Below are 72,089 nucleotides of genomic sequence, written 5' to 3' on the forward strand. Positions count from 1 at the left end.
TGGAGTGGAGATGGGAGAATGGGGGAGTATGTTCTGTCATTTAAAAAAACAAAAACAACAACAATAACAAACAAAACAAAACAAAAACAAAGCCCCTGGAGTCAGTGGAGAGGAAAAACAAACAAAAAACACCCAGCTGGCTGCTAAATAGCCTTTGATGAGGTGAGCATGGAATGATGAGAAAGGAGAAACAGATAAAGAGAATTAAATAGTGTTATAGAGGGAATTGAGATGGAAAAGAATGAGAACTGAGAAGAAGGAATTGTATTTGGTTAATTGGTAGGTGGATAATCAGCTTTTAGGAGACATTTCTGATTTGTTGTATGTTACAGCAAGTACTTGGATTAAACTTTTGCATGAAAAACTAAAGATGCAGAGAGAATATATCCTGTTCTGTGTTTTAATACATTGAAACTTCTTTATTTTGCAGAATGTTTACAAGCAAAATACAGGATACTTCTATAGGAGGAACCCATGTCAGTGCTGTGGCTGTGTTCTGATCCATAACATTAAGTTAACAAGTTTCTTCTGAGTTGAGCAGTTGTTTGCTGCACAAAAAAATCTTTCTTTCATGTCTTAATCCATCCTTTCCTTATTTTCTTTAGAAGTTCAACAGATACAGTTACTGCTTTTGCTCAGGTCATTGCTTGATTCAGAAGTGTATAGCTTGACTGCATTTTATACATCCCTTTTTTTTCTTCAGTCTCATAAATCACCTCATCTCTGTTTTCTCACCTCATTGATTATAATGGTTTGTCACTGATCTGGAGCCCAATGTCCATGTGGGTTGCAGTCATAAAAACCAATACAGTGATATGTAAATTAAGCAAGTCTGTTTTTCTTTTTCTGGTGGTACTAGAGATTGGGCTCACTACTACTGACCTACACCCTAACTCTTTTTTTTTTTATTGTTTTTTTTTTTTTTTTTAAGTTTTGAGACAGGGTTTTGCTACATTGCTGTGGTTGACCTGGAACTTGCTATCCTTCTGCTTCAGCCTCTTAAATTGCTGGGATTACAGATGTGCTCCACTGCCTAGCTAAATTACACAAGTCTTAAGTTAGATGATTTTAAGTCAGGCTGCTCAACTGGCATAAGTCACTTTATTTTGGTGGAGGAGAGGCCCTTTTTGCCCTACTTCACTGCAAAACAAAGCAATTGGACTTTCTTGGGAATCCAGATGAGAGTTTGAATATGTTCAGCTCATTGAACTAGATGAATTTAGTGAGCTAGGTGTTTGTTCAAGGGACAGACTGATCTTATATATAAACGTGTTGCTGGACTCCCATTGATAATTTCCAGAAGTTTGAACTTCATTATTTGGAACTTGAAACATTTTCCCCAGATATATTGATTTACAATTCATTCTATGGCAAGGAATACTTATGAAATTATAATTCATTTATTTATCCACTATTGATGTCTTTACCCCTGGCATGTGTAATGAAATGCAATCATGAGTAGAACAAATATGAGGCTTTACTCTATTTGAGGTTATAGTTGAGACCAAAGCAACCTCACTTATAAGTATGGTGTAAGTTTTGGTGGGAACACAGAAGAGGGCCAACTCTTTGGGCTTATGTGAATTCTGAAGGCCTCATTAGAGGAAGTGAATTCAAATTGAGGTCTGGAAGATGATTTGTAGTTGACCAAGAAGGAAAAGATGGAGGGAGAATCTTGTGGCAGAAGGAACAAGTTGTGCAAAAACTTGTTCAATCAAAAGCTTGAAGGGGAGAAAGTAGTGCGTGATAGATGAGCATGGAGCCAAGGGTGACTGGCATATTTCCTCAAAAGATGAATACTTCAGCATACAGCCTCTGCCCCTTGACATTAGCATCAGTGCAACAGTCCCATCCCATCCATTGGCCCATTCAGATTTTGATTACTGGTTCATGAGTAGCTTTTTCCTTTCTGGTTGATCCTCCTGTCAGGAATGCTATATTTCATTGTCATGGCTCTTTACCATCCTTCGTTTAGTCTTTGTCTTTCATGCTTGTCATAGTTAAATAGTAGAGCCTTGAATTACTCAAGGGACATTGGCAAGGCCTGAGACCATGCCCAGTTTCAATGATTTGCTAGCAGAACTCATAGGAGTCCTTATATAGTTAGACTCATGAATATGGATTATTGTACGGAAAGGAGACAGCAGAATTAGTAAAAGGAAAAGGTATGGAGTGGGGGGTGAAGTATGGGGAGTTGTCCCTTGACTCTCCCAGCAGAGTCAAGGGACAACATGTATAAAAGTGTTAACAGGGAGGCTTGTTAGAAACTCGGTGGCCAAAGTTTTTGTTGGGGACTGATCATGTAGGCACATTCTAAATTCCAGACTCCCAGAAGGAATGCAGGTGTTTAACATAAATTACATTGCACAGTTTAGGCACAGTGAACCACGGTGATTAGTTTGGTGAATAGTGGGAGGGAACCTTTCAGAAATCTAAGCTTCCAAATGTCAGTCAGGACGCACCTTGTGTGCAGGCCTTTCTAAAGGAGACGGCTCTCAAGCCTATGTGTTAATTCAGCTGCACACCCACTTTGAAACCAGGGGGCTGCTGTGGCCCACTTCTGGATGTGGGGGGAGCTGCAAGCATGTCTTCAGCCTAAAATGTCATTAATGCTGAGGCAGAAACGCCACTGTCCTCACTGTATTGTTGTCCCTTGGTTCATGTAGGGGTTGGTTCCTAGACCCCTCTGAATACCAGAATCACGTCCCTTACATAAAAGCACAGTATTTGCATTTTTCACATGTACACATCCTCTTGTATTGTTTGAATCACCTCTAGATTATTTATGATGCCTAATATAATGTAAATCATTGTTGTACTGTATTATTTAGGGAATAATGGTAAGGAGAAAGTCTGCACATGTTCAGTACAGATGCATTTTTTTCCCCCCAGATATTTTCTGTGTTTGGTTGAATGCACGGATCAGAACTCATGGATATAGAGGGCTAACTATATTTACACATTTTTCAAGCATATTTACATACTTTTCAAGCAACCTTTCTATCCCATTTTCATTTACATATTTACTCATTATCTACATTTGTTAACTTTTTGCCTAGTGTAACTGTTTTTCCAGCATTACTGGCCATCTCTTCTTTGTACCTGCTCAGCTTCTGCTGACTTGCTCCTCTCCAGGGCTGTCCTGCCAACCCCTCCTCACCCTGTGTTCAGCCACTGCATCGCTTTCACTTTCCCAAGGGAAGAAGGGATTACTGCAGCAGTACCCACAGTGACATATAGGAGGGTATTGCGTTGCTTGAGATTAAAATAGTCTGCTAAAGAAAAGGAGCAAATACAGATATTTTTTTTTTTTGAGAAAGAGAATGAAATGCTCTGGAAATTGTTTTAGTAAGTTTTATAACTTGAGGAAACCACCCAGAAGGCAAAGAAAAGCAAAACATTAACTAGTTATCAGAAAAAGAAGACAATTAGGAATAATTCTGAACTTTCCTGTAGACAACATAATATGTGTTGAGCATTGCAAAACTCGGAATCTGAAATCTAGAGTTTTGGAGCATTTCATATTTTGGATTTTTGCATTAGGAATGCTCACCCTGTAAAGTCTATGCAAATATTCTAAAATCAGAAAAACTTGAAATCTGAAACACTTCTGATCTCAAGCATTTTGGGTAAGGCATCCTCAAAGTGTAGGAGCTTCAGAAGAGGAGAATAGGAGTGCTGAGAGAAAAACAGTAATCAGACCCAGCACCTTCCTGTTTCCTAGAAGAGAGGAGTATTTGGACCTTCATCTCCTTCCATAGAACTTGGGCAATAGTGGGTTCCAGCTTCATTGGATGAGTGAGGAGGGAACCTGCATGTCCTCTACCAAGGATTAACCTGCTACATTCCCAGACTCATTGTATTGAAACGTTTGTTTTAACCAACATAAATGACATTTGAATCTGATTAGAAGAGGGGAGGAAAAAGAGGTGGCTTATTAGGATATTGAATTATCGACTGAGTTCAAACAGACATGCAACCAGGTCTTAGGAAATAATGTTAGAGATTAGAATGCTGGAGAATAGTAACAAGAAGTCCTTCCCCCGACATAAGAGTGCTGTTTTGTGGTGTTTTTATTTTTATGAGAGTTATACATGACTGTAGTTTAGAAAGACAACTAGATGCACAGGATTCCTTAAGATAGCCTGTAGCCCACGCATCCCTCCTTTCCAGGAGACACTATTCTCAATTGCTTGCACTATGTATGTTTTATGATGAACTTTCTTAGTAGTATGGTTGTATTGCTACTTCTTGTTTTTTTTTTTTTTTCTTTCTTTCAATTTTAGGCATATCTGTTGAATTTCTGACTTTGGAAGGTGAGGGTGGAGCTTTTTCACTACCCCACCCTCTGCCATGCCTGCACATATCCTGCTCCCCATTCTCTCAGCATACTTAGATTTCAGATCAGTATTTGGTTGTGACATTTTTATGACTGCACATTAATGCAGAGGGAAGCTCTGCTGGTGTACATTATTACTTTTTCTGCATGGTTTCTTGTTTTCTCTAATAATTACATCCGTAGTTCAACTTTTTATCTTGAAAATATTAATGCATGCTTATTTTGCGCCAGGGACTAGATTGAATATTTTTTATGGCCCATCCCTTTCAATCCTGATAGCATGCCAACCATTTAACTTCTGCATTTCAGTTTCTCCATCTGCAAAATTGGAGTTAGTACTGAGTCAGGGAGAGGTTAAATAAATTTGTCTAAGGTCACTCAGCTAGAAAGTGGTTATGAAAGAGGAATTTGAATCCATGTGTGTGTGATTCTAGGGCCAGACCTTTCTTTGATGTTTCTAGCCTAGGACTGACATTACTGAATGGCATCTGGAAGCAAGGTGGCGAAGATGAGATAGAATAGTGAAGAATTCAAAAGAGAATGTTGTGGGTGGGGGGAGGCAGAGTCACTTCTGTTCAAAAAAATAATAATTTATATACATCACTCAAAATAACTACATGCACATGCAGTTCTGTGCTAGTCTTGTGTGAATACCGTTTAATGCTTTTATGTCCACTGGCATTTTCTTCCCAAGGAGAAACTTCTTTCCTGCTCTAATCTGGGGCACAGCTGCCTTCCCAGGGCTTCTCTTCATCTCCATCTCTTGCATGAGCTAGCCTTTCCCTTGGCTTCTTCCATTCTTTTGGTGGAGTATGTTCACATCTTTCAGTATCTCCCTGAAGCAAATTTGTGGAGACTATTCAAATTCCCAATATTTATTGTAGAGCATTTTAAATTTTCCTTCAAAAATGTGGGCTCACTTTCTAGGCCTCTGGTTCCAGTGTTGCTGTGAAGGCTGAAGCCCTTCCAATTCTAGATTCCTGGTGTGGGACTTGCTTCACTTTTCTTTGGGATTCTTAGAGGCTCATTGCCTTGTCTCTAATGTTTTGACATTCAGTGTTGACATTTCATGGTTTGGATCTTATTTGAATCCATATGCCTAACCTTTTCAATTTGGAGACACCTGGCTTTGGTTTTTCTCTGACTTTTTTTCATTTTCTGTCTGTAACTCTTATTGTTGGGCCTATGGACCTTTATGACACTGGTTAATTATTTTTCTTTTTCTTTCTTCTTTCTCTTGTCTTTGTTTTTGCTTTATATTCTGGGACCTTTTCAATTTTATGGTCAGAGCTTTTTGAGTCTTTAATTTTTGCTTTCCTGGTTTTAATTCAGTGATGACAGTGTTGTCAAAATACAAATTATCATAAGATTTACTCTTTAATGTTAGCAGTGAATGGTTTTAAGTGTATTTACAGAATTGTGCAGTCATCACCACTAATTGTAGAATGTTTTCATCTGCTCTCTAAAAGAAATCCTACCAACTGGTGTCCCTTGCCTCCTTCCTTCCTTCAGCTCCTGGCAGCCACCAGTATACTTTCTGTCTCTGTGTGTTTGTCTGTAATGGACAATCATTATAAATGGAATCTTAGAATAAGTGTTCTTTTGTGACTTGCTTTTTTAACTTAGCATAATGTTTTAAAGAATCGTCCCAGTTTTTCATTGTCAAACAGGATTTTATTATATGACTATCTACGTATAACGTTTGTTTATCCATTCATCTCTTGATGGACATTAAGTTTATGTTCATATTTTGACTAGTGTGAATGATGCTGGTATAAATGTTAGTGTTTAAGTTTGATGTGGACTATGTTTTCAGCTCCCTTGGGTGTGTATCTGGGAGAATGATTGCTAGATCCTGTGGTAATTGTTTAATGTGGAGTACTGCCAAAGGGTTTCCCACAGCAGCTAAACTATTTTACATTCCCACCAGCAATGTTTGAAAGTTCCAGTTTCTCCACATCTTTACCAACACTGTTATCCTTTTTTAAATTTTAGCCATATTATTGGTTTTCATGTTTGAATTTAAGAGCTCCTCCCCAGTTTCTAAGAGTTCTCTACGTTCTTTAAAAGTAGCTTATAATTTCATGAATATCAGGTTGTATTAATAAATAACTATAAAGTTTTCTGTCCAGTTTTTGTTTACTTCAAGCTGCTTTTTCTTGTTTTGGTCTCTTTCATATAGAAGCCTTTTGATTTGTGTTCAGAAGTCCTCAATTATTCATGAATGGTTCCTAATAGGCTGGCTGTAAATTGAGTATGTGAGGCTTTTGGACCTTGCACAGTTTTGCAGGATAGTGGCCTGGCCATTTGTTGAGGGAAGAATAGCTAGTGTTAATAACTGCAGATCTTTTTGAGGGAAAGTGCCCCCTTCTACCTGGAGGACAGAGGACTGTTTGCCTCTGTTCTAGAGCTTACTAGTGATAAACTGGTGGCCAATCTCAGATTAGTGTGCTTAGGTTTACTTAATCCCTCTGCTTTTGGTATGGTACCTCTGCCCCAAGCGTTCATGGTGTCCCAGAGACCTCCTCTTAAAAGCAAGCTTGCTGCTGGATTGTGGAGGAGTTGTTTCCTGAGGCTTGTTGGAGAGTTGGTGATTGGGATTCAATGCTTAACAAAAAGCTCTGATTAAGAGCCCACTTTAATCCAGTGTACTTTGATGGTAACCTGATTGGATCTGCCAAGACCTTATTTCCAGATTAGGTCATTCTGAGGTGGGCAGGACTTCAGTATGTCTTTTGGGAGTGGGGCATTCAACAGCTAACAGATGGTGACTAACAGTTCTCCACTTAGCAAAATATTTTTCATGCATGAGAAGTATTCATGCTTTATCTCCTTCTCACACTTTTTGAATAAGGAAGAGGTATCTAAATAATTTTATGAGTTATGCATAATATTATTAGGAATATGAGACATAGTGTAAAAAAATATAGACATATCACTCTTGAACATATTTGACAAAAACAACCTAACTAGTACAATGGCACATTGAATCTATCAAGATAGTTGGAGTCAGTATGGTATTCTTTTGCTTTTATCCTGGGAAATGCAAGACTACTTCAATGTTAGAAACTATTGTAATTAATCCACTGCAATTAATAAGTGAAAGGAGAAAAATGTACACATTTAAACTAAATAGATACCTATATATTTATTTGCTAAAGTTCAATACTCAGACATGGTAAAATCTTTTAGCAAACTATCTGTAGAAGTTTTCATGACGTGATCAAAGTAAAAAACCGGTAAAGCAAACTTAATTCTAATTTAAGACAAGGATGTGTACATAGTATTCTTCCCTATACTCACTATTTGGCCTTGTGCTGAGGCTTTAGTGAGTTCAGGAAGATGAGGGCAAGCAAATGAGGCATAAGCATGAGTTAAAGGAGGGATAAGACCATTGTTGTAGATGTTGTAATTATTTGTATAAAACATACAAGAAAATTTTCATTATTGCCACAAAAATCACAGTTGTCACTCAGGTAGAGAGCTGGTAAGGCTGCTGGAAACAGAAACAATGGGTGGGGATGGCTCACCTCTGGAGGGTGGCCTGCTGTTAAACATTGCTAGAGTCTGTCTTAGCAATGCACTGTTTGGACTTCATCCTAAAAAAAGTAGAAGAGTCTCATAAAGAAATGCACAAGGAAATCTACTGCATGCTATTAGGAAAGACTTGAAAGTACTAAATGTCCTTTATAGAGACTTGATAAATTGAGGGCATCCAAGTGTGCTTACATGTGCTGCAACCACTTGGAAAGCTAAGAAAATACTATGGGATTATTTCTTGTGTGGAATATGGAAAAGCTAACATGATTGTGTTCTAGAATAAGTTGTTATCCAGGAGTTCATTTGAACAGGGTAACATTTTTTAAGTTTGTAGCAGTAACTTAGAGCCATATTTGTTACTGGTCTGTAAGTTCTAATGTGGATCCTTATGAAATAAGTTTTCACTTACTCTTGGATCCATTGTAATATTCCAACTTGTCTCTCCCATGTTACTTTTTGTAATTTTTTACTTTTTTAAAAATTGTACATCTTTTTGGGTAGTCTTAAATCCTTTCATAAACCATTTAGGGTGAAGAATGATGATCAGTTAATATTTATTGAACTGTGATGCGGTGCACACTGTTAAAGCTTCTTTACAACTACTTTTTTTGTTAAAGGAGTGTTAGTGTTTTGATAAAGATGTTTGAGGGACAGCATGGGCTGGAAACGTGTGTTTACATAATATAAATACTAGGCTTGCATTTATAGGTTTACGTAATATTAAACCAAACATTTGTATTTTCTCATAAATATCATAGATGTTTAAAGTAGTTGAGTGTGATAGAAACCTAAGTAGCTAACTGTAGCTTTTTTCTTTCAGAACTTAAATGAATATGTTGATGCATTGATTACCTTGAAACAAAAAATTATTAATACAGAGTAAGTATATTTGCATACATTTGGCAGAATTTTGTAAGCCTGACAAACTGAAGTACATGGAAGTTTTGGGCCCTGAGGGTTAGGCTATGAGGTACTCATTCTGGTAACATTTCTGTGAGTTCTCTCAGCAACTTGAACCTTTATTTAGTGGCTCACAGGTCTTTTAAACAAAGCTCCTGGGTAAGTAGGAAGTTACTTTTGCTGGATTGGAATTTTTTAAAAGCTGTTTTGTGTTTTCAAAATCATTTTAGCTTTATGCTGAATGTAAAATTTTCTCACAGTATTTTATAGCCATGATTTCAGATTTACTTTTTTAATGCTATAATAGTCTTATGAAATTTAGGCCACAATGCTACTTTGATCAAAGTGATTTTTAATTAAAAGCTCATATTAGTGCAATGCTTTTGAGGTATTTAAGGTAACACATTAGCATACATTGTGTCTGGAAACCCAGAGGAGAGTCAGCTTTGTATGATTTGCAACATGATTTTAACATAGTGTATTTTCTAAATAAAAAGAATAACGTAATTCTTTTCTTTGTTACAGTAATTTGCTAACAGAATACCAGAAGAAATGTGATGATATCCTTTTACTGTTTATTTCTTTTGAATGTTTAGATTTATTTATATATAATAGAGATGTGAAGACTGATCTTTTTAATAGTTATCTTTTGGAAGGCAGAGTTTCCAGGCTCAAATAAAAAGTGTTTCTGATGGGCATAATTGACAGCTAGTCCTTTTAGTTCTAAGACAAGGAGATTTAGCAGCCTGTTTTGTTTCTATTACTCTGATTTTTTTAAGGTATTATAAGCTTTGTAATACCATTTTTACTGAGGATGTAGCATCTTAGGATATGTTTTGACACTTAGGAATTACTTTCTGAATATTCCTTTTGAATCTGCAAAAAGTATACTCGAGAACATTCAAAATGTTGGGAAAAACTTGTTTAATTATTTTGTGATTAATAGAGAATTAGTGTGTATATCAAAAACCATATAGAAATAATATGATTTTTATATTCATAAGGAAATTCTTGGGCTTAGAGTCAGTTTGTTCAATAAATATTTACAAAACACCTGTAATTTAGTTAGCTCTGGTTAAATATTTTCTTAGCAGACAGAGAAAGGTCTGTATTACTGATCTTTCCACATCTTTGGTGATAACACTTGCCTTGATTTAAGTCTCTCCCATAAAAATACAGAATTTCTCCCATGAAAACAAACATATATGTGCCCATAGAGATCATGATACTTCAACTTTATTTTCCAGGTTGGGACAGATTTCTGCTGTCACAACAATTGAATCTCACGTTATTTTGACAGCAACTTGAGGCCTACTTCAGTATTATTTTTGGCATACTGAATGTAATTGTGATCTCCAATTATTTATTTGTATTCATATCATGATATCTAATTTGTATAATTAGAGCAAGGTAATAGTATTTAGATTTAGTTTTAGTGTTTGAATTTTTACATTAAAAATTGGAAGTCACTGAAAATTTCTCATGCTTCATTTTGTGAAACTATTAATTTGTTTAATTACAAATGCATAAAAATCACAAGAGTAATATGTTTGATTTTAAGAGTGGTACAGAAACAATTATCATAACTACTTCTAGATTGCTAAATAGAAAAATAGATGAGCAGCTTCATATGTGTGTATATTAGTCAGTTTTTCGTTGCTGTGACCAAAATACTTGACAAGAGCAACTTAGAGGAGGATAAGTTTAATTTGCTTTACAACTTAAAAACCCAGTCACACATTTATTATGGCTTTTTTCTATAATTTGCTTCCTTTTGCTACTCACATAGCAACAGATTTTCTCTTTTTTTCCCCCTCAAGATTAGAAAGTTATATTTTTCAATAAGTGGGCTCTGATAAAATCAGCATTATTCAGTGCGTTATTTTTTTTTTTTTTATTCTGACCATTTTATTGTCTATCATTGCTTCTTTCCAAAGGACAGGAAATACATTGTTTTCATGACTTTTTAAAAATTTTTTTTTCAAAGACTGCTGTAATTTAGGAAGAGTAAAGTGTACTTCTCAACCTTGAGAACCTTAAGATGCAGGAGCTGCAGATGTGTTTTTACAAATATACATACACGTGCTATGCTGGGCTGTGAGTAAACATGGGAGTTGCTAGGAAGTGAAACTTCAAAGAATTATTCTTTGCTGTCTAAGCATATTTACTAGCAAATGAAATTGAGGTTATCAAATTGTCTGAATTGTAAAAATGAAGACCCATATAGATTTTATAATCTCTCTGTAGCTTTTGTGGATTTTATGTTCTCTTTGTATTTCTTTTCTAATTACTCATTAAGGGTAGTTATGTGATTTTTGTGAATTATATAACTCTTGTCTGTTGCTATTATTCTCTGAGTTATTCAAGAAATGAAGGGCAGGTTATTGGGAATTCAGATATATATGGAATATCAAAGTATTTTCTATTTACTGGTTAATGCTTGGTCTTTATTCTTGTAATTTAACTCTAACCAATCAAGTCTTCACAGAGCTGTTTTTTTTTTAGAGAAATAGGTATTTTGGTAAATAGGAATAACTCAGTAAAAAGACATTACTGTGTTACAAGTAGAAACTTAGATGTTATTTTCTCGGGTTTATGATCTTTCTTGTATGTTCATTGATTATAGATTATTAAAGATAACTGTAAAATGAGTTTTATCTGATACTCACCTCTCCAGGTGAGTATCAGATGATAAAATTCTCAGAGTTTTCTTTAATAAGTTTTACAGCTGCAGTTTGCAAGAAGGTAAGCCAACCTCTTTTCATAGTTGGTGATACCACTTGTTTGAGTGTTTGATTTGGAATAGGTATTTGTAGGCCAGATTTTAAACAGAATCTAACAAAACATACCTAGGATTGATCCTAGGTATAGTATGTTGCTTTATTGCTCATAATAAAAGATTTGCATTTTTCTGCCACATCATTTGAATGGATTTACTTAGGTCTTAAGTTGCAGCCTGGTGTTTCATCTTTTCATTGACTTTTGCTGACTACATTGCAACTGAGATGAAGCTTATTCTCAAATTACTGTTGTCCACATGAATTTCACTTTTTAACATGGTTGTTTATCTAGTGTTATTTTATACAATCTAATTACTTATCTAATTACTTTAGCAATATTTCATGTTCTGTTTACATTTGTCATTTAGAAGAAGGCTCAAGTGTGGTTTTAACCCAAATTCCAAAATAGCCTATCACTTAATTTGAATAAATAGGGATGCATTCAAGATTGGAAATGCCATGTTTGCAGACAGTTCTTGAACACATTCTCTAGCAGAGAGAAGAGGCTTCCAGGGAGGTCTACTTGTACTTGTTTCCCAAGTTGCTTTTTGATACACTTTTAACAAAAATAGACTGTTATTTCTAAGAAATTAAGCAATATGAAGATCATATTAGTTTAAGTAGGTATAAATGGTAGAAATGTATTTAAAAAGATTATTTTCTTTTTTTTGGTTCCAAGTTAGAAATCTCAGATCATCAGTATAGGTGTTCAGCAATTCACTGCAGATTCTCTTGTGTAATGACATTATTCATTGTTCGTTTTTAGAGAAAATAGTACTTTACATCACCAAGTGGAGCAGATGCTGCAGAAAATTTCTCCTCTGCAGAAGTGTCAGGAAGAACTAGGATCTTTAAAAGCAGAGCTAGAAGAGAAAAAGGTAACTACTATCATTTCCTATAAAAGCCTATTGTCAGTACATTAATTCTGTCACTGTAATTGGTAAAAGGGCACTTTTAATGTGTTATCAAAGCAAATAAAAGTTAATATATCACTGTCCTTAGAGAACACTGAACTGATTGATTAATGGCTTCACAGTGATTACTAGCTCTACAATACTGTGTTAGTTCCTTATGCTTTCTGAGGGGCTCCACTAGAGAAAACTGACAACTGAGTGTTTTTATGTTTGTTTTTTTTTAATGTGTCCTACGCTAATTCAATTTTTCCCCTAAATGTGAAATAATGTGCAAAAAATTACACTTAAATCATTGTGTGTGACTGAGAAAGTGGGAGAGAATTTGATTTCATCCAGTAGTGCTGGACAGCCCAGGGTAGGACTCAGGGTTTCTGTTTTAGTATGAGTGAAGATGTCCTATAGAGAACTCACTCTCATGGTTCATGAACTAATCAATGTACTAAGCAATGTCTATATATCCTTTTACCACTATTACCTGGTAGTTTGGTTTGGTCCTGATTTTAGATTTCTGTTCTTGTAGTTATGTTTGGTTCTTTGTGGTTTCTCATTGTCTGTGAGCAGTGCATAAAGTGAGAGTCCTTTACTAATATTCACATGCTCTCATAGGTAAGTGTTGAGGTTAGAAGGTACTTCCTGTTTGAAACAGTCTGATACTATTTATGCAATGATTTGAAGTCTTGGAAAAAAACACCCGTTTTAGATATAAAACTCTGATAAGGTTATCCTTTCATGGAGTTTATTTTCCTTTTCAAAACCCAGTTTCCTGGAAAACTTTTTTTTTAAATACCTTAAACTTAGGATAATTTTCTGTATAAATATACCTTTTACAAGAACCTTAAAAAAGAATTCATGGCTACTACAGATAAAATTATTGGAAATCCCACAAGTCATATGGTTTACATGAGACAGATTGTTACCACCCTGGAGTATTCTCCCCTTTCCAACCCATGGCTCTTGTGTGAGAGTATTTGTGCCTTCTGGTCTTTCTTACGTGGTGCTCTTTCACTAGAGACATGTAGCTATCTGAGCTCTTATGTACTTGAATGATACATATTTATTTACTGTTTTTTGTAAAAATTCTTCATTCAACTATGCAGTGAAAGTTGAACAGAAACAGTTGCAGTGTTCAATTATGTCTATCTGTGATTATAAAACCTATGTCTGAGAGGGAACCTTGGAGTCAGACCTCAATAATAAAACTCTTAATTACGCTCTGTGACTTTAAAAAAATAAATTCCCCTCAAGCCCTCAGACTCTTTTGAAAAAGGCCTCTAGAGCTGGTGCGATAGAGAAATATATATAAATATATATATGTATATAAATGTCACCCTCAATTACAGAGTCTTTCCCAGTCCATAGGGCTGTCAGGGTATATATATTAGAGTTCACACATTTTTCCCAGTTATCATTAAGTATAGTATTTTGTTTTGTATTTTTTCCACAGTAGTACTAAAACTAATATTTACTGAGCTCTAAATTTCTTCAAAGTATATTGAATTTTATTGTTTAAGACAAGAATATTAGCTATTTGATATTTAAACCAGTTATTAAAGGGTTTGGAATTGTCTTAAAATAAGTTATTATTTTGTTTTGTAGCTTTTATATGAATGTATTACCAATTATATGTATTAAGAATCTAATTAAACTTATTAAAATATTCAATGAATTATATTTGGTTTCCTGCTGAATATATCTATTCTTTTGGTTAATTTCATACTGTGAAAGGATGATAGTTTGACTTCTCAAGATCAAAACAAGTTATGACCTATTGTTGCTACTTTTATTTGGACAGTTTTTGTTTGTTTCTTTAGAGTTCTCTAAAGTTATATCAGGACACTCACCAGGAATATGCTCGTGTAAAAGAGGAATGCTTGAAAAGTGATGCACAGTGAGTAGTTTTAAAATTACTATAGAAATGGGGTTTTCATATTTGAAAGTAGATATTCCATAAATCAGTAGTATTTCTCTTTTCTCAGTCTTTGGATTTTTTGGCCATGATTAGCTATGTGGTCTTGAACTAGTTGGTCTCTCAGCCTTGATTTCCACCTTTGTAAAATGGGAATTGTATCTACTTTGAGCAATTATAAGGAAGATTAGAAGGTCCTGTGTTAAAGTGCTGCAAAAAGAAGTACATAAAAGTTTTTTATTCTGTACACATGCATGTGTGTCCGTGTGTCTATTGACTTCTTTCTTTGTGCTGATACTTCAATGGGTTTCAAACAGAATAGACATCTTTATTACCATTAATGAAAAGTGCTGTTAAAAACATCCCTTGTGGGCTGGGGTCATGGCTAAGTGGTAGAGGCTTGCCTTGCATGTGCGAGGCACTGGGTTCGATTCTCAGCACCACATACAAATAAATAAGATAAAGGTCTATCAACAACTAAAAAAAAAATAATAAAAAAAAATCCCTTGATTATTTTGACATTCAGTACCACACAAAACAGTCGTGTGAACTGTGTAGACAGTGGTTTACTGTGTAGATGTGATTCAGCAGTGACTCAGAGACTCTTTCTCAGGGGGTTACCTTCCTTTTTGGCTCTTAGGAATCCATCTTAGAACTGGAGAGGGTCTCCAGCCTCTGCCTTCTGTCAGGTTGCTGTGTACATACAGTTAACTGCACATGCTCCCAGAGAGTAACATTGACCAGTGCTGACCCTTGGAGCCCGTCTGGATATGCTGTCAGCTCAGCTTCTAGATGATCTTACTTCCTCTAGGGGCAGAGTCTGAGTAGGTCCACAACTTGTTTTTCATATGGAAAAGACAGAATAAAAAAAAAAAAAAATCCATTTTAGAACTACTATACATTAAATGGAATACCATTCTTTCTTAGGTTTATTCTATCAGAAAAATTTATGGTAATTTCAGTTATTGATAACTTAATGCTAATTGTGACTGAAATAGTCTGTTAGGCAAAGCTCAGTAATTTAAAAAATATGTTTCATAAATTGTGAGGCTTTGTTTCTGTCATATTATTTTTCACTTTCTAACTTATAGTATTTTATTATTAGGAAGAAGAAACTCGAAGCTAAGGTGAAGAAGCTGGAAGGTAAATGGCACTATTGTTACCTGGCTAGTGAAACCCTTGCTGGCTATTTCAGATCCCTGGTAATAGGGTGAAGCACTCGATCAAATGGTTGAGTTGTTGTAGACTTGGATGGTACATCTCTGGGTCATCCCTAGATGAGAGCAAGGGTCTGTTCCTCCCAGTAACCATATCAGAAGTTGGAGATGGAATGTGGCAGTCCCTGAAAGGGTATTATACTCAAAATAATAGCACCCTGCACTTTTTGTTGTAAAAAGTAGCAACTAATGAAATGATTTAATTTTGAAAGTTGAATCCTATGGACTTTCTTATTTTCCCCCCATGATATAAGAACAGATACTGGGGCTGGGGATGTGGCTCAAGCGGTAGCGCGCTCGCCTGGCATGCGTGCGGCCCGGTTTTGATCCTCAGCACCACATACAAACAAACATGTTGTGTCCACCGAAAACTAAAAAATAAATATTAAAAATTCTCTCTCTCTCTAAAAAAATTAAAAAATAAAAGAACAGATATTGCTTTTAATATCAAGAAACTCATGCATTTATGATACATATAGGGAGATTTCCATGAAATCCTCTTCATTACGATTGTCCAGTTTAAATCTGGTAAATTTAAATCATTTTAAATCTCCACACACTCCACAGTTGTTAGGTGCTTCTACTTCACAAAGAAAGTGCAGAGTGCAGTTTCTTAGGTCTTCATGTTTCAGCTGATAACCCTTCAGAAGTCAGTGGGAGTGAAACTCAAGATCTTTTTGTTGGCTTTTCCTCCCTGCATTGTGCAGTGGGACATGGACCTAATGCACAGTAGAGACAGACAGCTTCTGCTGTTTCCATCCGTGCTTGTGGTCTTCCTTCAGTTTCATTGTGGCTCTAGTAACCGTCTTATCTGCTGTGGGTTTCTGACATTATAGTGATTGTGCCCTGCTTCAATGATGGTGCATTTTCACTTAGAGTGTGAGTACTAGTTTAAATTTAGTAGTCCCAGTCATTAATTTATCTAGATTAAGCCAAATGTTTTAGACTTATTCTATAAATGTCTTGGTGACATGTTCCTTAGATTTGATTATTGCATAAACATTGACAGTTGGCAGGAAGGACACTGCTGTGTTCTAAGTCTTGTCTTTTTCTTGGTGGTGTGTGGAGATAAGTGTCTAAGGAAATATTTTGAGAAACATGAGATGCCTTTGAGACTCCATATATAGCTATGAAGCAAAATGCAGCGTTTTTCATGTAGAAAAACACTTTCCCCTAGTAAATGATAAGACATAATAAAGATTACTGAGGAAAGAAATACTCGAGCTTGTTAGCATATTGTTACTTTGTTGTTTTAGGGGATTTTGCTTTTTTTAGCAATTGTGTGTGAGTATATCGGTGTAAAATCAGTACTGGTCAGATTGTTAATAGTGTGGAGTATTTGTTATTTCAGAATGAAGGATTTGGTAAAAATGCAGAGAACTATAAATATTCCTAAAGAGTAGATCTCCAACAAAGATATTTGGCATTAGGATTAGTTAACTTGTTAAAGGGAATTCCAGGAAGTGATATTAGCCAAATTATATAATTGTATTGTGTGCATATGTGAATATCTAATAATAAGTTTCCCAATTATGTATGAGTATCTTGCAGCAATAAAATAATGTGTGTGGGGGAGGGAATTCCAGAAAAGAATAACTATCTCCAGTAAATATCATGAAAGCTGCCCCCTTTTCTTCTTCACCAGATAAAGAGAATGGTATTAATTAATTCTAAGATCACAGTTCTAAAATCTCAAAACATCACTGCTAATTATTGAAATGAAAAGAGTACAAGGTACCATGGCATCTCCCCTTATGCATTAGATTGAGGCCCTGCCCAGAAGGGTTTGGAAAGGATTCTTAAGCCCTGCATCAATTTTATAATCTTATAAATAGTTAAAGAAAGAAAAGTTCCTCTATTAGCCCTGACCGATAAAGTATTTGAATACTTTAAGAAATGAGAAAATCTCATACTAGATCAGATCTTGAGTAATCCATTAACGCTAGCAGTAAAGGTAGTAAATTATTTTTTTGTTTCTTTATTATAATTTTAAAATACAGAAGCTGCTGTCAAGCAAACTCAAGACTTCAAACAACTAAGAAATGAAAAGAAAATACTTGAAAAAGAGTTTAAGAAGACACAGGTACTATATAAAACAGTGTGTTCAAACTTGAAAATTCCTGGTTTCGGGGCCTGAGTGGGTGACTGTTGTAACAGATCTGACAGTCAGGCAGAGGCCACCTAGGGACTATAGGCACGTTGCCTGTTAAGTTATACCTGTTGTACATTTGATCCACCATATTTGCACTACTCATCCAGCATAAACACTGTTAGTGTTTTATTTTCACAGGAAAGACTTGACGAATTTTCGAAACAGAAAAATGAGAAAGGTGAGTATTCAGTTAATACTTACTTAAAATTTCTATATTGATATGCAATATTTTAAAATTATTTTTCCCCACATCTTTTTAGAATTGAGACATATTGGAACACAAATTTCAAGTGATTCATATGGAAGCATAGATAAAAGTGAGTAGACTGTGATTTTTGCTTCAATTTTGTGTGCTAGTATTAGTGATTTGGAAGATTCCATGTAGCTCTAACATACAGCTGTAAAAATATCCAGGATTAGTATATATTTCATGTTAGAAGAAGCCATGTATTTGGGGTTGGCGTTAGTCAATATATATTTCTAACCAATTTTTTATCTTCTAAAAAAATACAGTGATTAAGGGATACAATGAAGAATGTTGTTTGGGAAAGGAAAACTATTTAATATGTATAGTTTCCACAGTTTTCAATAATTAAGTATTCATTAGATTACAATTTATAGGTATGAATAATAATTAGGTTCTCACTAGTTTGCAACTTATCAGATTAATTTTTTAAATATCCTAGGTGCCAAACATAAAAACATTGTTAAAGTCAGGCAGGAAAACCATAGTGTCAAAGCCCTATTGTATATTTACTGAAAACACAAAAGAGTTTAAGGAAGAAAAGTAAAATAGTGGTAGCCATGGAATTGTTGTAAGGGAAATCCAGATATGTCACTACACATTTGTACTGGGTGCCTCATTTCTAGATGAGAAGGCATAATGACAATTGAGAGTGAGAAATTGGGAGTTTTCATCTTAATACTTCTGTTTACTACTTGGCTCTTTGCCATTTACTTCCCTTTTTTCTCCTTTTAAAAAGTGGAGGTTATGAATTTGAATTTCTACTTTTATAAGTTTTTTGTGGAGTTGAAATTAATGTTTATTAATTAAATGTAGTCATTTTCATCATACTAATGTGGATTTTTTAATTAAAAACCTCTAAGTGGAAATAATTGAAGACCTTTAAATTTTTATGTATAAGTAAGCAATGTCTCTTAAGAATTCACTTTTATCCCTTTTTCCCTTTTCTTTAATTTTCTTTTACCTTAGAGAACAAGTTCACGTTTTCCTTGGTTTAAGGCCATTAGCTGTTCATACTTTCCAGTTGCCTGGGCACTGGTATCACATATATGCAATCTCTTGTGCTTTTGCTCGGTGTGTGGAGTGTGAGATGGAGTGATGGGTATTGCTGAGAGCAATCAAAGATCCAGAGTATTGCATTGTGCTTTCCCAGCCAACAATCAGCTGTTGAATTTAATCATATTTCCTTCTGGACTCACAGATCTGTGTTAGGCCTTTCTATTCAAACATGGTCCTTCTACCCACTCCTTTCAGTTTTCTATCCTACATTTCATCTTATTTTTTTCAAAGAGCTTATTGCTCTCTCAAAGTTATTTTATGTTTTGTTTTGATCCTCTCTAATAATGAGGGCAGGGATATTGTCTATTGTACATTGTATTTTTTCCAGGTAAATAAATTAATGAAGTCAGTTGTGAACTTTGATGTATTTATTTCTTACTTCTTAACTGAATCCTTAGCACTTTTCTCTATTAATATTGAATATTTGACTGCTGGAAGAAATTAGCAAATTAAATACTAAGAAATATTGAGTTGGCATCACTTTAAAAAAGGCTTCCTGAGTGGCACTTTGCCTTGACTTCTTTTCAAATTCCAACAAAAATGACCTAAATGAAAAGTAGTTTGCCTGGATAGTTAAAAAGTTTACCATCAATAGGGTAAATTAATGAGGAAGATGGAAAGCAGATGGTTACAGTTGCAGGCTGCAAAAAGCAAGTTTCACTGCAGAAGCCTGGAGTTTCCCTTGATTGCTGGGGTAGAAATAGAGGTAGGAGCAGGTCCTTAGCATTTGCAAGCCATTGATAAAAGGGTAAAGGTATGACAGCCTTCTCATTTCAAACCTGTTTCTGGTCTTTGCCCACAGACTGAGCCCCAGGTACAGATTGCTGAAATGGTAGCTGCGTCATAAGACATGCCTGAGGTCTGTGGATATTAGAACATTGAGTAGTTGTGGCTGCTTTGAGCATTAGTCACTCTTGTTCCTAGTAAATAAGATGGTAATGCACTCCATGTAATCCGCACAATTGCATTCACTCACCTCTGTCCCCAAAGGCAGGGTCATGAAACAAGAACCTGCACTTACTGCTAGAAGATCAGGACTACAAATGTACATAAAGGAATACACTTCTAAAGGTGTTCTGCCTACAACCTTTTCTAAAACCTTGACAAAAAGAAAGGGAGGGACAAGGAAGAAAGGTGCCAGAAGACTGAGGAAATAATACTAAATCATGAGTGAGAAGAAAAGGTTAAAAACTAAATTTGAATTCTTAGAGAAAATCTAAGATCATATCCACAGGCTCCCTCTGTGGATCTTGGAAATTAAAAATATGATTACAGAAATAAATCTGCTAAATAGGCTAATGTTGAATGGATAGATGATTGAATTAGTGAACCCAGAGATTAGATCCAAGATGTCTCTAAGGATGTAGTACAGAGGGTGTTAGAAAAATATAAGAAATTGAAGGATAAAGCCAGATGTCTTAGTATTCATCTCCTAGAAATTTTCAGAGGGAATCACAGAACCATAAGGAGGGAAAGAGATCAAGAAGTAACAGAAGAGAAAGTCACTGAACAGAAAATATTTTTATGTTCATTCTGTTGGGGCCTCCCAAGTGTAGAAAATGATTTTTTAATATAAATTCCACCTCTGACATGTTTGTAGGATATGTACCTAAAATAAATGAAACAAAAAGTTTGAATACAGAGTGGCAGGAAAATGTCTTCCAAGCAGTGCTCTCAGGAAAGCAGTAACATAAGAAAATATTTCAAGCTTAGAAACACATTTACATAGATTAAAAGGGAATGTTTAAGTTGATTAACACAACTCATTAAGTGGACACTGTCATGTGTCTAAGAGCATGAAACTATCAGTAAAAGAGCTTTTGGGAATTCTAGGAGGAATAGCCACATCGTTTGTCATCATGATCAATTTTAGTATGTTTCTCAGAAACAGGTGAGAGCAGACAGGAGATGGAATTATGACTATAATTAAATGTGACTCTGCAGACTGCACAGTTCTTTAGTATACTTCTCAGACATTTTAAATTGGCTAATACACAGCAAAATAACTCCACAATTTAATGAGATATTAACAAGACCCCATTCCTATAAGTTAATGAAAAAAAAGTGCAGCAATTGATTTGGAACTATTGAAACTGACTGGATCATTACTGTACTGGAGAAACGAGAACCTATATCAAGTGTGAGCAAGAGGAAAACCCATTGCACCAGGACTTGGAAAGCTGCGAAAGTACAGTTTAGTTCTTCATTCATAGTTTCATATCCAAATGTAAAAAACAGATTTTCTTTTTCTAGGAAAACGTGCTCTCAAATTGATTCAGACTTGAACAGAAAATAATACAGAAGAAATTTTTAAAAATAATTGAAGTGTTAGACCATTGTAGTTCCAGATGGTTTGTTGGTTGAGCTTTCCAAAGTCTTGAGTGAAAACAAGTGTCTTTATCATTAATTTATTGTTTTAGAACTTAGAAAATATGGAATGTGCCTGTCCCATTAACATGAACAAATATCCTCAAGACTCAAAACTGTGTTACTTGATAACATAACTGCAAAAATACTAAATAAAAATTTCAGGCATCAAAGCTGTGAGTTACTTAGAATACAAATTATGATCTAAGGAGTTATTTCAGGAATATGATAACTGATTCAAAGTATTATGTTCATCTCAATTCAGTATTCGCTTCTAATTAAGAGAAAAATCGGTCTATAATAGGAAAAAAGTTTGAATTTGATAAAGGAGAAGCATTGAAAGCATAGTCCTTACTGTCAGAAACAAGGCAAGGATCCTTTTTGCTCCTCCCTTCTCTTTGTACTGGAGGCCCTAATCAGCATGGCAAAATAAACAGTAAGCCCTGCACCATGGTGCATGCCTATTAATCCCAGCAGTGCTGGAGGCTGAGGCAGGATTACTAGTTTCAAGCTACCCTCAGCAATGGTGAGGCGCTAGGCAACTCTGTGAGACCCTGTCTCTAAATAAAATACAAAATTGGGCTGGGATGTGACTCAGTGGTTGACTGCCTCTGAGTTCAATTTCTGGTAACTGCCCCCCCCCCCCAATAAAAAATAAACAGAGTAAATTCTTCAGATACTCCTAAGCAAGAGTCAAATTGCCATTATTTCAGATGATATGAGCATGTAGAATACCCAGAGCACTCAGCTGGAAAAGTAGTAATAGAAGCTTGATCAAGTTGTGACTTGTACAAGGGACATTCACAGTGCACCAAGTGGAATCAAAACAACCCTTTCTTAAACGGTGACTGGACCACCACATGCCTAGGAGAGGACTTACAGAAATGTGTGGTGCCACTGGGACGAAAACTGTACAGACTTCCTGAAGAGGCGTAAAGGAAGAATGAACACATGAATCAGCATTATGTTTCTGGATGAGAAAACTCAAGGCATAATGATGTGATACTTTCTTCAATGTATTTATACTAATCTCACTAGAAATCCCATTACAGCATTCTGTGGAAAAGAACAGATGGTGAAGGTTTGTCTGGAGGAATAGATGTTCAGAATAACATTTTTTAAAAGAAAAGACCTGAGCAAGAATTATACTGTAACAGTGTAATTATGAATTTATCATGATTAAAGAAGTGTGGTATTGACACAGAAACTGACAAAGCAGTGGAGTGGGAAAGTCCAGAAACACTCTTATAAATGCCTTAGATTTTGATAGTAGAAGCATCTTAAGACAAGTGTACATTCGATTTAATGAGATTTTTATCTGCACAACTAAGTAATGAAGCCTCACTGAAGACTGTTTTGTTGGGAATAGATAGCTTTTTATGGTCAGATTAGAAGTAATGTGTGCTCTTTAGAATAGGCATAGCTCTGTTTATTAGCCTCCACAGGAATGGAAAAGTAACTTTTTTTCTTTTTTTTTAAGGTTCCTTGTTTGCTGCTTTGGGTATACGTAATAAGCAGGGATCCTGGTCAGGTCATTTAAGCAAAGGGGATTACAATATTTGGAAGCAGGCTTTTGGGTAGGTTAAATTACAATGTAGATAAGCTATTCATTCACAGGGTTTTAGAACTCAAGTGAATGTACCTCACACAGGGGTCACCAGAAAGTTGATTTGGCTTCCGAGAGGTTGGAAATGGTCAGCTGTTCTGACGTTGTTGTCACCATGACTTCCATGTTTGTCCTGGTTGCCTTTCTGGAGGCTTAATTTTTGGAATGACACAGTTTGATTTCAAATAAAACTAACCTCATTTAAAAATCTTTGGTTGATTTTCTGGAGATATTTTGGTTTAAAAGGTTAGTCTATTATGTCCTCTTGAACTGGATTGAAGATGTTACTAATTTCAATAGATATTTAAGGTTAATTTAGAAACTTAAATTTAAGGAAATTATAATTGAATTCTGAGATGGCCTGAAATTACCTCATAGTTAAAGCTAGTTTTCATTGAATTTTTACTAATGTGGGTTGTTTTTTATGCACATTTCACCATAAGATTCATATTTATATTTTTGTAAATACGTTTTGGTTGGGAAGATATTTTTGGAATTTGTATACATAACGATTTTAAAAAGCTTCAAAACCCTAGTGTAATATTCTTATGAATTTCATCAATACTGTCTTGGTTATTTCCTTAGCCTTTCAACTTGAATCAGCATTTCTTAATCATACTCAGAGTCTAGATCCTAAGAAAATGTATAAATACTTCAATCTTTATGAAGCCATGTGCTTCTCCTTGTTGATACATTCATATCCACACATCTTGCCTCCAGCTCACTTCCCCTCAAGTCCATCCTTGGATTTTCTAGACCCATGCATCACCCAGGTGAATTTCAGCATGGTCAGCTGATGACCTTGCCGATAGCCTCATCTAACTGAGGGATGCTTCTCTGTTATTCTTGTGGAACATATAGAGCCCTGGTCCCCTATGCTGTACCCATTAACTAGGCGTCCCTTCCCCATTTAATCACACTCAGGAGACCATGTGTGGGCCCAGGACTCATCTGTCCAGGGTGTATATAAAGGTGATGAAGCCTTTGACCAAGTAGATTGGGGCTTTTGAGTGTCCCCCTAACCCTGCACCAAAAATAAACAAAGAAATCCGTGCTAGTTAATTTCTATCTAAAGCACTGTAGACCTTTCCAACCATAATTAACTTAGTTGTGCACAGTGGTTGAATTTGAGGAAGATATTTGGATACCTAGTTTTCTAAGTCGCGAATCCTGATTTCACATGGGCATGTTTAAGCTAAATAAGATAGTTTTAACGCTTTATTCTTTTTCACAGGAAAAGTGAAACTGCTCCTGAAGGAACTCTGGCTCTGTATAAACACAGCACACCGACTACCCAGTGAAGGCAGCAGACGTGTCCCAGGTGAGAGAGGAGCTATGGAAGCAGCTTCATATGTGAAAGTAGAAAGATTACCATGGACATTGTGACCTGTAATTTTTAATTTCTCCTGGATCTAACGTTAGAGGAATGAAAACAACTATAGTGGCCAGTTCTTATTGTACAAAACTTCTTTCCCTTCAGTGTGCCTTCTAATCTTAAGTCAGTTCATTTAGCTTTTAATTTTTTAATAACAGGTCTCATCAGAGAACATCAAAGAAACTGGAAGGATAAAAAACAATGGCATATTTGGCCGGTACATGTGGAAGACTGAAGGATGCACAGCTTTTTAAAAATTATTTCATATGTTCAGTTAGTTCACCAGCAGTTTAACTTATGTTTTGTATACTTCAGCAGTTCTGCTAACTGAATTCCTTGATTTTCAGTAAGACGACAGGGAGACATTCTGTCATATTTGCACGTGTCTTCTCAGAATTTCAGATCTTGAATTTGATGTTAGACACGCTTAGTGGAAGGGAGAAAGATAGGAGACTTGTGTAACATTCTAGTGCTTCTTATTTCTTGTCATTTTACAAAAAATTTCTTACATACATGACAATAGTGGAATGCATTACAATCATAATTATCCATTCTCAACACCATTTTTCGTAACTGTATATAAAGTATGTTCACTCCAAATTATGCCATTATACATGAGCTCTATTATTATTATTATTATTTTTTGCATTACAGTTCTTAATAAGCTGCTATAAATTGATAGATCATTAAAGATTTAAATCAGTAGAAGCACGTGCACTTGATTTTCCTACAGGCTTCTGAAGGCAGGGTTCCCTCAGAAGATCAGTAATGGGCAAATGTTGGTTCTTGGTTGTGCTGGATTCATAACTTGTCAGGTGTTGACACAGATATATTCGGTGGGTTTTTCTAAATAGGTTTTTCCCTCAGTTCACTTTCTAGAAAGTAACATTGATAATAATCAAATGGTACCTGCAATTTCTAAATTAGTTTCTACAGTTAAGAATTTATCTGTTCAAGCAGAAGCAGCCTGTAGATTTTTTTCAGCCTTCTATACCAGTGAGTAGTGTATGTGAACATTTAATCTGATGCTTTCATTTAAAATCACAATTTTAGGGCTAAGTTCTATTGCTTATCTGAACTTTTCCAAGGGAGAATAGAAAGCATGGCATCTTTGGAACCTTAATATACCATAGACTATCTTTTTTTTTTTTTTTTAATTTTTTCTTTTCACATGGAACAGTTACAAAAATAATGTGAAGAATTCCGTTAGACTCCTTACTCATTTTCCCAATTTTAACATTTTTCATTGCCAGTCATCAGAACTGGAACATGTGATGCAAACAATCCTGTTAACTGTAGACCTCGTGTAAATTTCATAAGTTTCCCCACTATTTCTCCTTTCCCTCTAGGATCCAGCCCAGACCCCCATATTGCCTTTGGCAGTCATCTTCCTTTAATGTTCTATATCTTGACCATTCCTCTACTTTTCCTTTGACACTTTTGGAGAGCATGTTTTCTTAGAAAGCCTATCCCTTCTGTGTGTCTGGTATTCTCTCATGGTGGACTGATGGTGTGTGTATTTGTGGTGTGGACACCACAGTAGTGATGTTTCCCTCTGCTCAGGGAAACATCATGGAGATAGGTGATGTGGACATGGATTATTAAACTGTCATCCACATAATTTATCCTAAGTAATGGATCTTGCCTGCTATAATTACTACTTCGGTGTTTACTAGATGATTTTTTACTTCTCTCATTTCTTCTGCATTTATTATTTAGAATTCTTTCTTAAAAAAGAACTGTTTCTTCTCCATTTATTTGCTTTATAACCTATATTTCCATATAGTCGTAGGTAATTGTTCTATTCTATGCATTATAATTCATATTGTCAATTATTGCTTAAATTGGTCCAGCCTTGGTCATTTGGAATTTGTCCAGAGTGACTCCTGTGTGCTTCAGACATACTCCATCATATTTAAAGCACTTGCTTTCTGGCACTGTAAGGTGTTTCAGTCTCAGCTTTATTTTCTCTTTCCCAGTCCTATAATCAGCCTCTTCTCCAAAGAGCTCTGAATCCTCTGTAAAACACTTGTACAGTTTATGGATATAACAGTGATTTGTAATGATTTCCTGGGACCCATATGTCTTTTCTAATAATTAGTACAACTAAAGTTCATCAGAATCCGTATACCAAAAAGGGTTGGCGTTTTACAGAAACTTTTCAGATGCATTATCACAAAGCATTCATGTGCACTAGTGAGGTCTCATTTGCGGCATGAGTGGGCTTGATGTGGGTTGACTTTAGATCACTTTTCAAAAAGAGAAAATAGTGTCTGTCCCAACCTGTATGCACAGAATTATTTCTCTTCCAGATTCCACTGGTATGATTGCCAAGCTTCATAAAAGCCTTCGTAGGTTAGTGTGGCCATTACCCTGCTGTAGCCCTGCGGTGGCTGGTTGGGTTTGTCTCATCTGTCCATCCATTCATCTTCCTCTCTCACTTTTTATAGGATAATGTTTATAAATTGATTCCCTACTAAAAAATATTTCTACTTACTTGAAGTAACCATTGCAAGCACTTTTGAACTATTAGGATAAGGTTTTGTTTTATTTTAAATTTCCTTGACATTTTAAATCCTCACCCCACAGAAAAACCTGCCAAAGAAGATACATCTGGAACTTCTGGGGAAGATGGCACACTACCTCCAGCACAAGGCGGACCTCTCAGGGCCTCAGATGTGCAGACATGTCTCACAAAACTGTCTATGGAAATGGAGGGTGACTTTGCTTCATGTAGAAGTGTGAATAAAGAGAGGCCTGGCAGAGCAAACCACAGTATTGACCATGTTTCTGATGAGGATGGGAATACTAAGGTCTCAGTGCCGACTGGTGATGATGGTGACAGGACTCACTTATCTGACCACAGGCAGTTTTTCGATGAAGACCTTCAAGCTGCAATTGACTTCTTCAAACTCCCTCCTCCTCTTCTGTCTCCAGTGCCCTCACCCCCTCTGATGTCACCACACCCAATAAGCTCCTTACCTTCTTCACTCGCACCTGTAAGTTTGCTCTTTAAATTTGAATTCCTTCTGGGTGTGTTCTCTCTCCTAATGTGGCTGTGATACTCAAAATTTGATTTAGGCAAGACTTCATATTTTAGCATACTTTATTAAAAAGTAACAAGGAGAAGTTAAGGCAAGCCAATGCCCTTTGGATTAGCATAGATCAGCATGACTCTTTTTAAGTGTGTATTAGGGTTACATTTGTAATTTATCTTTAATCACAACTAAATTATAAGTTTTTTGTTGAATGATTGTGTCTTATGTGTGTATTTTCATTGCTAGTGCATGGCACATAGATTTGGAATGAATAAAGCATGACCTTGACAGCGTGGAGTTCACAGTGGTTGGAAACCCAGTGTAGCATCCATGCCCACAGGCTTGTGCAGTTTCCCACTTTCAGTGGAGTTCATCATCTTTTTGTGTGTTTATAGAATGCTTTGTGATGGCTTCTTAGTAAATTTCCTAGGAAGTCAAGTCTTGATGAAGCACATTTTCATACCTTCTAGCTTAAGGAGCAGATAAATGGGTGGCTTCCTGAAGGAAAATTCTGGCATGTCTGTTATATTCCAGACACTAGGCCAGGCCTTGGCAGCACAGAGCATCAAGATGCAGTACCTGTCTGTCAGGTGGAGGTGGGACCAGTAAAGGAGCAGGCACCTGCCCCGCTGGGCTGAGCTCTACAGTTCTTTGAACACACCCTGCCTGAGAGGACAGAGCTCTTACCGGCTGTTGGGGAGGGGGCACAAGTGCTTCTGGAAATAGGAGCCCACACCAAACTTTTTAAAGAGTGAGTTAGACACTTAGGACCTGTGGGCATTTGAGTGTAGTGGACCCACCTGGCCCTTGATGGCATGGAGAAGAGAGTGTGGAAGGGAAGAGGTGGAATCCCAGTTAGAATCCTAAGGAATATTCCATAGGCAAGCAGAAAGAGGAGGAGAAGCAAGGAAAGGAGAATGAAAATCTTGGCTGGTCCTGGTGGAAAGCCAGGAGACTAGATGATCTGAATTCAAATCAGGAAAAGATGCTTCCAGAAGAGCAAGTTTGTTTCAGCCATGGTGTCTTCAGTCCATCTTTCCCTTATCAGTAGAAGTCAGGTGTTTGATATCCTAGGGTTGAGGTGGTTAACACAGGTGGGAGACGTCTAGATGGACAGGATGGGGAAGGGAGAACAGCTGGCGAGGAGCCCTGGGGGAGGAGCTGTGTGGCAGGAGCAGTAGTGAGGCTTGGCGTGTAGGGAGAGTCACTGGGAGTGTTTGATGCCTGATAGGGAGATGAGATGGAGGGCTGTGGAGCCAGAGGCCCTCCATCTCAGTGTCCAGGCACCCTTTTTGTCTGAAGATGAGCATTAAGAGTTTGAAAATAGGAATGTTAAAAGAACACACAGAACCCTGGGCCCTGTGTGAAGTGGGGCTTGGGAGGGTGTTTGCTATGGGAGAGCCATGAAAATAGGGTGGGAGTTTCTGGGAAGGGGCAGGCTTCTTTAAGTAGATGGTGGATAGTGTCATGCCAGCAGCTGTCAACCCACTCTCAGAGATCCAGAGCCTAGACAGCACTTCCCAAGCTGATTTTTAAGAATTCTTTGGTTGGGGGTGGGGAATTCTTTGGGAAGCATGTGCTTTTTTTTTTTTTTAAGTACATTTAATTGATATTGATAGTCATGTTTAGTCTGTTGAATGAGAGTTTAACTAGTATAATTCATGTTGTTTTAAGGAAACGTACTTTGGAGAGTATACAGATTCCAGTGATAATGACTCAGCCCAGCTACAAAATTCTGCTGACTCTCTTTCAGAAGATGATACAACTGAATCACAGGATTATTTTGGCTTATCTAGAAAAAGTAAAGAGAATAGTATCTGGGAGGAGAAGTCCAAATCACATGAAGCTATCCAGGCTCTAAATCAATTGGCAGTAAATAAAGTGACAACTATTGGATTTGAGACTTTAACAACAACACTGAGAGAACCTTCAACAACTACATCTTCTTTAGCTCGGGAAAAGCACTGGACAGTTTCATCTGAATTCATGAGTGATAGAAAAAGAGACATTTTAGATGAGGCCAAAAGACAGGTAGAGATTAGGGAGATGGTTCAGTGTGTGCAGACAGAGAAGACATCTCATAAGCCCACTGGGGGTCTCTGGGTTGAGAAGCTGTCGGGCAGCTTAGCCCAAGAGAAGGAGGTGACCACTGGGAAGTCAGGGTTGTGTTATTCTCACATTGGCAAGAGGCCATTAAGTGAAATCACTGGATCTGAAGGAAAAACCCTTTCATCCAAAGTGATAGGCTCACCCAAATCACAATTCACTAAGTGGACCCTTCCTGATGAAGTTACTTCTGAATCAGACTGTGTAGCAAGTTCTGGCCATTTTCAGAGAATATCTAGAGAATTGGCAAAGGAAAGAGAAGATGTGCAAGGGTCCACTGTGGGAGAGTCACCTAAACCTAAGGAGGATGATCCAGGAGATATGATGAGTCTGGCAGGGCTTGATGCTAAAGCCAGTTTTCGTTCCTCTTCTACCTCGGTACCAGTGTCTGTTCGCAGTCATCCCCAGTCTTCACGATTAAAGTACGTTAATGAAGCAGATATTCCAACTCAAGTAATCCCTACTGAACTTCATCATTCAGAACAAAAGTTACCAACTAAAACTTTAAACACCTTACTTCTGCAGTCTGAGCCACCAGAGTGTTCTGTAAGAGAAAGCAACCTGAAGAAGAATAGCTTGGGTGCTTTGAGCCCTGAATTGGGAGCATCTAATTTTGATGAACAGAAGAGCAGGGAGAGAGAACATACAAATATCATGAAAAGCATGCCCGAAGTCTACTCACTTTCTCAGTCAGTGTTTAGGAAGGTCACAAAAGCTGGGCAGTGTGAAAGTCAAGATCCAAGAACTGAGCTCACACTCCGTAAATCAGATTTGATTTCACTAGTATCTCCTCGGGTTGGCTCAGTCAGGAGTGGTTCTAGTCTTGTTAAAAGCACTTCCTGGCACCATAGTGATTTATTAAGGAGAGGTGGTGAAGAGAGTCTGAGAGCTTCCTCAGAACATGAACAAAAGACTAATCAGCAGTTAGAAAAGCCAGTGTCAGCATTACAGAATAGAGGCTCATCAGCCATGCTTGAATCTCCCAGAGAAGATCACTGTCCAGTAGAATTCAAGGCCACTGCTTCATTACTGTCTAATCAAGTGTCAGTTATCACAAAGCAGATAAGACCTGAAAAGATTGAAAGTGCTCACTTGGAACATGTGAGTCTTCCTGGGAATGAGCCCACCTCAGCAGCAGAAAACTGTGGTAACGAAGCTGATGATGGTTCTTCTGCAGGGAAATGTGGAAAAGGGGACAAGGTGACATCAGACCTCCAGGGAGTGGCTGCTGTGAAAAGCACTTCACCAGAAATTTCTGCCTCTTGTAGAAAACTAGATTTCAGTTCTCCAAGTGGATCTTTACCGGCAGGAAATTTTGATTGTTCCCCAAATAGTAAGTTGTCTTTCTCATCTGAAAACATCCTCATCCAAAGCCAAGACCCTGTGAGGGAAGACTCAGTGCAGGGAGAGGTAAGGGAGTCCAGGCCATCTCCTCACACCACAAATTCAGACCCATGTGGGGTGGAGGGCAGTGAGCTGCCTCCAGCTGAAGCAAGGGTATCAGGAAGTTGTCCCGTTGAAGTGCCCGGTGAAGTCATAGCAAGACCTGTCACTGAGGCCCCGACTGCTGCAAGCCCTTCTTGCACACCACAGAATGTTCCTGAGCTTTCAAAGTTGGCATCTGGAATGCCTAGTGGCACCGTTCCCGAATGCATCGTCACCACAGATGATGCTTTTTCTTCAGTGTCTTGCAGAAAAGATGAGGAGACACCAGTTATCTCCCCAAGCAGTCTCCCTGGCACCTCATACTGCTACACAGGCATACGGGAGGGAGGAGAGGAGACCGAGGTGGAGGGGAGTGAGGCCTTTAGCTGCAGTGAGGGTGAGCATGAGACTGAGTCCATCCTGGGGAGTGGACAACAGAGTGCCACCAGTGACACAGGGGAAGATTTGGGAGGTCCAGGGGCTAGAGCAACTGAGGCGAGACCTTCCCTAGAGGTGGCTTATCTGACTTCAGCTCTGCAAGATTTTAACATAAGTACTTTCACGGACATAGACAGACTTTCTACATCAGAAGTTGTAATGTTTCTTGAAAGTTGTCAGCTAAAGGATTTTAGTTCAGGGAATTCTGTTTCAGAATGTTCTAGTAAAGGAACCCCAAACAAAGAAATGAACAAAGAGTTAAAGCAAAGTGGAATCTCCGAAGAAAAATGTAGGGAGCAATCCTGTGAAGAAGAAACACTTGATACCTCCGAAGAGTGGGTTGAATCTGAAGAAGATAACTGTTCTTTAAAAGATCCAAGTCAACTTGCTCAGTGTTCTTTGGAAACGCTATCTGAGGTTCTCACCAAGATTGGGCAAGAACTGCAGACAAACTCTGAGGACTGTAATGGTAAAGATACTGGTAATTTAATTCTTGTAAATATGCCTGATAGCCTGACAACTGAAGAATTGAAAGAAAAAGCCCCATCTCAGGCAGCAGTTGGTTCTACATCCCACACCCCTGAACTGCTCCCACTTACCACCATCGGGCACAGTAGAAGTGACTCTCCCGCGAGTGATGGATCTCATCCTGGGGACACACCTGAGGATGCAGCCAAGCCCCCTGACATTGGAGAGCAGGGCCTGCCAGAACAGGGGGGGCCGTTGACCCTGTGTCCTGACTCCACAATGCAGCCAAGCACAGAGCACAGTTCTGGTGGGGAGGCAGAGGCAACGTTTCAGTGTCAGATATCCACAGTGACCTCAGAAGTTATCAATGTACTTATAAATAAGGATCAGAATCTTGTCATTGAAAAGGGGGACAACTGGACAATCATCAGCGGTGTGTCTGTCTCACCAGATGTGGACCAGGTTATACTGTGTGATGCTCCTGGGGACGTAGCTGTTTCTCAGGATCAGAGAGGGCTAGAAGCTGGGTTTGTTTCAGGGACTTCTATGGAGAAGTCCCCAGAGACCAGTCACATGGGCCCTCCCTTTCAGGAGCCTCCTTGTGGCAGTAATCTTTCAGGTGCTCAAGAGGATGTTTCAAACAGTGGTCAGAGTACCAACTTTGATAAAAGTCGCTTGCGGAACAGACCTGTTAAGCCCAGCATATGGATTAGTTCTCAAATATACGATCAAACATTTGAGACTCAAAATGTTGCGTCTGATCACACATATTATAACTCAAAACTAGAGCCATCTGGTAAAAATAAGAATCGATCAAAGATGTCAAACAAAGATCAGTCAAACAAACCAGTAAAGACTTTGGCATCAGGCAAAGGTGAAACTCATCAGAGTGAGGTTCCTCAGTTGCCTTTGGGGGAAAGAGGTAACACCAAAACTCAAAGAAGTCAAACTCAGCCCATTCTGGCAAATGCAGATACCTCTACTCCCACAGATTGTTCTCCTGACACTTTGAGCAAGATACGGCAAGAAGTGGGTCCTCCTCTGCCTCCTCTGCTCGCTCCTTTGATAGCAACACCTCCAAGGACTTCACAGCCACTTTCTCCTCTGATATCAAGTTCTAGTCCTTCCCCGCCAGCCTCTCCTGCTGGCCAGATTTCTCCCTCATGTGAAACTCCAGTGCCTCCTATGATGTCTCCATGGCCAGAAGACCCCCAGCCGGCTTCTCCAGGGCCCTCTCCATCTCCATCTGCTGCAACAACCAGTGGCAGGATAGTGTCCTCTCCTTTGCAGTTCTGTGCAGCCACACCAAAGCATGCACTTCCTGTGCCCGGCAGACTCCCACCTGGTGCTCCTGGTCACACTGCTGGGGGAGGGGCTCAAGAGAATTCTGTCAAAATCCTTGATACCATGTACCCAGAGTTATCTGCCAGGGCCCGGACCCTCAACATCCTCAAGGGGAACATCCAGCTTTCCCGAGGTTCCTCTGCAGACTGTAAGGCCGCACCAGGGCCCGTCAGTGCTCTGATTGGCTTCAAAGCCATCGCTTCAAAATCGACTGCTTTCATCAAAACAGGGGGCAGCTCTGCCAGTGATGCTAGCCAAGGTAGGTCAAGAGAGATGGGGACTCAGCAGGAGTCAGGTGGGAAAAGAGCACTGTCGGCTTCCACACTAAAGAGTGCAAAGAGATTGCGCCTGGACAGTGAGTCCCCAGAACCAGACACGAGGGGAGCCCCTGCAGAAGAAGTCCACAAGAGCCTCCCGGGAAGTCTCCCTCAGGCTGAAGTTGTCATGTCAGAGGAGGAGAGTTCTGTCCCAGCTGGCAGTCCAGTGTCTCGGTTCTCTGTCAGCACAGAAGAAGCCGTGGACTTGCAAGGCACAGCCATAGCTCATGCTCTCAAGAAAGTTGCTGAGTCTTCTTTTGACCTGCTACCTGTAATTCGTAGTCATGTGTACGTGGGAAACATCTCCAAAAAGCCCGTAATGCGAGACCAGGAGAAAGAAGTTGTATATGAGTTTAGCACAGCAAAAAAGGTATGTGGCTGCTTTTCTCTAAGTGCTTTATGAATGGCAGGTCCTCAAGGCAGATGTCTCCTGTGACAAAGAGTGCAGATGACCCTGAGCACAATTTCACAGGTTAAGAATTATGTATGTAATTGTTAGGACAAATTTTTACTTCTGTCAACATTTTATAAATTTGAAATAAGACACTGGAGGTTTGATAATTTGTATTAATTAAACAACTTAAAATTTTAGAGGAGAAGAATCTGTCAGGACTAAAATTGCATATTTCAACTTAATCTTGTCATTTTTAAAGGCTTACAGTGATTTCCTTCAGTGCATCAAATTATCACTCAATAGATCCTTTCTTTTCATTGAATACCAGTATATACACTTTTAAGTGCTTGAGAGTTTTACAGAAAGGCTCTTCAGTAATGGATGTCACAAATCAGACAGGAGCAAATGCTTTGTTTTAAAAGGAGAGGAAAGGGATTGTTCAGATTTAACACACAATAGATTGTTAAAACTTCAGTACTTGCATGTTTTCTAACTATCCAGTGATACCTCATGTAGGTGACCTCCAGGGCTCAGTGGTTATGTGCACATCCTTGGAGTCCCGAGGCATAAGTACTTTGTTGATTTGGTTTTGATTGCTTACTTTCAGAGAGCATAAAGAGCACTGCAAGTAGCTTTGAAAGGGTGTTTCTTTTCAAGTGAATGAGTTTTCGAATTGTCCTTTCATGCTGCTGTTCTTTCTGAGCAAGAAAAATACCACCCAGTATTTTTAGATCTAAACATGTAGGGTCTGCGAGAGTTTAGAATACAGGGCTTCATACGCACATGCATGCACACAGATTGTTTGAGCATGCACTAGGAAATTATGATTTGAGTTGTAGAAGTGAAACTAGACAGCCAGTAACGTCTATACTTGCGATCTGGCATCTGTAGTGTTACCTATCATAGGCAGCAGACAAGCAAGGGGATTTTTTTACCCCTGTGCCGAACTTGGGGCTTTCCATATTGGGAAGTTGTTATCGTTTGTTAACTCTATTAGTATTGTGCAACTTCGATTTTTTTCCAGTTTTATTTTTCCAATAGATACTAAATTATGCTATCTTTTGCTATTTTAGGTAGACTAAATATAAATACTATATGTGCATTGCCTTTTTATTTATTTTTTTCCACTTCAGCATTTGGCAGATTGCTTGCTTCACTCTATTCTCTCAGAACTAAAAGTTCAGAAGACATCAAGGGACCACAGTTACATCCATGCCCTGTGCAGAGTGTATGTGGGCATCTGCCGGCAACTGGGAGACCTGGAAAGAGCTCGCTTGTTCTGCTATAGTCTGCTGAAGGAAGGTATGTTTAGATGGTGACGATTTTGTATGAGAAAAATGCTGTTGCTCTGTTACCTTGTGCATAGATCTATGCTTTTCAGCTGTCTGTCACATATGTTTTAAGGTAATGTTGTGTTTTGTGCATTTATTAAAGGGCATAAGTAGCTTTAGCTATACCTAACTGCACCTGGTTTTCAGTAGAGAAAAATACTTAAATTTACTTGTGTCAGCACATAACACTTCCACTTGTGTATAATTAGAGTTTCTCTCATTACTGTATATTTATTTTATTTCTTTGTTGCTGCTTTAGGATGAGATAAAATTACATGAAATATGGGAACACTTTTAAAATGGCAAACCACACTTTTATGCCATTAACTGAAAAGGGTAGCACATATAGGATGAATTCTTACGCTAATGAAAGAAGTGTGTCGGAGAGAAATGAAAAGGCCTCTGAGGCCAAGGGTTGTTTTGAGATTATCTTTTCCCTTCAGTACTATTTCTTTAGCTCCTACTCAGGAATCACATCAGGAGTCCTTCTTCCTTGTATTAGGTCATCAGTGTTTTTAAATAGGGAACAGATACTCAAATAGAACTTATTAGTGCATCAGAAAGTCTTTAAATTCTGCCTGCTTTATTTCTGCATTAACTTTTTCACTCATTTGTTCAGCAAACATGATTAGGTGCTTGCTAAGAGTTCTGCGGTGACCAAAATCAGATGCGGGTGTGACTATCCAGTGGGACTGAAAGACCAAGTAGCATCACATGAACACTCTTTGGGTTTAACAGTGACGGGTGGTAGAGAGGAGAGGGACGTGGGCTCAGCCAAGTCCATGTGGCCTTCTTGTTCTTTCTTAGCCACAGCAAATTCATTCTCACCAGTCTTTTGTTTTCAAAGATTTCACTTTGTTTCCCTCAACTTCACTAGGGCTTACTTACACTTCACATCCTTCTTTAGTCATTCTCTATCTCTTATTCTCCTCTTTTTGCCTTCATGTCACTTAATCAATGTCTCATACATCTTTTCGTTTGCCATCTCTCCCCCTCTAGAATGTATATTCTGAAAGGACAGAATTTGTCTCATTTACACTCTGTCCTTACCCCCAGATGAATGCATTGTTAGCAGTCATTAACCATCTGTTGAATGAATGAATTATACTTTGGAAGATGGATTTCATAGTCTGAGGAGTCAGGGAAATTTTTTTGTACCAGGGATTGAACCCAGGGGTGCTTAAACATCGAGCCACATCTCTAGCCCCCCCTTTTTTTAAGACAGAGTCTCACTAAGTTGCTAAATCCTTGATGAGTTGTTAAGGCTATCTTTGAACTTTCAACCCCAGAACCACTGGGATTTTCAGTGTGTGCCACTGCACCTGGCAGGAGTCAGGGAAGTCTTCTTGGTCTTTGTGACTTTTGAATTTGAGGTGTGAAGATATAGAAGAGGTATATATGTGGAGAGAATTCCGGGCAGAGAGGATCTGTGAAGTCCAGTGAAAAGAAGAAATTCCATCAGATAAACATAGGACTTAATTAATAGATCAAAATAGTGCAATGAGTTTATGCCTTGAGCTACCTACTTTTTAAAAAAAAAAATTTATAGATAAGAACAGAGGAAATGAAAAAGATGAGCCTTTAGGACAAATGGTATAAAAATCTGTATAACCACATTGGAAAACTTTTTTTAAAGAAATAAAATTGACATTCACTTATATGACCCAGGCATTTCATTCTTAGGTACAGTGCAACAAAAATAGAGACATATCCTTACATAGACTCTGATACAAATATTGTACTAGATTTGACTCATAATGGCCCATAACTGGAAATGGTGTTAATAGCAGGTGAATGGAAACAGATTGTGCTCCACCAGGCAACTGAGTACTGCTTGGCGGGGACAGGAACAGACTGCTGATGCACATAGCCACATGATGGGAAAAGAGGACACATTACACTAGTCCGTGAGTAAACATTTGAGGAAAGGCATACTGACTTATAGTAGCTAGAAGCAGATCAGAGATTTGGAGTCTGGGGGTCAGAGGACTCAGGGTTGGAGTTAGAAGTTTGGGGATGGTGAGTATTCATTATGACTGTGGTAGTTGCATGGACTTATTCGTTTGTTGAAAGTCATCAAACTGTGTACTGAGAGTACTTTATTGTATATAAACTATACTTCAGTTAATTTAAAAGGAGAACCAGAATGTGAAAGAAAGTATTTGCAGCAGAAATCTTGGCATTCAGAATTCATTAAAAGAAAAACTCTTCAAATCAGAAACTTTGTTCTAAGCTCAGCCAGTATGAATGCATTAACTTCCCTGCAGTGACAACTGTCAAATGAAGAATCTGAGACTGTGAAAATTTGGAGAGAGGATTCTTGCTGAATTTTCTTTGTTTTGGAGTTTTGGCTTATTTTTCTTTTTTCATACAATGCTATACTTTTGTGTAATATATTTAAAGTATAACTAAAGAAAAGATACTAATGTAGGGGGAGAAAAGAGTGGATATTGATATAGCTCCCAAGAGCAGAGCTTTCAGCCATCCATTTGCATTCCCTTCAGCTCTGGATGCAGTGTTACCAGGCACCAGTGAAATAAGTAAAATTTATTCTTGAGTTGTAATTTATTCACTTGATCAGACACAGAGGTTTATTGTATTGTTTTCTTTCTTGTAGATTTTCCAGAGTCTGAGAAGTTGACTTTGTTTATTGCCAACATGTGGCATGATGTATTTCTCTCTCCCTCGGTGATGAGTACAGCCATGCAGTTGGTTGCCAGGCAACGTGCTAAGGGAGAGGTTCTGAACTGCTTGAGAGCCTTTCTCAATTGGGAAAAGGTGAGCTGTTTTTATTTCTTGTAATACCTTACTGTAAACTTTTACATAGGTGTTTATTATCTGGCTTTGTGTGTAGTTTTTCATTAGTTCATAGGCATCTACATATTAGGTCCTTTGAAATATCATTTTATCCTTAGCTTATGCATTTTATTCATTAAATGTTCACGAGACAGGCCAGGAATAATTGTAGAACTGCAGATTGTGTTACTTTAACAATTGTTTTATGCCCCAATACAGATGACATTACATAGTTTGTTTTATGAATGATGAAATTCATACATATGTATATATGGGTAAAGGTCTTGGAAGAGCTGTAAAATATTTGGCTCTACAATAGGTGCTTAGGTGGAAAAATTGATACTTAAATTTCTTCTTGTTAGGCTTTTTTGAATTTAATATTTTTCTTAGTGGAATTTGTATTTGTTCTGAATACATGATTTTTCTATTACCTTTCATTAATTTTGTTTTTCTTTGGTTATTAACGTATTGAAGTAGTATTTAGATTGGCATTTTTTTGTTCATAGATCTTATCTAATGGGAATTCAGTTGACAATAGTACAGTGTAAGCAGAGATAGTAAAATCAGCGAGGGGTGGATTTTTATCTGCCTTTCTCTTTTTAATGAGCATGTGTTACTTTTATCTTTTAAAGACTCTAATGACTTATTGAATTTTACACATTTTGCTTTCCTTCTTAAGTACTTGTAGATGTCAGTGTTCCTTAAGCTTTTATTTTTTATAAAAATGGGACAAGAAGGGTACTGGGGTTCCAAGTTTGACTATTAAAAAGCAAGTCTGGCCGGGTATGGAGGTGCACACCTGTAATCCCAGTGAGGTGGGAGGCTGAGTCAGGAAGATCAAGAGTTCCAAACCAGCCTCATCAACTTAGTGAGGCCCTGTCTCAAAATAAAAAAGGGCTGGGATGTGGCTCAGTGGCTAAGTGCCCCTGGGTTCAGTCCCCAGTACAAAAAAAAAAAAAAAACCAAGTCTGTAATCACCTCTTCAACAGTCTATTTGGACAAATCAATGTATGTGATGTAAGGTACTGTCACAAATTCCAGTGGGTCGTTTAACAGTGGTGACTTCCCATGCTAGGGTTTAGCTCAGTGGAAGAGCTGGCTTATGTACTATGCACAAGGCCTTGGGTTCCATCCCCAAATCATGGCAAAAGAAAGTGAAGATGAAACCTTCTTCCTGACTCCCACCAGGGGACACCCACAGTCACACAGGCATCCTCCTCTAGAAGGAGTATCGCTGATTCAAAATGCTGGTGACCAGAAGTGCTTCAGCTTTCATGTGTTGTGGATTTTGAAATACTTGCATAGACTTTATACTTTGAGTATAAAAACCTAAATCCAAAATGCTCCAAAACCAAAACTTTTTGAACCCAGGTTTCTTGTATTGAGAATATAAGTGTGCATGATGTATGTATTATTTTTACATTAGAACTTGTATGTAGTGCTGGTGGAAGTGCCAAAAGATGATAAAAGTACTTTGGAAACTAGACAGACAGCTTCTTATAGAGTGAAGTGTATTTTTAAAAAGGGCCCAACAGTTCCCCTCTTAGGTATTTGCTAAAGAGAAGTGGAATTCATATCCACAAAGACATACACATTGACACTGACAAAAATACATTCGTAATACCCAAAAGCTGGCTCTAATCCAGATGTCTATCAATCAAGAGGTTAGGAGACCATCAACTAGTGGCAAATCCATATGATGAATTGCTATTCAGTGATAAAAAGAAATGTTCAGAGTACTAATACATGCAGCAATATGGATAAATATCAAAAAGTACCATATACAACTGTGAAGGAAGCCAGATATAATTGTCCAGCATTGTCATATTCCATTTTGTGGATTTCTGAAAAAGGCAAACTGGACTCCAGAATCCTAAGAACAGAATATTAAAATGTTTTTAAGGCCTTTAAAAAAATTATTAATGGATATTATAACTTTTATTTTCTGATTTGAGTTGAGGAAAAATTGTATTCCTATCTGGCTTATAGCTAAACTCTTTCTACTTGATTTAATTCTGCATCTTGCCTTATTTATTTATTTTTTTTTAATCCTGGTTTATCAACTACTGTTCTGTAATCATTTTATGCTGAGTATTATGACTAACAGAAACATGGTTTCTTATTCAAAATGCAACTGAAAAAGTTGTTTTTAAGATTAAATAAGTATGCATTTGCATGTTTTAATGTTTGAGATTACTAACCATACATTTGAGGTTTACTATATTTGAGACTCATTTTATTTTTTTAATTCATTTATTTTTTTATTTGTTAGAATGCACCTGTAGATGTTGGCATCATGGTTTCTAAGCTACTTTTGACCATACAGCTAAGTCCAAAAACAGAATTTCAGTCCAGTGAGAAGTTTGGAGAAGACTTAAGTGATAACATTTGGGAATATATATTTGCCATTGATTTGCTCTGCTGTCATAAGAAATGGATTTGGACACATGATAACATCATAAGGTTAGCTATTTTGCCAACTTAAAGATGGGTTGTTTTAATTGTATAGTTGTCTGTTGAATACTTAATTGTAGTTATAAGGCAATGTTTACAAAAGACATTTTTGTTTCAATGAAAGTTCATAAAATTACCCTTAAAATATCTGTGAACATCACATTCCTTTGCTTTATTTTTCTGAATACTTCTAACTACTTTTTGTTACTCTCTCTCACCAGTAGAAATGACTCTTAGGAAGGGGTAGTTTGGGTCACTGGTATATCCTGAACACATAAGATAGTGTCTATTACAAGGGAGACACCCAGCAAATAAGTGTTGAATAAAGTGTCATGATCATTTGCATAACACACAGATAATTTGGAAAAAGAAAGAACAGAAGTATTAAAAGTAGCAGCTTTTCATGTGGGAAAGAATTGAGTCTGATGCTGTAGGCGTCCATTGTATCTAATAAGTTAGTTTTTCTCTCCATGCCCATCATTCTAGCACTAACTCTATACCATCTCTGAGAGAACGGAGAAAATTGTCACTCAAACAGTTTCCTTTAGGCCTTAATTTTCTTGTGGAACCCTGATTGAGAATGACTGGATCAAGGGAGCTTATGATATTAAAAAAGTATTCACCATAGGGTTGATAACCCATGTCCTTGAAATATTTGAAGTAACTTCTGTGAGAACCCATCTATGTCAAGGATGTTGTTGCTTCTCTGACACTAAGGAGGACGAGACAGCTAAATGCTAAACAATAGGGATTGAATCCTGGTCCATCTGTAGAATTAGATTCAGCTATGTTAAAATACATAGCTATAAACAGGTTTTTGTGTATTGACAGAGAGAAATAGTTCACAGTTATTAATGAGAAAGTGACAGAGCCGTGTGTGCAGTGCCCATGTGTGATGATATGAGGGCTGTGCGGGTCCCCTTTCCCTGACTCTTCATGGGAGCCCAGGAGGCAGAAAAACTCTCTGTCCACAGTCCCACCAGCAGTGAGGATAGTGTGGCACCTCAGGACTTCTAATTGAGTGACTCCAGACCCTGCCTCTTCTCTCAGCATTATGGAGGCTCCCAGTACATTGTTAACATTTGTAAGAGAAAAGTGTCTAGAAAGAAAAGCCAGAATTAGAAGAGTAATGATTATCCAAGTTATGATTATTTGCAGTGCTTTTTATTTTCCATTTTTCTTTTGCTTGCTTAATTTTTCCCGTGATACATTGTGAATGCCACGTAAGAAGTAAATACCTTTTGAAAAGAAAGGAATTGTCACTATTTTCAGTATGTGGAAGGTTTTCTTTATCCATCTAAAGTGTGCTTTGATGTTTGGCATTAGTTTCCCCTGGGGCTTGGCTATTTTCACACTTGTGGCTTATTTGTGATTCTCCCAGTTAACTATGGGCTCCTGGAACTCAGGCTTCTTGAGTGCCGGAGGGGCCACGTGAAAATCCAGACTCCACCACCTCCTAGTCCTGTGACTTTGAGATTGCTGTCAAGGGTAAAAAAAACCAGAAGAAGGTTGCAGGCACAGGTGGGTAGCTGTAGCCCCTCATGAGCCAGTGTGGGCACAGATACCCTGAGAAGTTAGACAAGGTGTGAGCTTCAGTGTCCGTTCTCACTCAGGTCACCATATCAGCCCCTCCACACTTAACTCGTCTTTCCTCCGGGTGTATGGATCATGTGTAAGACCAGCTATTGTTCAAGTGATGATGGACTCAGATCCTTTGTGCTGCTGTTTTCCAGTAAGGAGCTGTGGCCTGTCATGGATAAGTGGATAAAGTATAGAAAAGGACACACAAATGTGGCATATACTCCCGACGTTATCATAGCATCCATCCTCAGACTGATTGGTGAGTTGTCTGTTTTATTGCTTTCTTTTTCCTTGTTATTCATGGGAGAATAAATATTACTATTATAATTGATTTTGAAATCTCACCATACCAACCTTCAGAACAGTTTAATATTTAAATTAATCCTTCTTAGTCATTCTCTTGCCTTATACACTAGTGTTGTGTCCATCTTTCTCGGGGATTAAGTCTTCATGTTAGTACACTTGGCAAACAATTGAGCTCTTGCTTCTAGATTCTAATGTTAATTCACATACACACTAGGGTACATAAATTGCTATAAATTACACTGTAGTCTCACTTGGTGTCTAAAATGAGAATGTCTTCACACAACCCACCACAGTTTTTTTATATTTGCCTAATAAGCAAGAGAGTAAGAGTATACAAAATTAAATTCACCATTTAAAAATATTTTAAATGAGACCTAGCTTCTCCTTACCCTCAGATCTAAAGAGGACCCCAGTGGCCATTTGGTTATATTCCTTCCCTTGAGCCCACATTTTTTATTTTTTTCCTCTTTGTTTAAAATGTGACAGACTGTCCAAGCCCTGCAGAATTATCAGGGGCTAGTTCTTGTGATTATTAAAAGACTCTGCTGACATGTAGTGTGTCAGCCACATGTCTCCTTCATCACCCAGAGGAACACAGACCCAAGTTCTTTGGTTGCTGCACCATGGCCCTTCAGATGCTTCAAGAATGTCCATGTGACTTTCACATTTGGATCTTAGCTAATTAGAAATAAAATACAATACATTTGAAAATAAGTTTGTTTTGAGAGTATGTCAAGAGTAAGCTTTATACACTCAGTAGGACTTGTGATCTCCCTGCTGCCTTGGTCACCACATTAGCAGGTATGCATTCATCTTCCATGTGAGCTGCACATGCAGATGCAGAGACTTCTCGCTGGTACCTATTTAGGTGGAAATATGTTACCCAATAAGGGAATGTGGGAACCAAATGGTTGCTAAAAAATAGAGGAATTCAGAAGAGTTGTATCAAAATATAAACAGCCCAGAAGTGGAAATGAATAAAATGTGCTCAATTGGGCATAGTCTCAAAACAGTTTTGCTGAATTCCTTGGTTCAACGACAATTTCCATTCCTAGATATGAAGCAGTAAGGAACACAGGAAGGCCAGTGCTAACAAATCCAACCGTCAAGTGACATCTGCGTTTCTGGAAATTCTGATTCCAGTGGCAGTTTCTTTATGAATTCAGGAAAAATGTTCATACTGTGGACTAACTCTTTCTAAATGGTAAAATCTTTTTGAGAATTTGAAAAATTAGGAGAGGGATTTTAAGTCTGTTAATACATGTTGTCTCAGAGGAAGTATCTATGGAATTTTTGAAAGATTTATATTTTTTGTAGCCATGCTTTAAAATATGGCTTTTCCTGTTCTTGTTGCCTTGGTTGTGATTCTGTATTTATTTAAGAGGGGAAGTGGGATTAAACATGGCATGTCTGGTGCTCAGCAGAAGCAGCCTCTGCCTTTAGTTCAGGAAGGTGAGCCACGCAGATAGCTCCTCTCATCACTTGCATAAGAACTCTTTAATTAGATTTTATCACTGGGGCTGTGAACTTTGTCTGGTTGTCCAAATTGCCTGGGAAGCTGTATTTAAGATGCTGATTCTTAGGTTGCTCCACCCAAGGCTCTTTCTGATGGTCTTGTGGAGAGCTGGGTCTTCAGTGCCTTTCATGGAAGCCTCTGATAACATGGACTTGGAAATGATGGTTGCCTCAGTAATAGCAATCCGTTGCTGGGTATGGTGTTGCACACCCATAGTCCCAGTGGCTTGGGAGGCAGAGTCTGGAGGATCACAAGTTTGAGGACATCCTCTGCAACTTTGCGAGACCCTGTCTCAAAAAGTAAAAAGGGCTGATGTGGTTCAGGGGTTAAGTGCCCTTGGGTTAAAAAAAAAAAGCAATACACAGGTTTAGATGTCACAAAACTTTTAAACAGACAGTATGTAAATGTATACTATAAAAAGTAGCCCATGTGAATTGAAAAGAATTTGTTAATAGTTTATCCAAGAGTGAGTATGTAAATTATAGGAAGAAAACACAATTTGTATTTATGTCAAACTAAGGCTACTTTGTTCTTTAAATCTTTAATAGTCTGGCTTTTGAGTGATAACCAAATAACTTATGCCATATTTAATATGTATTATTTCGTGTAATATATGTATATTTATAAAATTGATATTTTACAATTTGTATTATAGGGAATAATATATAATTAACAATGTATAACTGATAAATAACTGATAAATCCATATAATAAAATGATAAGACTAAATATGTACATGTAGTTCTAAGGATGGATAGTTAGAAAGGACAACATTGAAATTTGGAGCAGAGTCTGGACACTTGGGTCTGCCAATGGAGCTGGCAGGCTTGCCGGGGGATAGGTATGGAGGAGGCTGGGGTGCAGCTCATCTGCAGCGTGCTGGCAGGCTGAGGCTGGGGATGGTGCTGAGCTTTGTCCCACTCATGTTTTGGTGCTTCAATGTTAGGCACTAAGGCCCATGCAGCCAAGCTGTTGCTGCATGGTGAGATCGCTGGTCATGAGGGTAGAGGGAGAAGGCAGCTGAAGCCTGCAGTTCAGAACTGCTGTGGCCTGAGAAGGAAAGTTGTTCCCCACCCCCTTGTCTGGAATGGCTGCTGGCTGAGAAACTCTGTTATTGAAACTTCTCGCCAGGTCTAAGGCTGACCATGACTAAAGAATTTAATCAGTAATTAAGTTGGTTGGCCTTGATATAACATTGCCAGTTGAGGTCACAAACTAAGCATTCATAAAATAAAAAGAATTACCTTTATTCTTAATTCCAAATGTGCAGAGTTCTAATTAATGAATCTTAATCCATGGTAAATAAAACAAGCTTGTGTAGTGTTATCTACTGTTGAACTGAGGTATCAACATTGCTATTAGAAAGTTGTCATCTGTGATTACTAACTGGGGTTTACTTTGATTGGCCTTTTCTAACAATAATGTGTCCAAGACCTTCTTGTGGAATGCCTGAGTGGCTCTTGACTCAGAGACGTGGAAGAGTGACAGAACCACTTGTAACCTTAGCACTCCTCGTTTCTTGGTAGAGATGAGACCTAGGAAGGTCAAGCCCTAGACCAGGTTTACACAGTGAAGTTAGCAGAGCCATGGCAGAAAATTGCCTGGCACTGGATTCAGTGGAATTTAAGCTACACAATGCTACGTCTCTGCCCCCAGAGAGCTCATTAAATTCTGAATAACAAGGCCCACCTTCATTAACTGGAACCTACCCTGTAGGAATACACTCCATCAGATGTCAGGTTTGTACAAGTCAGAAATAGCCCTGACTTGATGCTTTCTCTTCATTCTCCTCTCAGGTCTTTCAATTGTCCTTTGGAATTTCCTCAGCACACCCTTTCATTAGCATAACTGGAGCCAAAGTCTTGTCCTCATGGTGATTTTTCAGTTCACCAGAAGATCTGCTCTCCCTGCAGGCTGTTAGCTTTTCTCTAGTGGCCTTGTCATGTTATGGAGTAGGTGGTCTTTGACAGTGAGGTTAGCTTCACACTTCTGTTGGTATGCTACTGTAGCTGAGTGGCCTTGGATTCCTTCACATCTCTTCTGTGGGGGACTTTTCTTCCCATCTGTTTGGCAGATTCACCTGTCATCTTTAACAAGCCAACATGTACTTGGGTCTTTTTCCCAAAACATTCTACTCAGACTTATGATTTTATCTATTTTTTAAATTTATTTAGACATTTATGAAACCAATTTTATTGAGCACATTAAATTGAATGAAAGGGAGCCAGTATAACATGGTGGGGTATCATTATCTGAAAACACTTATCCTGTATCTGAATGATCCCACTGCTACAGTAGGTACATGTTCCTCTCTCTGCTATCAGTTATGCATTAAGTACCCCAGCATGCAGTTAGCAGTTTGATCTAATTGCAAGAAGCTATTTAAAAGTGATAACAACCACTTGAAATTTGTGATCTCTGAAGTACATAACTTTTCACCTTCATCAAAAGGCTGCATAAGAAATTATGGACGTTTGCGGTTCTCATCTTGGACTAGGAATTATCCAGATGTTCTTAGATCAGTGGATATTTACTGAATATCTGCTGTATATCGCAGGACTCAAAGTGTATGTAACAAGCACTAGACATGGTTCCTCTAGGTGTAAGTTTCCTAGGTATTATAGCCTCAGTTTCTCTATATTCAAAATCGAAATGTAGTTCACGTACTGTATTCACAAATCAACCTGTGTAATATTGGTAGTAGTGAGGGATAGCATGGTCATTGAACAAGCATTCAATATAGTATTTTCATAGAGATACAACCAAGATATCTTCCAGAATCTTTTCCGATAAGGGAAACAGTGAAAAGAAAATGAAGGCCTTGCTTGCTGGAGGAGATGGGATTTTGGCTTGGAACAAACTTGCATTATAGGACACCCACTGGAATAAAGGAAGGATTGAGGTTTTTAGTAACTCCATAAATTATATTGTTCTTCTTGATTGATTGGCTTGACCTGTGACCTAGATCATTGGTTTTCATGCCTTTCAGTCTCAAGACCCCTACATACTATTAGTCACTATTTAGAACTCAAAAGAATTTTTGTTACTCCAGGTTATATCTACCAGTATTTACTATATTAGAAATTAAACTGAGAAATTTTCAAGATATTTATTTATTTAAAGTAAAAAGTAATAAGCTCATTAACATAAGTGGTATTTTCATTTTGTTTTAAAATACCATGTTTCCGCCACCAGCAAGAGAAGCTGGACTGCACTGCTGGTCGTACCTCCTTTCTGTCTGCTTTGTTAGAAGGTGGCCGTTTTCTCATTGTCTGCTCTGCACTTAGTCTCTTGCAATCTGCTATTCGGGTTACCTATATGAGGTACATTTAGTCATGTAGGTGGTAGTTGATTAAAAGGAAGAATGGGAAGAATAATTTTAATAGGCTTTTCAAATGTTTGGATAATTCTAGGTTCTAGATGTTCCTCTTTGATATTACAATAACATTCAACAAATAGCAGTTCCTTTTTTTTTTCCCCCTTTTCTTTTCTTGATATTGGAGTCTTGTTGTATTGCCCTTGTTGAAGCTGTAATTTACAGGTTAGTTGCAGTATGCAGTCTGAAACCCCAGCAGTGAACTTCTCATACTCTCACTACCATCCACTGGCCAAGTTTACCCAGTGAAGGTGTCCATTTGCCCATTGATGCTGTGTCCTCCATTGCTCACTTGGAAGATAATGATTTGTACACATCTTCCAGGTGTCAACAATAAAAAAACAAAAAGAAACTCCCCAAACCCACACATATCGTATCAACATTGTTCTCTTAGGTAATATGAAAATGACTGACAGAAGTTGTCCGAGAATTCTAATTATGCTTAAAGGCTCCAAGTGTTGTCATACAACACAAGAAAAAGTTTCATTGAAGTTACAGCTCACTTTGTTCATGTTCGAGAACACATCTGCATTTTCCCACTGTTATTTTTTGGGTGAAGGTGTCATTGCCTGGGAAAGCTGCCTCGCTGCACTGTATGCAGACAACTGTGTGCTTTTCTTCAGATTGTGTACTTTTCGGTCCAGATCTGTTGAGAGTGCTGGTGACTCTTCACCGGGGCTTTTCTTAAATGAAAATGGGTCTTCTGGCTGCAAGCAGCTGGTGATGAGAAATGGCCCCTATCCAACGAGGTGCCTCTTCTCTGACCTGTGCTGGCCGCAGTTACTGATCTGCTGTTGTCTTTGTACCATTGTCCCAGTGCTGAAGAGACAGAGTTTCCTAGCGTTGGTGTGGGATCCTTTTGACTTTGAGGCCTCCCAGGATTCTGTAGCCTTGCTAAGAAATTGCCTCTCTGTATTACAACAGCAGTTAGACCAAAAGCATGTGTTTGGCTGGGACCACAGTCTTATATTTGACCTGTTAACCTAATAGAAGTCAGCCATTGACATGTGACCTGCTGAAACATTCTCTGCACTATGTCAAATGCCATTTGTTATGTTGTAGCTGGACTGAGAAGCTGCACTTTGTCATCCTGTTGGGGTAAAAGCAGAGACAGTTGGCCATTTTGTTGACATCCCTGGGTTTTTATTTTCTTTCTTCTTCTTTTTTTTTTTTTTTTTTTTTTTTTTTTTGTTGTTGTAGTGCTGGGGATTGAACCCACAGCCTTGTGCATGTGAGGCAAGCACTGTACCAGTTGTTGGCACTCCTGAAAGACCAATGTGCTCCATGAAGTCTTGCTGCCTTGCTATTCACCCATTTTCACTTAGGAGCAGTCACCCTTTTAACTTTAGTTCAGGGTTCTTAGCCAGAGAGCACTAAGGTCACAGGAACAAATCAAAATTCATACGAAGAGTGATCAGTATCTCACCAAGGACTCTCTGTGTTTTGTCTTGTTTGTTTCCGTAGGTCGCTTGGGCCAATTGGGTTTGAAGGAAGGATTTCCAACTGCTGTGAAAAATATTAGTTCGGTTATTGGTATGTTCATACAACATGCTCAGGATGAAGGTAAAACTCTTATTTATCAAAATTGCTTTCATATCTCTTGAGTTTCTCTTACTGTTTAAGCTTTTTTTTTTTTTTTGAGTCTCTACTGTGTGCCTCGCTGTGTGCTTGTACATAGGGAAAATGAGATGGATGCTCAGTGTTGCTGTTTGTGCGTGTGAGTTCCATGGTGTAGTTTGTTCTTTTTAGTAGCTGACCCTGTTGGGCAGTGTTCCCCTAAGGAAGAAAGTGCTCTCTTCTCGCTCTGCTTCTGCCTCAGACACTCTGTCTGAGCCCTGGGTCTTAACCTTGGACCTCTGCAAGGCCTCCTGCTCAACTATGTCCTGACCAGCTGAAGTCACATGTAAAGCAATGCTGCATGGTGAGGGACCCACCATTGTTGTGTGCTTAGCATCAGAAGAGGATTGGAAAGCTAGAAATCCTGCGAGCAGTTGCTGTGCTGGGATTTCTGTTATCATTTACATATTACATAGTATATAATTTTATGTCTTACTCTTGTGAGAAAAGCTTAACTCAAAATAACCGTTACAACTGATATATCTAGTTTCTGTTTTGAGTATTGTGCAAACAAAAAATAATGTAGTTAACTTTTCATCAGAGAGGCACAAGTGACATCTTAAATACTGCATGACACACAAGGTGATCTTAACATGGTAGGTCTTTGTCTTGAGCTTTCAGAGGGAGGTTTGCTGTGCTGAGCTGGTAGAGCGCAGTCTGAAGGTGGCTCCCTGAAGCACCCTCCTGACTTCAGGGTGACTGCTGAGGGGTGCTTTCCTTCTGCATGAGCATTCCTCATTCCTCCCTAACCCTAACCCTAACCCTAACCCTAACCCTCCTCGTGCTGACGAGAAGGATTCTAGCCCAGAACAGCCCCAGAGGGTCACCTTGCCAATAAATGAAGACTTGTCCTGTTGCTGGGTTAGTGTAACCTAGAAACCAAGCAGCCCTAACCATGAGGAGGAAAGAGCCGCCGTGGGCTGTGGCAGATTACTACATGGCACTGCCCCGTCCTGTGGCATCCACTACCAGCCACACCCACCCTCTGAGGTGGATGGCACCACCCTTATTGCATATGCCAGGCCTGGGGGAAGCATAAGATATGTTCTTAGGTAAGATATGTAAGGAGCGGTGCCTTGGCAGCCCTGTTCACCCAGGTTTGCATGACTCCAGAGCCAGTCTCTTTAAACAACATTACATATCTGCCTTTATATAAAGTCCTTTTTATTTTATCTGCTTGTTGTTTCACTCACATGGCATTTTAATTTGAGCCGTGGCCATTTTCTGTGCCATGCTCTGTGCTTCTTTCAATATTTGTAGGTGTGGGGGTGGAGAAGGGGTATGGGTAGTAAAAGCATCAGTTCTGCTATTATCTTAAACATTAACATTTGCATGTGTGGTGTGTTTGTGTTGTTTTTTTAAATACAAGTTGAGCATCCTTAATCCAAAAATGCAGGATATGATACCATAAGTTTCTACTTGTGTAGAACCATGAAACATTTCCGTGCATAAAATTATTAAAAATATTGTATAAGATTACCTTCAGGCTTTGTGTATAAGGTGTGTATGAAACATAAATGAATCTTGTATTTAGACCTGAGTCCTATTCCCGAGATATCCCATTATTTATATACATACATTTCAAAATCCAAAACAATCTGAAGCACTTCTGGTCCCAAGCATTGCAGATAAGGGCCACTCAACACATGTGTCATGTGTCACTTTCAGAAGACTGAAATACAGTTAATAATAAATTTTAACTAACTCATAAAATATTTAAACTTAATGTAAATAAACCCTAACTAAATTAAGTTTTAAGTAAAATAAACTAAGTAAAACTGCTAAATAAACTGCTAAAAGAGAACTATAATATTCTACTATGGTTTGTAAGTTAGATAAGATCCACAATCCTGCACTGTAATCCAGCTTATTAAAGTGTCTCATCTCATTGCATTTTTTCACATCCAAAGTCCATTTAGGAACACTACTAGTGGATATTGAATAGATTCATATTGGACAGATGTTAGGAGCGCCTTGTCTTCTTAAACTTAAATGTGAGTGCTTTCTGGAACTGCTCTGGGCAGAGAAGTTCTGGGTCTCTCCCCTTTCCCCCACATGGCAGTCCTCAGAACACAGCCAGTGCCAGGAGTTCCAGGAGCTAGGGTCAGGTCGTTTTTCCTTTTCATTGTGGATAGTTCTTAATGATTTTTTTTTTTTTTTTTTTACTGTGGGATCTTTATGCATTTGATCTTCATTGCTGGCAGAAAGAATTCTTTATCTGAAAGCATTCCTGTAGATTACAACATTAAAATTTTGAGTAACAGATACTGTCTTACGTTATGATTGATTTAAAATTTCTCTTCAGATATACCATGGGGAATACAGTTAGCAGCTGTGTATGCTCTTTGTGACTTGAGTCCCAGCAACCCAGTGGAAATTTCCAAGATCCTAGAAGCTTGGCGGAGACAGACCTCCAGCAGCATCCCATCTGCAGTCGTCAGCTGCCTGGAAGAAGTCGGCTCCCTGAGTGTGGAGGGGCTCAGCTGAAGGCAGGGGCCGCTGCGGCTGGAGAAGTGCCTTGACACATCCGCTGTCCGTACACTACTCAGCTTTAGGAATACAGCGTGAGGTCCAGACGTGAAGTAGGTAGAATGGCAGCAGCCCTCCCCAGCGTGGGCAGGGAGAGCAGGCGGCTGTGTAATTGTTCTTTCCTAAACCACATACATTTCACTTTGGCTGTTGTGATCATGTGACATGGGTTGTGTAATTGTGTCTTGGTCAAACAACAAACACTTGAACCTAGCCCTTTTTTTGCTGCAGAAAGTGTCCTTTTAGTGGCTTTTAAAAGTTGAATGGCATTTTATAATGAATTTAACAATATAAAAACAAGATTTGGTTCCTGGGCTATTTTGGGCTTTATGCTCATATAGTGTCTAGGAAGAAACAAATTGGCTAAAAAAGAAATAAAAGAGTCTTCCGCTCTCTTAGCTGGAAATGGGCTACAGAAGTTTCTCTCAAGATGTGCTTAATTGACCACAGTAAAACACTGAGAGCTGTCAGCAGAAATTCATTTTACTGCATCTTCTTCATATCTCTAAAGGTTCTTAAGAATATTTAACTATATATCAGGAAGGGAACTGAACCATAGATGTTCCACTGCAGGTTTTTGTATTAGAACATGTATGAGTGACTCCGCGGTGACCGCAGCAGAGCTCTGTGTGCTGTGTACATACGGACAGTGCTATGATGTGTCTCACATTGGATGATATTCCACTTTCGGAATTTTAGTATTTGTATATAGAAAATGGGTTTAATAACTCACCGTGATTCTGATTTGTCTTATATTCATCATTTCTTAAAACTCTTGTATGTGTTTTTTATAATAAAAAATAAAAGTAAGCCATGCACATTGTTGTTATGATTATTAAAGTGTGACACTTGGCATTTCTCTACCAAAGATGAAGAAAATACTGTAACCCAGGCCAGAAGGAAACGGCCATCCCTTAGGAGCCTCGCCTCCTGCACAGGTGCTGCACTGCCAGTGCTGAGCTAGTTCTGGGCACTCACTGAGCGGGTGCTCCGTGGTGATGCCAGGTGAGTGCTGAATGGCTCTCAGGATTTGATTTGTTTTTTAATTATAATTTAATTATAATTGCTGCCCTTTTAAAAAAGCTTCATCTGACAACTCTTCTGCTACTCCTTCTGCCTCTTTTCCTAAGGATCACAGACATAACTTGAAGCTCTGGAAGTTGTTTGTTGGTGTGGTCATGCTTTCCACCAGTGTGCATTGGGCATCTCTGCCAGGTGCCTGGCTGGGAGGACCTGGTCAGGGCAATTGAGAAACAGATTCTCATAGAGCTGTGATCTGTGGGAAGAGAAAATTTCTAAGGAACCACCCAGTAAATACAGCATCATGAATCTGGTGAGGTGCCATATTAAGAAACCATGAAGCGCACAGTGGAGAAGAGCGGGAAAACCTCTCTCTTTTCTGTGCGAGGCAGGTTTTTTTGAGGAGTTGATGCTGAAAAGACCTTGAAAGAGGAAGCCAGCCTTGAACATACAGGAGGAGTGTCCCTGTGTATGGTTGAGGTTGGCCCTGTGAGGTGAAAAATGTACTGTGTGCCAGAAGGCAGTTGCTGTGACCACAACACAGGACAAATGTCCATAAGATTGTGTTAGACAGGAATCTAACAGTCACTTTGGACTTGAACACCTGACCCCCAGCTGGGAACACATTCACAGTGCTTGGAACCCAAGGCTTCAAGGAAGAGTTGAACAGAGATGTCACGTAAGGTTGGAGTTCACTAAGTCTTTTTTGAGATGAAGGGATGTGCAAAGACTGAGAAGTGAACCAGAAAGACCTGTAAGGGGAGCTGCAGCAATGGCAGTGTAGACAGTCAATGGTAGGTAGATTTAAACCTGTGGTGGAGGGCTGGAATGTAGCTCAGTGGTAGAGCACTTTCCTCACATGCAGGAGGCCCTGGGTTCCACCCCCAGCACCACAAAACCAAAAATAAAACCTATCATGTGGGTGGAATCAATGCTATATCCATTAAGTGGGGGGTGAGGAGCAGGAGGGAGTCTGGGAATAGTCCCAGGTTAGTGAGTTGGGCAGGCACCTGGGGTGGGGCACAGGGGTACAGGTTTGATAATGAAAGTCACAAATGCCATGCTTTCCATTTGACAGGGGAGCCCTGAGACATGCAGGCATCAGTGACAAGGAATCTTTACAGGTGAAGTTCTGCCCAAGGACCAGGGCAGAGGTTTTGAAGTTGACAGCGTATGGAGGATGTTTACAGATCTATATTTGTGTATTCACTTAAGGAGAAAAATAACTTCCCTTGGCCGACCTAGAATTTGAGGTGGTATGGGAGAGGGTGGAGGAGGAAACAAGGCGGGCAGGCAGGCTTGGGGGAAGCTGGGTGATGGATTTTGCCCTTGCCAGGAGCTTCCAGGCCCAGAGTTGTGGGGGCGGGGGGTTAGGCATCAGTGGGTGGGAGTGACCTTGATGAGCTTATCCCTCAGGATGCTGGGTTTACTGTGAATGGGAGGCAAGTAGGAGATGGAGGAGCAGTCTGCTGACACAGCTGTGCGGTTTTGCTTGTGTGAGTGTATCAGGTGGATCTAATGTTTTAATCTCAGCAGCATTCTGTGTTTTTAATTCAAGGAGAACAGGCACACTGTCATCATCTGCCTCTGAGAACTCCTGGTTGCTGCACTTCAACCAATGTGGTACCCCAAGTCCACTAGTCAGGATCTGCTCCATGCTGTGGGCTGATTATAAGTAGGCCTGGAGTTGCCCGTGTGCTCCGTACCCTTCCAAGGTTAAAAGAATTTTAAACTTAGTTTCTAGTAACCAAGCAGAGCATTGCTGTAGTGTTGTTTGATTTGAACCATACAGCAAACAAATCTGGAGTTGGGTGGGGCTGTAGGCTGGAGTGTGGGGTCTGCAGAAGTGCACAGATACTAGGAATCTTGATTGAGCTGGGTCCTATGCAGCCTAATAAACCTTGCAGTGTGGAGCTGACAGGAGCGACTCAGAGCAGGCCGGGCTGCTGCACTAGCAGCATTTCCTGTTGTGCCTGGGCACAGTGATCATGCTGAAGGAAGTCGAAGGAGCTAGAGGATGAGGAGGGGTGGTGAACAGAGGACAGAGTAATCTTAGTGATCATACCAGCTGACCCTCACTTGCCACACACTTTCCTATGCAATCCCTGGCTTTGCATTTTAAGTTTAGAATCAGCCCAATGTGCTGGGCTGATGACATTTCAGTGGTGATTTTGCATGCAGAATTCTCTGTCCAATTGTTTTGCTTGTTTTTTTAAGGTCCTAAGTGCCCATGGAATTCAGCAAATTTAATTGGGAAAGAATGAAACCAGAATGTATGCTATGTGAACACAAGGGCCTTCACTGTGGCCACCAGAGGGCGCTGCAGGCTTGCCTGTGAGTGAAGCCAGAGGCCAGCAGGCGCCCTCATTGGAGTAGGGCTGAGACATGAAGGGCTGTGCTCCCAGCTTGTCCTCCAGGAAACCACATCTGTCTCCATTCATATTGAGCACTAGTCTCACGGCCTAGGCTCAGTAGCTCCAGGAGTCAGTGGGGAGATGTGGGCAGGATAGCATGTGAAGCCAATGTCACTCAAGAGCATATTTCAAAAAAGAAACAAGCAGCAGGTGCTCTGCATGTTTGGCCAAATTCTTTTCTGGTGATTTTTTAAATGGTCCTAAAGCAAAATGCTTTGCCAAAAAAAAAAAAAAAAAATCTGGATGGGTTATTGGCAGTGATAGGTGACCATGGGTAATCAGGTCTGGCACTTTCAGCTCACCCCAGCTGCACAATCCTACCCACAGTGAGCATGCTCCCTGCCTATCAGGTAAGATCCTGGCACATTCTGTCCTGTATAGCCACATTATGAAGGAGTTGTGTGAAAAGAAGTCACAAATGTGAATCTAATCTACCTGTCTCACCAAGACTGGAGGTGCAACAATGTTTTCAGTGTTACGTTCTAGAAATGTAGGTACATTTCCTTAAAGTCAAGCCATCAACTGGGCACCAGTTTCCTGCTTCCTTCCATTTGCCTGACACATTCTCACAAAAATTCAGGGTGTGCAATTGTGAACCACACTGGAAGTTCATTTTCTTGCCCCTCTGAACAGAACTTTAAGGAATGCCTACTTTCATGTCATGAATTTCTATGTTAATATGCTTGGAAATCTTAGTGAGTTGAACCATCACTGTTCTGCAGTCAGTTTGCAGACAAAGGTAGAGTTGTGAAGAGTGAGGGGGAGATTATACAAATCAGTTTTACACAAATGTGTCCCCTTTTGTTGTGAAGGACATTAGGACTTGGGCAGGCTCATTCAGGTAACTTGTGTACCTCCTCACAAAGTAGGCTGAGCCCTCATCCAGGCTGTCCTTGATTATCCTGTTTGGAATGGGTAGAGTTGTTCGGCACTCTCCTGGGCCTATGCCCAGTGTGAGAGAGGGAGGGTGGTGGGCTGCTCCTAGACGAGCAGTTCTCAAATGCATATTAGACACGCAGATTCTGGAACCTCATCCATACCCACCGAATTTGAAACTCGGGGGTACTTGGGGAGCCACTGCCCTTTGAGTGCCCCTATTACTGGTCCCACCTACCCAGCCCTGCTTTGGGTACCTGCTTACTCCTGCCCTCTGCTTTCAGAAGGCCTTGTCTCTGGTCTCCACGTGGCTTTTCTTGTTCCCGCTATTGATCTACTTCAGTGGAAATTTGGGAAGAAGACAAGGTAAGCATGTTAATTTCCTTTATCTTGAACCAAATCCCATTGCTAGCGGGATTTCTTTTTCTGCCATTTTTAAGATTTTTTTTTTTTTTTTTTTTTTTAAACACAGTCATTAGTTGCTGCTTTGAGAGGTCACCTCTCCCTGAATCCTGAGTGGATAACTGATAAAACTCAAAAGGAACAATGAACTGAAAATATGAGCCATCAGAACTCCACAGCCAAAACTGCCCCTCAAAGCTGTCATTTTTTTGTGTTGTTTTCTGTCATTATCTATTCGCTTTAACAGTTTAACTTGTCATGCAGTGTGTTCTAGTTGGTCATCCCACGTTAACTTGCACTATTGTGTGCATGTAGCAGTCATGGGCTTGGTGTCGTTCCCCCATCCACAGGCCCTGCGGAGGCTTGGCCCCAGGCTCTCTCAGAGCATGCATATCATTTAACCTAGAATCTGTCATGTCACACCACCTCTCCATTCTGTGTACTTCAGATCCTGGAGGGTAATAAAAATGTGAAGTGCCTCATGTGGTCCCTTGCTACCTTCTAGCCAGTGCAGAATTGGGTCTGTGTTCTTTTGTCTACCTGGCAAGTTGCTTCCTAAGGCTTTGGGGTGGTCTCCACTTGGGTAGCTGGGGGAGAGCTGTTGGTTATTTGCAGGAGCTAATCGCCCTCAAAAGCAAAGGGTACCAAGAAATCAGGGCTGTAGACTGTGAGCTCTGGATTTTTCTAGTCAGGAGCTTCTACCACCAACTTGAAGGAAAAGAGGAGGGCAAGGCACAGACTGAAGTCAGGAGCTTGGGGCTCCCGAGCATTTGCCAGGGACTCTGCCCTCCTCCAGTGGACCAGCCTGGCAGGATGGCTGGGTTTGGGCAAAAAGCTTGAGAGAAGTGTGTGTCCACTGTGTGGCTTGTTCCCTCACCTGGCCCCCACCCCAAGACAGCTGTGTTCTTGAACTCCACATTTAGGTGGCTTGCATCCCTGCATTTTCAACCAGTACTTCCCTTTGAGGGAAAAGTAAGTTTCCTGGAGAGTCCTTTATAAAGACATTCAGCTCACAGAAGTTTTTACTGCCATGTGGAGCCGTCTGTCAGCCCCAATACCTGAAGCAGGCGGAGTAGGAGAATGGGCCTGTGCTGGCGGAGCATATGGTCCTGAGCCACCTGGTCATTTAGAGAAGCTCATGTCAGTATTTCAGGGGCTGCTTGCAATACAATCTCTAGTTTCACATCACCCCTGGGATATCGGAGGGAAGAGGAGTCTACAGTGGGGAAAATTCTAATTGTGGAGTGTTTAATTTGAAAGTCTTGTTCATGTAGAAACATATGGGAACTTTGGGAAAGATCAGACATTGGATATTCAGGCTCAAGAGGGACTTGCAAATGCTAAAGGGGTGGGAAGCTTATTTTAAAAAGATAGAAAACATCCTAAACCTAGAAAGAATACAAAATGCGGATACAGAAAGGTCAAATGTGAACAGTCAGATTCAACTCAACCAAACTACCCCAAGACATCTTATATTGAATATCTCAATTTCCAATGATAAAGAGAAGATTCCCAAGCCAAATGAAAAAATTGCAAATAAGGGTGTTCCAATTCTCCTGACAGCTGACTTCTCGGAAATTTTACAGATCAGAAGAGACTGGCATGACATTGTCACAGAGCTAAAGGAAGAAACTGAAAATCAAGAATACTGTATGTAGCAAAGCTATTCTTTAGAAATGAAGCAGAAATAAAGACATTACCAGATAAACAAAGGCTGAGGGAATGTATTCCTCCCAGTCCTATCCTGTAAGAAATGTTATAAAGGTGTTGTTCAAACTGAAAGAAATGTTAATGAGGAAGAAGGAAAGGCTAGAAAGTATAAAACTCTCTAGTAAAAGTAACAATACAAATTTAGAATGTTCTCATGTTGTAAACATGATGCTTAAACCATATGTTTAGTATTAAAAAAACACCAAATTTTAAAAATATCTACCTTATTGTATTTTAAAAGATACAGAAAGATATAAAGATATCTTGGAATGGGTAGAGCTGAAAGATATAAAGAAAGATATAAAAGTGGAACATGAAAAATTCAAAATGAGTGGAAAAGAGTGCAAATATAGAGGTTTTCTAATTTTTAAAATTATTTTCTAATTATTTTATCTTTTGTATCTTTACACTCACGTATAATTATTATTTCAAGATAGCTTATTATATTCAAAACATGTCCTTGTGTGACTGTAACTCCAAACACTCAGGAGACTAAGGCAAAAGAATTGTAAATTCAAGGCCATCTGTGAAAAATACCAAGACCTGTCTCAAATATTAATAGAAATAAACAAGCAGAAAATGTCTTCTCATAAAGCCTCATGGTAATCACAAAACAAAGATTGTAACAGACAAACCAAAAAATAAAAATAATAATAAGGAATCAAAACTCACCAATAGAGTGAGTCATTTAACCACAAAGGAAGATGGTACGAGAAGGACAAATAAAGGAGCTGCAGTAACCTGAAAGCAGTTACAAAATTACTAACTCAGCTAGAATGGATTAATGCCCCAATTAAAAGACTCAGTGACTGAAAAGATTTTAAAAACAAGACCTGACTGTGTTGCTTTGAAGAAACTCATGTCACATCTAAGGACACAGAAACTGAACCTAGAGGAATGAAATACAGTATTCCATGCAGATGGAATCCAACAAGGAGAGTAACCATATAAATGGACTAGATAAAATGACTTTAAATCAAAAGCAGTAAAAGGAGACAAGGATGTCATATGTTGATAAAGGGTCAGTTCAGCAAGAGGAAATAGCAGTATTGGAGCACCCGAATATATAAAGCAAATATCCATAGGCCTTTTGGAGAGGTGGACTCCAATATAGTAATAGAAGGAACTTGAACACTCCACTTTGAGAAACTCCCACCAGACAGAATCAACAAAGAAACAGCAGAGTTAAATTGCATCCTACACCACACGACATCTAGAGAACATTCCATTCAGCAAATGCATACTACCCACTACATTCTTCTCAGCAGCACAAGGAACTTTCTTCAGAAAGATCCACATGTTAGGCCACAAAACAAGTCTCAACAAACTTTTAAAAATTTACATTATATTGTCTTTTCCAACCACAATGCAACAAAACAGAATTGATAACAAGAACTTTGGAAACCATAAAAATAGAAATTAAATTACTTACTTTTGAACAATGAATGGATCAAGAAAGAAACCAAGTAGGAAATTAAAGTACTTATTGAACTAAATTAAAATGAAAATACAACATACTATTGAGATAGAAGGAAATCAGTACTGAGAGAGAAGTTTATACCAATCACATTGAAAATGCAGAAAAATTCTGAACAACCTATTGCTGCACCTCAAGAAACTAGAAAAACAAAATTCAAAATTAATAAAAGGTAGAACTAAAAATTGGAGTAGGAAAAAAGTGAAATAGAGGCAAAAACTAATAGAACAACAATAAAAAGATCAATGAAACAAAGAGCTGGTTCTTTGAAAGAAAACTGACAAAAACTTAGCTAGACTAAGAAGGAGAAAAACTCAGATATAATCACAACCAAAAGTGAAGGAGATTTTACAGCTGATACCACAGAAATAAAATACAGAGGCTCATTAGAGGTTGTTATGAACAGCTATATAACAAAAATATTTGATAATCTAGAAAGAGAAAAATTCCTGGACAAATACACTCTACCAAGATTGAATTGTGAAGAAATAGAAAACTTGAACTGACCAAAAATGTATGAGACTCGCGCTAAGAAAGGCCCAAGACCAGATGGCTTCACTCCAGAGTTCTAGTAGTGAAAGAAATGGAAGGAATTCTTCCAGACTCATTCTCTGAGGCAAGTATTACCTTGTGAAAACCTGACAGTGACACAACCAAAAAGAAATCTACAGTCCAACATTTGTGATGAGCTTAGATGTGTAAATTACCAACAAAATACTGACCAATTGAATCCAATAGCACATTTGAAAGATTATTCACCATAGTCAAGTGCAATTCACCCCAGGGATGCAAGGATGGTTCAACATATGCAAACTAATAAATGTGTTCCACCGTATTAGCAGAATGGAACAACACCCATAATGTCAGCAGACACGGAAAAGACTTTTGCTAAGACTCAACATCCCTTCATGAAAAAAAAAAAAAATGAACCAACTAGATCTAGAATGAATGCACCTCAGCATAATGAGGTTATTTGTCACAAGTCAGAAGTTAACATTATGCCAAATGGGGGAAAACTGAAAGCTTTCTCTTTAAAATCTGGATGTACACTTGTACCACTTTGATTCAACATAGTTCTGGAAATCCTGGTCAGAATGATCAGACATGAGAAAGAACAAAGAAATTCAGCAAAATTATAAGATACTGCTCTATGCCAATCATGAATTGTCCAAAGTAGAAACCAGCAAAGCAGATCCATTTATAACAACGAAAACAGAAAATATCAAAGAATACATTTAAGCAAAGAAATGAAAGATCTCTACAATGAAGTCTATACAACATTCATGAGAAAAATTGAATAGGACCCATAAAATTGCAAAGACTTCTTTATTCATAGATTGGAAGAATCAATATTATGAAAATGTCCATACTACCCAAAGAAATCCACAAATTGAACACAATCCCTATCAAAATACAAGTGGTATTCTTCACAGAATAAGGGGAAACAATCCTAACATTTGTATGGAACCTCAAAATGACTCCAAATAGCCAAAGCAATCTTGAGCAAAAAGAACAAATAGGAGGCATTGAACCACCTAATAAATAGACAAATGGGATTATATCAAGCAGAATCTTCTGCGCAGATGCAGCCATTAGGAGAATGAAGAGACAACCTAAGGAATGGGAGAAAATATTTGCAATCTGTATATCTGACAAGACATGAACATCCAGAATATAGAGGAAACTTTTTAAAAAAACTGAATAGCAAATGGGCAATTGACTTCAATTTTTTTTTAAAAGACAAGCAAATGGCCAATAGATATATAAAAAAATATTTATCCTCACTAACTAGGAAAATGCAAATCAGAACCACTATGAGATATCACCTTGCTGTGGTAAGAATAGTTTTTAGGAAAAAAGACAAGAGTTAAGTTCTGGGGATGGTGTACTTTCTCCTTGCATTATTGGTGGGAATGTAAATTTGTACTGCCATGATGCACGTTCTTCAAAAAGCTGAGAATAGAACTGCTGTGTGGCCCTGCCCTCCTGCTGGTGGGTATCTGTCTGGCAGAACTGTGTCAGGCTGTTGAGGAGATGCCTGCGCTCCCATGGCACATGTGTTGGTGCTGCTGTGTCCATCGCAGCCCTGTTCACAGTGGCCAAGAGATGGGAACAGCATAAGTGTCCGCATACTGTTGAGTGCATAAAATGGGGTACATATGCATGAGGGAAGACTATACAGCCACAGGAAGAACGACATCCTGTCATTTGTGACAATGTGGATGGAATGGAGATGTTATGTTACACTTTAGATATTATGTTGCACTGAACAAGTGTAACATAGCAAGTCAGGGGATCTCACTCAGGTGGAATCTAAGCAAGTGAATTTCTTAAACTTGAGAGAATGGTGGTTACCAGAGTCTGGGGAGAACAGGCAGGAGGAATGGATGGAGAGCTGTTAGGTACCCTTAGTTAGATGGGAGTTAGGTGTCCTTGTGTGAGGTTGCACATCAGGGCCACCGTGGGTAATGCGCAGCACATTCAAAACACTGGAAAAAAGGATTTCACCGTAAATGACACGTTTGAAGAGACAGTTTTTAACCCTATTTAAACATTATCAAAATATCGCATGGTACCAAATAATATGTACAATGTTGATGGTTTTGAGTATCAGCCAAAAATAATTTGAATTTTAAAATTGTTAAGAAAAAAACGTGGAAAAGCAGAATTGGGTTCTGTAATGGCTGCAGCTGATGCCCTTCAGAGTAATGTCTTTCTTTCCCAGTAGACACACAGTTACCAAGGTGAGAGCCCTTGAAAAAAAAAACAAATATGACCTCAAAATTCAAAGAAACCTAGAAAATGCCACACACCTGTTGTGCAGGTAATAAATAATAATAAACGTCTTTCACATGTTTATTCTTTCTTCCCAAGAACTAAGAGACTGATGTGTTGTACTTAGAGCCAGCTTCGTCCTGGTTGCTACACTGTCACTGGAGAAGGAAAATGGGACTTAGGGTGCATGGTGTCCTTCCCTTTTTGATTTTCTGTGAGTGAGGGCCATCACTTATTTGCATTTTTAAATCTATTTGTTAGATCTGCAGTGGAGCAGAAAATAGAATTTTTAAAGCATTCTCCCCTGACCTTTTCTAGTTTGTAGTTTTAAAGAGAATGAAAAAATTCAACCCTTATCACATTGATAATCATCCAAAATAATATTTTAAATGCATCTTTCTGTTTGATAACAAGGAAATATATTTTCTGGATTTTCAAGCAGTTTTGCATAACTTCAATTTTTAAGTAGAAACATTGGGAAAAAAAAATGAGCAAAATGAACCCATTTCCAGAACCCCTAAGGTTACTTTGATTTCTGCTCCCCACCCCAGCTTTCTTTAGCTTTATGACCCTGTTTAAAATGCACTTAAGTGTTACAGTGAATGGTTTATGTTTATTCACAGGTTGGACTTTGTATCTTGTCCTTTACCTGATGTTCCTTTTCATTTAAACTCTACAATATGAGCAGAGCAAGCAGAGAGAAAGGAGTCAGGAAGACAAATCCTAAAGACTTCTGTGCCAAGCTCCCCAAGTTGTTGTTGTTTTTTTTTTTTTTTGTTGTTGTTGTTGTTTTTGGTGGGTGTGTGTGTGTTGCTGAGAATTGAACCCAAGGCCTTCTGCATGCAAGGCAAGCACTCTACCAACTGAGCTATATCCCCAGTCCCTAAGTTGATTTTTTAAATAATGATTATAAATTCCCCACAAGTACTTTCAGTGGAACTGCCTTTACTCTGCTCCCAAGTTGGGGGCCTGCAGCCACCTGACCTTCCAGTGGTGGGACACTCTGTACTTGGGTCAGGGGGTGGCACTAAGCTCTGTCTACCCATACTGAGAGCCTCCTTCCTGCACCACATGCAAATAGGTTTAGGAAAGAAAAAAATGCAACCTGGGTTTCAGATCAATCCAACTTCAAACATGCACTGTTGTGTTTTAAAGGGAGAACTTTTTATGGAAGCAAAGCCTTCATTAGCAGATGGTGGCAGCAATTCTGAAGAGCTAGGAGTCATTAGGTACAGGACTTTAGAAGCAGCCTCAAAAAACTGGACACTTCTTTAAAAATGATCTCAGTGCCACTGGCCTGGAATTCTAATAACAGGGTTGGTGTACTTACATGTCTCAGATTGTGGTTAAATGGAGAGGAATGTGTATTTGTTTCTTCACCGGGCTCCTTGAAATCCTGAAGCATGTCTTTTTTCTTAGTGTCGCATTGATGAAACACGGCAAGTAAACCATAGATAATATTTTTATAAGAGTCACCTAATTTTTTGGAGTGCATTTAAATTTCTTTACTATTGAAAACGCAGTGCCCCTGAGGGATGCTATTGAGCTTCTCAGGGCCTGACCTCCCAAGACACCTCAGTTTAGGAGATACTGCTTTGCATCCAGTTATCATGGAAGGGTCCTAGCTGGTTGTTAGTTTACAGAATTAATAACCTTTCACCATTGGAATGGAATGATTTTGATTGCTTTCTTTTGCCTTTATTTTCTGCATTTTTTTTCTGGTTTGGGGGATTGGGAATAAGCAGAGATTTGCATTTTGGTTTTGTGTGTATGGAAGTGAGTAGAGATTTGCATTCTGTGTTTGAGTTCATGCACAGATAATCATGGTATTTCTGGTTAACTACTGAAGTTACATGCTACTTATTTCTTTATTCTTTTTTTCGTGTGTGTGTGTGTGTGTGTGTGTGTGTGTTACTGGGGATTGAACCCAGGGCACTTCACCACTGAGCTATACCTCCAGCCCTTTTTTTTATTTTTTGAGACAGGGTCTCACTAAGTTGCTGAGACTGGTCTTGAACTTGCCATCCTTCTGCCTCAGCCTTTGGAGTCTGTGGAATTACAAGTGTAAAACACTGTGCCCACTTTGCTACTAATTTTAGTTAATTAACTTTTAAAGATTTTTGCTTGATTTTTTTATTTTTTTAATTAAGGACCATCACACCTGTTTTCCTTAGAGTATCTGAAAGCAGATACTAGTATCACTATACCTGCTTCTAAAGCTGAGGCACAGGCAGAGTGACCTTAACACCAGGGAGGACAGAGACTTGCAAAGTAGAATCGTCTAAACTCACCTGCTGTTTCTGACATCCTCACCAAGTATGAACAGCCAAAGATAGAATGGTGTCCTGCACCCCAGACCCTGTGAGGACACTTTAGACAGGGCAAAGCTAGGAGGAAGGTCAGACTTGGTTTATAGCTATCTTCTTGAAGAAGGAAAAGAATGCTGGGTTAGCCTGGCCGGTGGTGCAGGACAGTGGCTGACCACCCAGGCAGACTTGCCCCAGGAAGACCAGAGCAGACCCTGCCTCCTGCAGACCCAGGCACCTGCATTCCTCCTAGCAGCCCTGTGCCATGGCCAACCACAGTGCAGGTTTGCAGGCAGAGACTAGGCAGTGCTGGAGGACCTGCACAAGTCTCTTCCACCTCACTCTGGAACCGTCCTTTCCCTGGTGGTCTGCCACTGTCATGGCCCCTTCCAACACATATATGAGGTCAGCCTTCCTCCCTGAAGAAAGGGAGGAAGAAGCATGCAGAGAGCTTCGGGGTGACTCTACCGTATGGGATGAATTTCACACCAAATTATTTCAGCTGTTTGTATAATTTCAGATGTGATTGTGCACTTTACTTTTAAGTGGTTAACTTGTGCAGATTTATTCTACCAAAACACATACTCACACAAATTCTGACGAAAATTAGGACAATTCCTACCATCTTGTAAAAACATCATTTCTGCCTAATAATTAATTTACAGTTAGAAATGATTATTGAGCACTTTTATCATAAGGGCTTGTTGGAGATTTAATTTGGGCAAGTATGTAGAAAGATACATTTACTTTTAAATGTAACCATGTCACAGTCACTTGAACATTTACATTTACCAAAATAAAAGCTTTTATAAAAATCATTTAACACAGTATTTTTTAAGTTGCAATAGACCAGTGGCCTTAGAAGAAACAAGACCTCTTCAGATACCATGCATGATGGATATTCAAGTCACTGTGGATGCCTTATCCAGGGTAAGAATCCCCCTGTTATCCAGATCCTGAGTGTGTACCCAAAGTGTGGCCCCTGCAGGGAGTTGGGCAAGACAGGCCACTGGGGTCAGCAGAGCCAGTAGAAGTAGGTGGGGTGGGGATTGCTGCAGAGATTCAGACTTAAGTACAACTGAAAATGCTGAGTAATATGTTTTGGAAGCACTTTTACTGTGCAATTGAGCTGACCAGGAAATAAGGGAAAGGACAAAGCTTAAATCTCAGGATAGGAGACACTTGCTTGGGTGAGAGCAGCACTGGGGACAGAGCAGATTGAAGGCAGCAGGCTACATGGGAGGGCCAAGGGGACAAGTCTGGGGACAAAGTAAGAGGTGCCATGCCAGCAACAGTTCTACCTCATCAAGCCAGGACATACTGAAGGAGAACTCTTTGGAGTAAGCCCAAATTGATCCACAGAGGAAGAAGGGGACACCAACCTGTCTCCACGCTCGATGTGAGTAGAGTCCTGCTCCTGTGAATTTAGGGCTGGTGTGAACACTACCTGGCCCAGTCCCCATCCCATCAGGTAGTACCCAGTGCCCAGAAAGGCAAATTCAGAGCCTCGCCAAATGGAGGCTTTTAAACCCATTCCTAAAAGAATTCTCAAAGATACAGTTCCAGGCAGCATACATTTCTAAACACATGGACAATTTCAAAACACCAGGGGGAGAATTGGATGTGTACATATTGTGCATGCTTTGTTTATTAGGTTTAGAATATATGAGTTGTGTTAGTATGTTTAAAGAATTAACAGGGAATAGGAAAGTGTGACAAAAGTAAAAGATTATGAAAATGTAATGAATAAATTTGAAAAAGAAAATGAAACTTCTAAAAAGACACACTTCAAAGTTTCAAGTCAAGAAGCAAAATAAAAGCAGATTAGTTACAAATGAGGGTGAATTTGTTTAAGATTGCACTGAAAGGAAAATAAAAACAGCTGAGAGAAACAAAAGGATAGAACATAGAAGGTAAGAGGCACTAGAGATGTCTCTTCTGTTTGTAGGATACAGAAAATGATGAGGCTTTTGCTCTCAATAGCTCAAGCAAGATGTATAAACCACAGAATCACTGTCTTTCTAAACTAACCTTGAGCTGAGATGAAAGAAAATAATTTAAAAACATAAGTGAACTCAACTCTAGAAAATGGCTGATTTTCAGATAAGAGAGAGGAAACCTACAGCTATTCTCATTCTTGCTAGAGAGGCAAGAGAAAGGGTATAGATGAGGACCAAGACATTGGCATGGCTCAACAACCTGTAGGAATGGTACATGTAGCTGACAGCGCTGAAGCACCCAGTATGGACCAAGTCTTTCCACTGGCCCTCAACAAACACTTAGGCCTAGGATGCCAGAGACTGGGGCAGATAGAAAGCTGAGGTTTAAGGAAACTTCTTGAAGTCCAAGGCAAGTACCTACTAAACAAGTCTGAGGCACTCTGAGTTTTCAGCTTCAAATGCTGGGAATAAGCAGGAGACCTGAGATATTCCTCTTCTCCCCAAAACACTCAGACTTCCACTAACAATAACTGCAGGGTGAACAGGAATGGGAGAGAAACCTGCCATAGCATTCCAGACAGAGCGAGAACTCTGTAGGAACTCAAAAGCCTGGGGCTGCAAGAAAATGGAACCCTGTGAAGGTGTTCGAAGTGCCCGTCCCATTGTAAATTAGTGAGATCCTTCACTCATACCTCATACAACGATATATACATAGGTCACAGAAAGACCAGAAAGGGTTTAATTGGCTGCAGGGTTATAGGATGCTGAGCCAAGAGTACAATGTCAGAATTTATTGAATAACAAATTCACAGGTTATACCACTTGCAGCAGTGGCAGTTCAGTGGATACTTGTGGGTAGTTAGAACACCGGTGATTTAGATACATGAAGAAAGTTTGCTCAGATCCTAAGAACTGCAGAATGGAAAAATCTGAGCCCATTTGCAAAGTATTTGAAACTAGTAATGTATTGAAGCAAGCTATTCTTGCCAAAGCACTGACCCAGCTTAACTACAGACCCAGTTTACTCAGTCTTGCTAACCAGTGGCCTGATGCAAGATGAAGGTATCCATTGCCAAAGGGAAATGCCATCTACCCCAATCTCTGCAGTTCTACTATCTCATAGTGAAGAAAGGTAATGGTTGGCAGTAGTATACCCCTAAGTGGCTCAAGTATTGCAATTATTTGTGCAAAGTTATCTATTGGAAACACTCTGAGTATGTATGAGGAGATAGTAAATTTCACACAGATATGAAAACTATAAAAAAGCTGAATAAATGCTAAAAACAAATGCAATATCAGGAGCAAATATTTTATTTGGCTTAATGATAGAGTGACTCAGCAAAGAAAGTAATCAGTGAACTTGAAGACAGACTCATAGAAAATGTTAATACTGAAATGCAAAGGGAAAAAATAAAACTCAATAAAAAATTAGAATAGATGAGAACATCTTAATTTGTCGAACAATATCCAGTGGTCTAGCATGTATATAATTGAGGCCAAGAATGAGAAGAGATAATGAGGAAGAATAAGTATTTTAACAAAGTATCCACTGAGAATAGACTAAAATTGATGAAAGACATCACACAAATTTAAAACACAAAAAGTATGGGTCAGGAAAAATGAAATACCTAGACACACAACAAATTGCTAAGAAACAAAACTGAAAAACAGTTACTAAAATGAGCCAAAGGAAAGGTACACATCATGTGTAGGAGAAGAATGATAAGTATGACCACTGACTTCTCCCCAAACATAACAGAGGCCAATAAAACAGTGAGAAACTATCTTTAAAGGACTCAAGGACACATCAGAGTACATATGTGTGCACATGCACACAGCTATCCACCTGGATTCCATATCCTACAAAAAGAGCCTTGAGAAATGAAGATAAGCCAATCCTCAAAGAGAGCCTGCAGTGTTATTTCACTCATGAAATGACAAAATTATAGAAATGGGGGATAGATTATTGGTCACTGGAGGTCAGGGGTGGGTGTAAGGGGGGAAGGGTTAAGTACTACTGGAAGAGGGATCCTGAGAGAACCTCACAGTGACAGAACTCTTCTGTATCCTGACTATCCAGGTCCATGTCATGGTCATGATGTACTGCTATAATTTTGCAAGATCGTATTGCAGGAAACTGAGTAAAGGTTATATGGGGTCTCTGATTGCATGTGTCTGTATTATCTCAAAAGGTTAATTTATACAATGAAAGTACAACACATTTTCAAAAGGTAAGAGCTAAGAAAATGTCTCTTCATTTCTCTGCAAGAAATACTAACTAGAATTTCTTTAGGCTAAAGAAAAATTATATCAGATTTAACCCTGAATCTGTAGGAGGCAATAAAGAGAAGAAAATAAAGGGCACATATTTACGTAAAAAAAAAAAAAAAAAAACCAACAAAAGCAACAACAACAAAAAACTTACAGTGTGAGAAAAAGAACAAGGGAGGATTATTCTTTAAACTACACATATTTACCTATGAATGGCAAATTTCACAATTCAAAAAATCATGGGAGAATGCCTGTCACAGACTGAGCAACACATAGGAGGGGTGACAAGAGCATGCCATGTGACAGCAAGGAGCCTGAGTGATTGCCATTAACCTAGAACATGTTTACGTCTTTCCACAACATCGGGATTTATTGCATAACAGTGAATTCAGAGGCTATACCACTTTCAGCAGTGACAGTCAATGAATACTTGTGGGTCACCCAGCAGGAAAACACAAATTCTTTTAGTCCAGTCTTAATTTCTAATATCTAAAGACTCAAGTCACATATACTTCACACAATGACATATGAATAGGTCACAGGAAGGGTTACAGCAGCTGCAGGGTTATAGGATGCTGAGCTGAGAACACAAGCAGAAAGATGAGTGCAGAGTTAAAGAGTCACTGTGGGGGGCTGGGCCTGGGGCTCAGTGACAGAGCGCTTGCTTTGCATAAGTGAGGCACTGGGTTCTATCCTCAGTTTATTTATTTATAAAAATAAATAAAATAAAGATATTGTGCCCATGTATAACTAAAAAAAAAAAAAATTAAAAAAAAAAGTCACTGTAGGTATTCAGATAAGGGTTTTAAGGAACCAGTTCTGCAGAGCTGTCAAAGCAGAGGGTCAGGAAGGACAGCAGTTGCAGTTTCAGTTTCAGAGGTCAACTGGAGGTATCAGCTTGGAGTGGGCCTCATGTGATCACAGGCAGGAGAAACCACACTCTGCCGAAGCCTCATGGGAACAGGAAATTGGAGGTCTGTACTATAGTGATTTTCCTGGGCAAGATTCATGATGAGTGACCAGGTGTCAAGGTGCCACTGTGTCAAATTTCAGGGGGCTTCTCCTTTTATGGATCTCTGGTGAGGGGTTCTCATGTGGTGGGGTTGATAAGTTCTCATGCCTGCTGTTCCTGTTGTGATTTGGGATGAGTATGTGTCTGGGTGCTCCTTAATTTAGTTTGACAAGTAATTTATCAGTTCCTTATGGTGGTGCAGGGCAGACAGTTCACTTGTACAAAGTATGGAGTCATTCTGCCTTGACACTTGTACTGAATATGGAGTCACTTGTGGCAAACTACTGCTATATAAGATGCAGTAAGTCATATTTAGGCACAGCCTGAAAGCTACTGTTGTATATATCAAAGAATAATTCAGAGTAGGGCATAGCCTGCTCTCCACAGCTGTTCTGAGTCAGAGTGGCCTGGGGAGGAGCTGGGGAAGCAAGAAGACCGTGGTTCCAGAGCCGGTCCAATACCCTGGGCTTTGAGCCTATTTACACAGCTGTGTTAACAGCCCCAGTAAAGAAGTGGCTATTTTTGCTCTGGATTAATGCTTCTGGTTTGCAAATATGCCTTATGTGAGATCCATTTTAAAAAGAGCCCTGATCGGTAATGCCCTCCATACAAAATCAATTTGAGATGGCTCAGGGACCTCAAGGTAAAGGCAAAATAGAATGAACCTTCTGTAAGAAATGACTATGTCTTCATCCTTGGACAAGCAAAGATATAGGAAACAAAAGGTGTGCTCTTAAAGAAATGATCAATTTGGACTTCATCCAGATTAAGAAATTCTTTATCACAAGCCATTATGAATAAAAGAAAGAAGCAAGTCACAGACTGAGAATGTCTTCACAAGATGATGAATGTGTACCCCGAGCAGGTGAAGACCCGGAGCTCAACGAGCAGACAACGCAGCCCTAAGGAGACAAGAACAGGCACTTTATCAAACACACAGTAAGTGCGCAGAAAACTGCTCCACTTTGTTAGCCATCAGGACAGTCTTGCCAGGTCTACAAGCACAGGTCAACCTTGGTGAATGCTGACACACTTTCAGAACATTTGGGTGCTGCTGGAGCCAGGGTCCAGTGCTACAGCCACTTTAGCAAATCACCTGAGAGTTGTTCCTCCAAATGCTGAATATACTTCCATTGTGTGACCCCATAATCCCACTCCTAGGCATTTGTACAGAACAAATGCAGCATCCACAGAAGGTCCTTCCTCAGATTTTTATACTTGCCAGACCTGGGCTGCTGGTGAGCAGAATGGATGAACTGTGCTTTGTGCATACTCTTGAGTGTTGCTTAGCAGTGGAAAGAGGTGTACTAGTGCCTGCCATACAACATGCCTGTCTTGAAAATAAGTGCTGAGCACATCAAACACAGAGAAGCACCTGGTGTGTGCTTCAGCCCAGGCGAACTTGTCCGGGAAACAAGAGACTGTGATGGGTGACAGCAGACCAACACTTGTCTGGCAAGCAGGGCCCATCCAGGAGGGCGCTGGGCAGTGTTTTGTGATGGTGCCACTGCTCCAGGTACTATAGGGACTCAAGGACTTAATGGCAGCACACTTGAGATCTGAGCACCTAAGTGTGAAAATTACATTGAAATAAATTTATTCTTGTGTGAATTTGCATAATTTTGTCAACCCTGAGGGTGAAAGAGCAGATCTGAAACTGCAGAGGTGCTTGAGGTTGCATAATGAGGAAATTTCAAAGGGGAAAAAAGCTGAATTTGTGTGTAGCACAAGAATAAGTGGCTTGCCTGCTACCATGGACCGCCTCCTTCTCTTTCTTCTCACAGGAAGCTCTTTTGACTTCTGGGCAGCAGGTAATGACCCAGCTGCCTGACTGCTTTCTGAGGAAAGATAACTGTTCCTACACTGTAGAAGTTCTACAAAAAAGGACACACATACACCCTGCCATGGTTAATTTTAGGTGTCAACTTGCCAGGCATGTTACTGTGAAGGTATGTATCTATGAGTGATTAACATCTACTATCAGTTCACTTTGAAGAAGATTGTCCTCATTGATGTGGGAGGGCCTCTTCCCATCAGTCAGAGGCCTTAAAAGCAAACACTGAGGTTTCCAAAGAAGGAATTCTCAAGAGGCATCACAGGAGCCTGGCCTGACTTTCCAGCCTGCTGCCTGGTATAATCAGACCCCAGATGGCAACATCAACTGCTGCCTGAATTCCCAGAGTCTGTAGCCTGCCCTTCACATTATTGTCTATCTTCACACCCATATAAAACAATTCCTTAAAATCTCTGTCCCCACAGTGATCTATAAAGTATTGCCTTATCATCTACCTATCTACCATCTATTATATTTTATCTATCATCTATCTTTCTACCTAAAACTAGCTACCATTGTTTCTACATTAGCCAGGGGTCTCTAGGGCACAGGACTACCCACTGAAAACTAGTTGTGCCCTGTTGGTTCTGTGTCTCTGGAGACCCCTGTCTAAAATG

At 39.0% G+C, this 72,089-nt stretch overlaps 1 protein-coding gene across 1 annotated transcript; it reads left to right on the top strand.

Moving 5' to 3' along the window:
- The first annotated feature begins 8,676 nt into the window (after nucleotides 1-8,676).
- Nucleotides 8,677-52,253, top strand: Ice1 (interactor of little elongation complex ELL subunit 1). The gene is made up of 17 exons (XM_048813972.1): nucleotides 8,677-8,758; nucleotides 9,305-9,339; nucleotides 11,506-11,524; nucleotides 12,326-12,437; nucleotides 14,285-14,361; nucleotides 15,485-15,522; nucleotides 17,597-17,679; nucleotides 17,887-17,926; nucleotides 18,009-18,065; nucleotides 24,259-24,345; nucleotides 26,989-27,398; nucleotides 35,063-35,231; nucleotides 37,878-38,038; nucleotides 40,329-40,519; nucleotides 42,244-42,350; nucleotides 48,754-48,852; nucleotides 51,212-52,253. The coding sequence occupies exons 4-17, from the start codon at nucleotides 12,360-12,362 to the stop codon at nucleotides 51,391-51,393; spliced, it is 1,779 nt and encodes a 592-aa protein (XP_048669929.1). The 5' UTR covers nucleotides 8,677-8,758; nucleotides 9,305-9,339; nucleotides 11,506-11,524; nucleotides 12,326-12,359; the 3' UTR covers nucleotides 51,394-52,253.
- The last annotated feature ends 19,836 nt before the right edge of the window (nucleotides 52,254-72,089 follow it).

Source organism: Marmota marmota, unplaced genomic scaffold (assembly GCF_001458135.2).
Source record: "Marmota marmota marmota unplaced genomic scaffold, marMar, whole genome shotgun sequence".
Taxonomy (NCBI): Eukaryota; Metazoa; Chordata; class Mammalia; order Rodentia; family Sciuridae; genus Marmota; species Marmota marmota.

Bases quoted from the DNA above. Each gene is read 5' to 3' on its own strand.
- Ice1 (XM_048813972.1), top strand. From the start codon at position 12,360: ATGCTGCAGAAAATTTCTCCTCTGCAGAAGTGTCAGGAAGAACTAGGA. The intron at 12,438-14,284 runs GTAACTACTATC...TTGTTTCTTTAG, and splicing joins CAGAGCTAGAAGAGAAAAAG to AGTTCTCTAAAGTTATATCA. The intron at 38,039-40,328 runs GTGAGCTGTTTT...TTTATTTGTTAG, and splicing joins CCTTTCTCAATTGGGAAAAG to AATGCACCTGTAGATGTTGG.